Below are 72,089 nucleotides of genomic sequence, written 5' to 3' on the forward strand. Positions count from 1 at the left end.
TTTTCCCTTAAAGTACGGCGGCTTAATCTTAGAAAATATTTCAAACATGTCACCCACAGGATTGGGACGCTCATCTCTTTTTTGAGTCAATTTCTCTACCAATAGGCGGTAGCAGAGGTTACGGCGTTATCATTGTTGGCCATTCTACTTCACCACTTGAAATTTAATGTAGATCTACTTTAGGTTTTGATTCACAACTACTTGCCATTTACTATGAAGGCATCAATTCGACTTGGTCATACAAGATCACATCACAATAATATTCTATAATAGCTTCAATTTCAATCACTATAAACCATAATCAACCATATACTCATTCGTGAATAGCATTTACGTCAATAATATATAAGGATTAATAAAATTTAATCACAACAATAGAATAAAACAACGTACTAAAATAAATTCTTACTCAACTTGAATGGCTAAATAATCACTTTTATTCCTCAAAATGATGATAATAATATTTTTCCAATCCATAATAACCAAACTTATTCCTTAACAAAATAAAGATACTAAAGAAAGAAATTTTAAACCACTGTAGCTCAACTACTTATTTGACAACTAATCTTAGAAAATACATAAATAGTCTACGGAGTTACATTATCAGTCTTATCCTTATTTTTCTTGTACTTTTCTGGAGTAAACATCTCATCTTTAAAGTCTCATTGTCCTCACTATCATAGTAGAAGCAATTTGAATTTCTAGCTTTTGTAGATCTTTGAATTATCTTAGGTTGAGGCTCATCCTCTTCTGACTCAGCATCACTATCAACCCTGAAAACAGCATGGTAGATGTCCTTTCGGGTCTGTCCTCTAGCGTGATCAAACTCCTGAATAAACTTATCGTCGCTATCAGGGATGCCTACTTTTAACACACGACGCATGAAGACCTCTAGGCTAGTGTAGCTCTCGCTATCAGACTCTCCATCATACTCAATACTCATCATCACTCAACAATAGGGTTGTGGTAGTTTCCTACTCGAGTAGCTTCTCTATCAGTCAACGTATATTCCCAACAATAAACAATAAGCAAAATAAACAGATAATTTAAAGCTAAGAATAACATTAAACAATTAAACAGGGAAACATAGACATGCTAAATTAAATATATAAATGCAGACATATAATATTTGTATCCTATATGCCCTTCCTATACTGCCCATTTCTCACAACATTAAAGTAATATAAAATATAAACTAAAATTACCAAAATAAACAACTAAATCAAATAATAATTTTTGAAAAAAAAGGAAAACCAAGAATAATAATAGGAATAACAAATCTGGTTAAAAATAATAATTCGAACCTAAAAAAAATTTGAATCCTTCTTGAACTTGAAACATGTTTCCAAAAACGATTTAAGCACAACGACTAAGTAGAAGCTAGTTTTCTATGAAATTCATTTTAAGTAACTAGACGCCAAAAACTTTAAGATTGGCAGGAAAGGACAATAAAAACCTAAGCTCCGAGATATCACTTTGTAACATCTCGCCAATTCTCTATTTTCCAATATACTTTTTTAATATAAAACTTAGAGACTTATCAAAGTATTATCGCCTGTGTGATAACATATCAGCTTATTCAGAAATTTATAGCGAAAATAATAAATAACTTTGAAAACATAATTAACTTAGTCAACCATAAAGCCAACTCCAAACCAAACCAAAAGTTAAACCAACTTAAAAGTCAAATACTCAAACCATAATTAGAATCAAATTATAAAAGTATTAAAGTTGAACATAAGCTCTCCACGAATCCCGAACTCATGATGCATCATCTTTAAACCTGAAATGGTCGATGTTCTATTGATCTTGAGAGACTGCTCACCAAATGGGTCATCACATGATCAATAAGGCACATACATGATCGACATACACACAAAAGCACGTAATCAGCAAAGTTGAGTACTATATAATAAACAAATATAAATCCTAACATAATACTCGTAAGCATTAAAGCAGATATAAATAATAATATAATAACATGACATACTCACTATACTGAAATTGACTCCACCACCAATAAGTTAATTAAATTTTGATTGAATAGGCAATGGAAAGAGTTGTCCAAACCAAACCATTCTTCAATTTAGAAGACGAAGCATGAGCGCGACTCCGTACTCCCATTTATGACCAACGATATCGAGGTACTAATTAAATAAAATAGGACACGGTGATCAATCCGGTCCCAAAAAAAGTTTAAGCTACCACCATGTACTTCAACTCATACTAGCCCAACACTTTAGACGTGCACAAGTCTAAAGCTTATTGCTATTCACGTTCTACTTTAAGTGATTAATAAATTATTTATTAGTTATGACTCACCAAGTAAGATAACCAATAATATCATCAAGGATACATGAACTTTCATTTTTATCTTAGTATTAGATAAGGTGATCAATAACTTAAACAATCAAGAATAATTCCATTACACTAGTGGAAAAATGAAGAAGCGCTGCGCTGAAAAAGGCATGTAGGGCAGCGCTTTTTGACAGCAGCCCTTTCAATAACAGCCCTTCACTTTTTTAGTAGGGCTGCGCTACACAAGCGCAGCCCTTCCTACCAAAAAAAAAATAATTTTTTTTTTTTGACATTTTTTGAATTTTAACATATTATCAAGGTGCATTAAAATATGTGAGTTTCATGATCAGACTCTTAAGGTTGAAAGATGGTTTAAATCAGAAGCAAACAACGACAAGTGAGTCAAGATCTAAGAGAGAGATTATCTTCTGCAGATCACCAAAAAGATGAACCAGTCGAACTAAAAACTAAAACAGAACATTCGCATTAAACAGAACATAATTGCAGCACGAAAATGGAAAAAAAAAGGAACAAAAACTAAAACTAAAATACAGAAGAAATATGATATTTGCATCTAAACTAAAAAACGAAATGAAATTAAATAAACTAAAAAACGAAATGAAATTAAATAAACTAAAAAACAAAAAAGTACAATGAAAGCAGGTCTGGAACAAAAAACCGAAACCCTAATTAAAAAAATGACAAACTCATTTTCGCTAATGAAGGTAAACCTAATCGAGATCGAGCGAAGAAAATAGAGAGAAGAAAAATAAAAAAACGAACGAAAATTGAAAAACAAGGGACGAAAATGAACAAAAAAAAAAAGAATGAAAATGAACAGAAAGGAACGAAAATAAGAAAAGCAAGAACGAAAATGAACAAAAATAAAAAAACGAACAGAAATACAAAAGAGAAAAATTATAAATTTGAAATTACATTAATTAATCAAAACAAACATCAACAAATTATAGATCTGAAAAACGACGGTGTGGGTGTTGTTGTTGGTGCGGGTGTTGGCGGCGATGGCGGGTGTTGGCGGTGGTGACTTCTTCGGCGTTGGCGGTGTTGGACGCCATTGTTGAAGAATTCGCTTCATTTTAGCTAAAAAATGCAGAAAATGAAGGTTTGGAAGAAGAAGAGTTGGGTTGAAGAATATAGGATCTGATATTTGTTTTTGTGGAGAAGAGAGAGAATTTAATGAGGGAGAAGAAGGGCGTGAGAATAGAGGAGAGAGAATAGAGGAACGAAGGGCGTGAGAATAGAGGAGAGAGAATAGGAGAGAGAATAGAGGAAGGAAGGGCGTGAGAATAGAGGAGAGAGAATAGAGGAAGGAAGGGCGTGATGTAAATTTGTAAAACCAAGTACATTTTAATTTTTTTAAAAAACATATAGGGCTGCGTTTTTTTGACAAGCGCAGCCCTTCTGAGTGAAGGGCTGCACTTTTCTTCAAAAATGCAGCCCTTCTGTTACGTAGGGCTGCGCTTTTTAAAAAAACGCAGCCCTACAATAAAGAAGGGCTGCGTTTTGAAGAAAGCGCAGCCCTTCCTGCGCATCCCTTCTTTTTTTTCCCCTAGTGTTAGTATGTAGTTCCATAACAAACTATTATTTATTTGTCGATCTAAGTCAACAATCAACCAACCTTTTATATATAGGTGAATAACCAACTTACCAAATAAGGTTCACAGTACTCATAAAGTAAATAAAATAATCCAAAGGGAATCACATGATCCAATAACAACAAAATTATTAATCCCTTAGGTGAATTTATAAAAGAAAATTCCCAATCCCATATGATTGTACCAATCATCCATACAAACATAATACAACGAACATAGGTAACATGCTTCACACAATGGCATAAGAGCATGTTATTCGACTTGAATATAAATCACATTTGAACCATAAATAGTTCCCTATACATGGTACTACATCAACCCTAATCTTAGAATATGATACTAGTCTACTAACACATAGGTGTGTATGTACCTTGTGTAGACAATATGAGAGACTACTTTATCAACCTTAGCCGCCTACCAAATATCAATACAACCACTAATCAATACTCAAATAAAATTACAGCAACTTTAAAATATTTTAAACCCTGTTTAAAAGTGTTTAAAATCCTTTTTGATCATTAAAAGTTTAACTATTAATGTCTCCTGGTATAGTACTATCATGGGTTTGTTCACCAGGTTTCCCTGTGGTTTTTTAAAATTAATGGGGTACCCCTAATTTTAAAAAAATGCACCAAGTACCCTTATTATTTAGGTAAAATGCACAAAATGTCCTTAATGACTAACGGTGTCAAGTTTCCGTTAATCATTAGGGTTGATTAACCCCTTTAATCCTAATTAAACCCTAATTAGCTAACTAAACCTAACCTAACCCCATAAATTGAAACCCTAACCCCACAACCACCACTCAACCACCACCACCACCTCCCCTCCCCTCCCCTTCCCTCCCTCACCCCCTGCAACAGTCTCCTCCCCCCTTGATTTCCCCAACCCAGTCCCACCCCACCCCCACCCCCGTCAGCATCCCCCTCCCCTGGCAGCAACCACCACCACCTCCCCCTCTAAAACTGATTTTGAAAATCATTTTTGAAAATCATTTTCGAAATCATTTTCAAAAATCATTTTCGAAAACATTTGCAAAATCATTTTCGAAAAGGATTTTCGAAAACCATTTTCGAAAACCTTTTGTGCAAACCATTTTCGAAAACCAATTTTGAAATCAGTTTTTGAAATAAAAAGAATCAATGAAGAAGATGGAGAGAGAAAAAGAAATGAAGAAGGAGGAATTTCGAACTCATGGGTCAACTTTTTTCAGAAATTTCGGAGAAATCCAAGAGATGGCTGGTGTTTTATAGCCCAGTTCGACGGTGGTGGGGCGATTCGACAGGGGGTGGGGGAGCTACGGGAGAGGGGAGTTGCGTCTACGGGGGTGGTGGGAGGCGGGGTGAGGGGAGGGCGGTTGCGGGCTGGGGGAGGGCGGTTGCGGGCTGGGGGAGGGCAGGGCGGTTGCGGGTTGGGGGAGGGCAGGGCGGCTGCGGGGGTGGGGGAAGGGTAAAGGGGGCTGTGGTGGTAGGGTTTAGGGTGGGGGTGAGATGTTAGATTAGGGGTTAGGGTTAGGGTTAGGTTTAGAGGGTTTAATTTGGGTTAGAGGGGTTAGAAGGATTAATTAACCTTAATGACAAACGAAAACTTGACGCCGTTAGTCATTAAGGGCATTTTGTGCATTTTATTGAAACAGTAAGGGTACCTGGTTCATTTTTTAAAAATTATGGGTACCCCATGAATTTTGGAAAACCATAAAGGTACCTGGTGAAAAAACCGTACTATCATTATAAGCATACTAGTCATTAAAAACGCTCAAAAATCCATACTTTGACATTTAAACTCCATTATAAGCATACTAATAGAAATTCCAGTAACTTATAATATGTTTAAAAGCCTTTAAAACATACTTAAATATAATCATAAACATTAAAGTACTCAATTTTCATAAATTATAATAATAATTCTATAATTTTCAACACATAAAACCATAAAAATCCATACTTTGAGGCTTAAAACCCTTACTTAAATAAAATTAATAAATCTAAAATTTTGTGCATTAAGGACAAAATGTCATATAATTTTGAAATTATATTTAAATCATCAAAACTACAAACTTTAATCATGGACATATTAAATAAATCCTTAAAACATAAACTTAACATTAAATAAAATAGAGGAAGGACGTCGTGTTGCCGAAGGCGTACTGTTGCTACGGCGATCGGTCGTTGTCGGTGGTGCCTGTAGTGGCAGCCGCGGTGGTCCGAAGTAGGAGAGAAGGAAATTGGAAAAAGGGGGAAGGGGAACCGAGTGAGGAGAGAGAGAAAAGATGAGATGAGAGAAATTAGGGTGAGTGGTTATTGTGTGGGAATTTTGGATTTAGTTTAGGTTAATATAGGTAACCCCTTGTGGGTTTAGGGAATTGTGTATGGATTTTTAAAATCAATGATTGGGTGCTTAAGTTGAGTTAGGCTCCTCTAACCCATTTTAAAATATTTTATACTACAACTCAAAAATATTTAAACTATTAAATTACTTTCAAAGTTTGAGTAAATAAAATAATTGATTATTTAAAACATTAAATAATCCCTTTCACTTTCAAATAGTCAGCACTTTAAGAAATTAATTATTTAAATTATAATATATATAAATATACATTAAAATATATTTATAAAATTCATAAAATTATGGGGGATTACAATTTAGATTTAGTTCAATAGATAAATGATTTTTGTAAATATCTTTTAGAGTCCTTTTAGGGAAATATATTTACTTAATTTTAGGAGTCTTTTAATTAAATTCTTTAACCGGTTATAAGAGAAATAAAAAAAACCATGTTTCTCATAATCGTGTTTGCTTATTCCCCAAGTTCTAAAATCATGTCCAAGTATCACGGTTAATCACTTAGTTAAGTTAGTGGTCTTTGAAATGAGTTTCCAAGTTAAGAAAACATAGAGTAGTGGTCTAAATCATAGGAAGTTATTGAAAGAGTATTCAGTACTTGGTTGCCTAAAATAAACATATTTCATTTTATAAGCATATCTGAAAAAGCAAAAATACTCTAAATGTGAAAAAAATCAGTACCTTTTGTTCCAAAGAAAGTTCATACTTACCGTATTTGTTTTTATTCTTCCAAGTTATTCATAAATTGTATTTCTTTTGGAGTTAAGAGTTTTAAGTGAAATCCTTGTATCGTGAGCTTGAGAAGAGCAAGAGAAGACTTATAGTTAAGTCTTCAGATAGAGAACATGTGTTGTGGGAACTATTTTTGGTATCTTGAGCAGTAGTGGACCCACGTCGGGTCTTGGGTGGCACCCACCCAATTTTTTTTGGAAAAAAGAAAGTAAAAGCAAAAAGAAAAAGAATAAAGCGCTGAAACGTGTCAACGGTACATCATATTAGTAGTACTAGTTATTTTAATTGAAATCTCAAAACCTACAAACCAAGAAAAGGTAGTGTCTAGTGCTTATTGATGTCTGATGGCTAGAGAGAAAAAGTGAAGAAATTGTGCAGATTACCAAGTAGTACTGTTATATCTTCACTAGAGGCCCTGACCCACAAGACAACAAATTTCACTTTATAATAGTTCACTCTTCATAGGTAAATCTGTTAGTTTCTTTAATACTTATTTTTTTTAATTTTCAATTTATATTTTTCTCAATTTATCAATTAACGAAATGATATCATAGAAATTTTTAAATTAGAATCATCAATAGATTTATTTTTTATCATTAATGTTAATTTTATCAAGAAAAAGGGTCTGAAATGTATGATATTAGTTATAAATCATTGGTGTTGTTATTATATCACAAAAAATGGTTAATAAAGCTAGTTAAATAATGAAGTGAACAAATCAAAGGAGTACTACCAATTCTTTTTAAAAGGAATTAACATAAATCAGGAAAATTGTTAGGTTGTGATTTAAATAAAATAAATCTTTTAGGATAATTTTATGCATTGTTGAATTTTTTTTGAATTCTTGTGTATTATTGGGTTGATTGATTTTCGTGCCCCCTAAAACGTAAATCCTGGATCTGTCCAGAACTTGAGTTCTTAGTGGAACTTGAGAAGTGAACTCTAGAGTGTATAATAGGGGGTAACAAAGTAAGTTACATTATTATACTCCTCCGTTTCTTTTTAATCTACACACTCTCCTTTTTGGTGTGTCTCTTTTTAATCTACACACTGTTGCTTTTTCTAACATGTCACATCTACTTTATCATCTTTTTCCACCAATGTCATCTACTTTTTAATATTTTAACCCACTTTTTAGTTTCTGTATCTCACTTTTGAGTTTCTTTCTCCACCTTCTTAGTTTCGCTCTGATACGTTTGTACTTCGTCCTTGGGTATCCCTCAAAGTAATGTGAGTAAATTAAAAAGAAATGGATAGAGTATTAGATAGAGTTAAAAATCTAAGTGGCCAAGTGGTTGAGTTTTTTCTCCTTATATTGAGATAGAGATCGAGTACCCTAGTAAAAATCTCTTTTGTTCCTTTGATGTGTTTCCTTGCTAACTCTTTATTTCGCGAAAAGTTACGACTCACACTATAATTCACCCCCTCTTATTAGGAGCATGTACCTGTCCAGGAACGGACCAGACCAGAATCGATTGGACTGGTAGATCGGAATATGGAAATTCTATGAACCGAAATATTCCGGCTCGATCCGATCTGGACAGGTTGGACCGAAAGCTATATTTTTTTTAAAGAAAAAAATCTTATTTGCTTAGATTTAAACATATTTATAAATTCAATACATTAAAATTTAATACTCCATTCGTTTCCTAAAGATCTTCCCACTTACTTTTCCTACAAATACCAAGGAAAATCAAGTTGTGTGGGGGCATGGTGTGAGTAAAGTAGGAGAGAGGAAGGGGTTAAGATAAATAAACAAATAAAAAGGGGTTAAAGTAGGAGAGAGAAAGGGAGTAAAATTGAATTAATAATGTAATGGTGGACCATATGATAGTGACATGAGAGGGTAAATAGGGAAATTTGTTTTGCCAAATAAGGAATAAAGCAAAAGAGGGAAGATCTTTTGGAAACACCCTTAAACGGAAAGAGGGAAGATCTTTAGGAAACGGAGGGAGTAATTCTTAAAAGCAATGATCCTAAAGGCAATAAAAATTAGGCTTTAGCTTTCTAAATTTTAAACTTTTTTTAACCCATAAATCTTTTTTTTACTAAAAAATATAGAAATTTTTGTGGACCAAAAAATTTAAGGTCTGCATCGGACCGGACCGGCCATAATTGTAAATTTTTATGGACCGGAGACCGTACAGGAATTTTCCAATCCAGTCCGATCCTGTTCCAGTCCGAATTTCGATACCGGTCCAAAACTACACACTTCCACCTCTCATAGTGTTCCCATTCAAACAATAAGGATAAAGTATGACAAGGAGTATACTAAAACGTCCTTAGCTACTTAATTCCATAGGATTAAAATGCATGAGAATTTTGTGTCAACTTCAACGATAGCAAGCGTGCGTTTCGTTAGATTTATTAGAGGTGAATCTATCCGATTTTTAAGTGAGTGCACTATAGTAAAAAGGGTGATTATTTGAATTGTTAAGTATTGAAAAAGAGATTAAATGTGCTCTTCAAAGACTTGAACTTGGGACCAAGTGGGTGTATGTGCCCCCGCGGTGCTGAATTCGCCTACGAAACTCATCCCCGCTATTTTGGAATTGCCTCTCTTTTCATACGAGAAAGTGTCCCCGCAAATCATCATCAAACTAAATACTGATGCTCATAAAATTGAAGTGTAAGCAAGCTCGGGTATGGTTATTAGCTCGTATACTACACTGCTATACATAAGAGTTCATTTAATTATACACCCAGGTGCATCATGCAACTCGGGTATACCATGTACATGATACATCCAAAGACTAATTTCCGCTAATTTGCACATGTGGGACCTTGCTTTTTAGTAAACTAGTTGTATATGCACGCGATGCGTGCATCGACAATCTTATGTAGTTATATATAAATGGATATGTTTTTTTTATCTAAAATTATTTTGATAGTGATGTAAATTATTGAGGTTCTTTTGTAGATGTTATTATCTTTAAATTAAAGGTGGATGATTTTTAACTGTTCAATACCGTCATTGTAAAATTTGGTCGATGATTTAAAACATATTGTTTGAACTTTGTAAATATGAAATATTATGTTATCACGATATATTGCTAACTTTTTTGGTTGAAGATTCTAATTGATTTCGTGAATTGATTGTGTCAATCTAATTTGTCAAGTTACTAATGGTATTGCATATTGCATTTTTGACCTACTCATATGGCAAGTTTCATTGATTCTCATTTTTCAATATTCTATAAAAAGAAAAACATTGTTTTAAATTATTAGAGGGTATTTTAGTCACTTCAAAAAAGGAGACCACACCTCCTCCCTTGACTTATATAATAGAGATTATGCTTATTCGAAATCATGATTTCAAATAACACAATGAGAAAAAAATAACATCAAATATATACCATGCTCACGATACATTCGGATGTATAATAAATTTTGTACTAAGATAAACCTAATCTTAATTCCTAATCGAGAAAAACAGGCACAAAACCTAAGAAGACCAGAAAAAGGAACTTTTGACCTAAAAATAGGATTTCGTTGTTCATGAGTGGAAAATGCAGACGTCAGCTGACCTGACAAATCCTTTCATCGTTGTTTATTTATTATCCCCCTAGACTCTAACATAAAGTTTTGAAAAAACCCAACATTTCCCAGAAAAACAATTCACATAAACTCCATACTCCATAGTCCATATAAATATGAAAAAGTAATAAGAAAAAAAAATAAAAGAAATAATGGTGGTTTCACCTGCATGGCTTCGGTCCATTGGAACCGTATAAAGCTTACACGAGGATCCCATTTGATATGCTTTCATCTTTTTTACTTTCTCTCTCCTACTCTCTCTGCCACCCAGAATCTCTCTCTTTTTTTTTTTTTTGCAACACCGCACTAACTATATTCGCTTCTTAACTTGCTCCTTTCACCAATTCTTGAATGTTTATAAGATTTTTTGGGGTCTGAAAATTTCAAAATTTATTGGGTTGATCAAACTTCTCAACCATTTTCTGACGGTTTGACTAACTGGGTAAAGCGAATAATCATTTATGTTTGCTTTTCTATGTGGCATTGTTCATTTTATATGCTTTTTTTCAGATGGGTATTTGTTGTTTTACTTGAGTTTTAAGTTTATTATACAAAAAATTTCAATTTTTGTATTAATATAGTTGATTTATAATGTGAGTTATGTGGTGGGCATTTGTCATTTTTCTTGATTACTTGTTTTCTAATATTTATTTGATGATTAACTGTATTTGAAGGCAAGCTATTTGAGAAATTTGCGCTGAGAGGTTCCTTCTTTCCTAAGTTTATAGTCTGAATTCTTGGAATCTGCTTGATTATTATTTTTTCTTTTCTTGTTTGATATTTCAAGGATGGTTGCTTATGATGATTCATGTTAGCCGACCCCATATTGTATCGAGACTAAGGCTTTGTTAATTATATAATTTGTTACAATTCGAAATATGATTATCAATACAATAACTAGGGGTAGGGAGAAAGTCCTAGTTACATTTATGCAATTAGCAAGACTACTACACTTCTAGGCTAGGGAACTCACAGTCTTGTTTAGTCTCAAGGACCTTATCTGTGTAAGCTGATATATGTTGGGAGTAAGTGAGAGTTATAGAAACTTAATGGAATTTCATGAATTTCCTGTGTACTGTTGTCATTATTGATTCACTGCAGTAGGTAATTCTTATGTAATAGCCAGTGCTAGTATTAGATTGTGTGCTGATTCTGGACACAGATGAGATCACTAGGAGTATTAGATGTTCTTTGCTTCTGATTGAAGTGTAGTGGAAATTTTTCTCCCAGGGGTGAAGTTTTTTGTTTTCTTTGTGGATTATAGATTGAGCATATGCCTGGAAACAAGTATAGCGGTAATTCTAACATCCCGACGAGTAGAACATCGAGACTCCTTGAAGTAAGGCAGCTAAAAAGAACAAGCAGGGCATCAATTAGCAACGAAATTTCGGATAATAACAAGAGCACGGAGCTTGGTGGACATGATTTTTCTCGAGTAGAAAGATACTTAGAAGATGCTGTGGCTGGGAGTCCTTATGAGGTTCCTGAACAATTGCCTACCCAGAGACTATTAGTGGTTGCTAACCGGTTACCAGTATCTGCTGTTAGGAGAGGTGAAGATTCATGGTCACTGGAAATTAGTGCTGGTGGGCTGGTTAGTGCTCTTTTAGGTAATCCAACACTTGCATTTTGTCCAATATGTCAATTATTACATCATGTGCATGGAGATGGCTTGGATAAGAGTTTTACCAACTAATTGTGCTGCTTTTCTTTTAAAGGTGTGAAGGAATTTGAGGCAAGGTGGATTGGTTGGGCCGGTGTTAATGTTCCAGATGAAGTTGGACAAAAAGCTCTCACAAAGGCTCTTGCAGAGAAGGTTTGTAACTTTGAATTGACTACCTTCACCATGTCAATTTTTTGTTGTTGGTATCTTCTGGATGATATTGAAGTTTTTTTGTGCCTTTTCAATTCAATAAGCTTTTTTATCTGATTGCAGAGGTGCATACCTGTTTTTCTGGATGAAGAGATAGTGCATCAGTATTATAATGGATACTGCAACAACATATTGTGGCCTCTTTTCCATTATCTTGGTCTTCCTCAAGAGGATAGACTTGCTACCACAAGAAGTTTTCAGTCTCAGTTTGCTGCTTACAAGAAGGCAAATCAGATGTTTGCTGATGTGGTAAATAAGCATTATGAAGAAGGTGATGTCGTTTGGTGTCATGATTATCATCTCATGTTCCTCCCAGAGTGCCTTAAAAGGCATAACAGTAAGATGAAAGTTGGGTGGTTTCTTCATACCCCCTTCCCTTCCTCTGAAATCCACAGGACCTTGCCATCACGTTCTGAACTGCTCCGTGCAGTTCTTGCTGCTGATTTGGTTGGGTTAGTCATTCTATAGTTTTTACCATGTTTTATTACTGTTCAAATCTTATATCTCTTTATGGTCACAAATGTATTCAAGTTTTGATCGGTGCACATATCATCTCAAGAATGCACCTGATCCTAGTCTTACAGCATCTATTATATTCAGACTGACCCCTTCTGTCAAATAGCCTGGAAGTGCTGGCTTCTCATCCTTGATTAAAACTTGTTACTAGAATATGAGAATTGAGAGGGCTAGGATGGTGGATTGTCCAGGCTGTCTTCTAACTTTGACATTATTCAGCAGTTCAAAGATTTTATTCAATCTAAGAGAATTTTTCACCTGTGCTGTTATATTGCTTGGCTGAATACGGCATTTTCGTATTTGTACACTCTTCGATGAAGCAGTATCTCTTAGAGACTTTGTGAGTAAATTGTCTGAGTTTTAAGTGTCCCGTACCTTCTTTCCTGTAACTGGGAAAAAAATTGGCTTCCAGAGTGTGATTTTTTATGATAGAATTTCCTATGAGGATGTTCATAGTTCTGCTTTTGTTTCTTTATCGATGTTTGGTGCTGGAAAACCACTTTTGTGTTAATCCATTAAGCTGTGCTGCTTGTTTTTTGATGCTCTTCTAAAAGGTATGGAGCTTTTGAGCTAACAATTCACCATACTTCTGAGATCTTGGGCTGTGATTTTTTTAAACAGCTCTGTTATTATAGCATATCTACAGACTATTACCTAGTATAATAATATTTTCTGGATGAAATGAGCATACTAGACAATCATATGGCTGCATAGTAATATATAGTTAGTTTATCCCAATTCAGTTTGGAAATGTATTCTTGGTGAAAGGTTTTTGTTTATGAGGATGTTTCTGGTTTTTCACTATATTAATTACGCAAGCGTGGATGCCAATTCGATATATGAAAGTGGAAACCCTGTGGTCAATATTAAGGTCATATTGTTGATATACACTTCAAAAGATATGTCTTCTGCTGTTCTGTAGTGTTGCATTTAAATTATTTTGACAGCAGAAAATTATGACTAAACACCAACAGAAAACTCAGTATGTTTTCTGTTCGATGTTTCTATATATGAAGTTGCATTTTCTTCGTACTTTTTTTTTACTCAATGTTGATTCTTGCAGTTTTCATACCTATGATTATGCAAGGCATTTTGTTAGTGCTTGCACTCGAATTCTTGGGCTTGAAGGCACACCCGAAGGTGTAGAGGATGAACAAGGAAGATTGACACGTGTGGCTGCTGTATGTTCAAGCGTTTTTTTTTTTTTTTTCCTTTTAATGAGTTCTTTGATTAAGTAAAAGCTGATATAGTGCTTAGATTTTGGTACTGTTCCTTTTTATTTTGCAAAGTTCTTTTTTAATATTTCGTTCGTAATGCTTGAATTTTGCATGCCATGGCCGAAATTCCAGTTTCCCATAGGAATTGATTCAGACCGTTTTATTCGAGCACTTGAAGTTCCTCAAGTTCAAGAGCATATCAGAGAATTGACAGAAAGATTTGCTGGGAGGAAGGTATGTTGTTGTCTATCTTGAGCTTCTTAGTGTCTTCCATAAATATATTATGTATAAAGTCTATTTTTGACGACTCCAACTTCTGTTTTTTATAGTTACTTTGGTGACGTTTGTGATAATGAGGTGTGCGGGTACATAATGGTCTCTTGAATATAATTTCTTCAATTATTCTATCATGTGTGGTTTTAAGCTAGGTTGCTGCTATAAATTAGAGGAAATAACTATATATATAGGGATAATTAGATAGAGAAAAATATGTTGAATATTGATAAGAAAATTGGGTGAGCTCTTAGTAGTTCAATGGGAGAGAACTAGCCTCTCGAAAGCTTGTAATTATCCTTAATATCGCTGTAATTTCAGTTTATGAATCAAATCTTCTATTTCTTCCTTAATTTCTGCCGTGAATGGTGTCGAAGCTATGTTAGTTCATAGCAGTTGCCTCCAGTGGGTGTAGCTGACTCTCTTCTTCTTTCTAGCATGTGATGAAGAATTGTTAGAAAAAGAAGGGTTTTTATAAACCAAGATTGGTCATAGACGAGAAAAAATCAGAAACATTGATCGATGAACTAGTTGTTTTAGGGATCATGATAGATGATGCTCTAGACTAGTCTATTTTATTTTCTTTTTATTTTATTGTATTTATTTATTTATTTATTTATCGGACTCAACTAGTCTACGTAAAAGGCTAGTTTTGATACTCTTAGTGGCAACAAGTATGGAATGAGTATGAAAGATTTTTTTTAAGACTCTAAACTAGTCGCTTTTATCGGAAAGCTAAGGTATTGGATTTTACTATATGTATCAATTCAAATGTCTTATGTTCGGTCTTTGAACTCACAGTTACATGCTAAAGATCTCGAATAAACATAGTATAGGAACAAAATTACTTGCCTTGTTTTGCCACATTTGTCTGAAATTGTACTAGTGTACAATGCACCGCGTATCAATTTGCACTTTTCCCGATTGTGAATATCGCAAGGTTGGGGGGTGGAGACTATTAAATTAGGTAACATTGTGTAGGATATGATTGCTAATGTCTTCCGCTGCCAGTAGAGGTTGGGATTAGGTGGCCCTTCCGCTGCCAGTAGAGGTTGTTATTAGGTGGCCTGCTGGGCTTGGCAAAAACTGGACACAGGACTAGCACTGTTAGTTATACAGGTGAGCCAAGTCACTGTCTGGTCCAGGTGGGTCAAACCGAGCTGGGTCAGGCTAGTTTGGCCCAGAGTTACCTCTACTTGCGGGAGAAGGCTAACTGTTGGTTGAGACCTTGTTCATCTAACTGGTATGTAGTGTAAAAATGCTAATTAGGCTCCTTCTCCTAGCTATCTCCATCTTAATTATTTATGCACCTGTCAAAGTATTACTATGCTTCTAGTTTACATCATTGTTATATGAATTGTCATTATGGGCAGGTAATGCTAGGTGTTGACCGGCTGGATATGATAAAAGGAATTCCACAGAAGATACTCGCCTTTGAAAAATTTCTGGAGGAAAATGCTTACTGGCGGGATAGAGTCGTCCTGCTTCAGATTGCTGTTCCAACAAGAACAGATGTTCCAGAATGTGAGATTCTGTCAAACCCCCCCCCCCTTCTCCCTTCCAAAGAGGAAGAAGAAATTATAACAGCATCAACAAGGAATTGCAATTAGTTGTTGCATGCATATTTTGCTGCTGTTTAAATTATCTGCTGCATCTGTATATTACTGATAAAAGGAGCATATATGAGCTTCATGCTGGTTGACATTTTGTTTTACATCATACTAGAATGTTTCAGTCGGTGTCTGTTATCAAGTTACTCATACTGAGTATCTTTATAATCTTCATTTAGCAGTATATCTTTACGAAGCCATTTCGGGGATGTGAGTTATTTTTGTACTTAGGAGATATGAAACAGTCTTTTGCTTGTGGAAATTAGTGGAATTCAGGATAGTTTCCCGAGTCAGATACTCAAGGTTGAGAAGAAAAACATAATTCTGACACAGGTAAATTTTCCTTCTAGGTGCATGCTTTTGGCTCCTTCTCAGCATTGGAAAATTGGCATTTTCCATTAGAAAATACTTTCAGCCTTCACCAAACCTAATTGTTGTTAGAATTCATACAGAAATTAGGACTATAAGTAATTTTATATTGTAAACCTATGCCTTTGTGCAAATGGTGAAGTTCAGACATGGCTTCTTTGCGGCTTTGCCTCTTAATTCTGCTATATTTATTCTAGATGAAGAAAATTTATGTATTGAGAGGAGAGAAAGTACATCAAGAAGGGGGCCGTACACTTTGTTGTATCTCCCTCTCCAGTAGTGAGATTGCCGTCTGTTTCTGATTGGTGTCTGGTCCACTTTCCATCATTTATACTTGCATCAGGCTGATATAGACTTTTAGACCTTTTCAAACAGTGAAAGTTAAAATTCTGGTATAGTTGTCCTCTGTGTGTCGCTTCTTTAAAATTGATGGGTTATTCCACCGTAGCTCCCCTCTGTCCGTCTTCATTGCAGATATGTCTTTCTGATGCTTTTGTGAGGATGAACGTCTTTGGGTCGGATGTCTTTCTGGAGTCATCCTGTTCTATTCTCTATGTGCTGAGGTGGTGTTGAGATGCTGATTTTATACTTGAGATGCAAAACGATTTGTTTCTATGCTTAGGGAACATATGAAGTTCTGATCTCTCGGCAGGTGTTGGACAATTTGACATTCAGACCTGCCACAAATAATAATGGCTTATGATAGAGTTGGCGTCCTAGAAACTAAGGAACTAGATTTTCTATGTCCATGACATGAAGGATGTTTCTCAATGCAAATAATAATAATAGATAAGTGTTTGTGAGGTTGAAGTTGGTGCATCGAACCATGTTTGGCTTGCTTAGGAAATCTGATGTTGATGAAGTTCTTGATTCTCTTGATAATTTATTTCTGATGATATTTAGTTCTAATTTCATTTGAATATATAAAGTCGTGCTAGTGGTGATAGTCTGATAGAATGTGGTAACAAAGAGAACGAAAACAAGGAATAAGGTTGTGGTACAAATTCTAGCAGAGCCATTTGACATATTGGGTTGATCAAGAGTATCAATCAATTTAGAAATAATTTATTTTTGTATTATGACTTATGAGGCTCCTTTGACTAGTTATTTGTCTGAAGTAAAGGGAGTTTTGTTTTTGGGAAGGGATAAGGAGCATAAATCATTGGAGCTTCTCTTTGGGAGGGATACAAGGCTCTTTTTCAGGTCTCTCAGATTCCAACTTTAGTGAATATCAAAAGTTCCTCGCAAAATATTTAAGATAACATTAGTACTAATAACAAGTTTGCAGAAATAAAAGCCAAACAAACTTAAATCTCCTGATGTGTGTCATATGTGAGCGGGAGTGTTGGGACTAGTATTGAGCAGCATGCCTCCTGTATAGTACAACTCTTTGAAGTGTTTCCTAAATATTAAGAAACTTTAATGTTCAATTGTCTCGTTTTTCAAAGGGAAATTGGTGGTTAAAATTTGAGCTGTCAAATCAGGTAGGGACATGTGATGAAAATGTCTTGAATCTAAAAATTTTTAATTCAACTTGCTTGTAGCCAAGAGGGGGCTTTTTAACTATTTATACACTATCTGAATTGGGTTCATACAATGATAAGCTTCCAGGATAGCTGCTGAGTTAGGGCCATAGGGGGTGATAACTGCTGAGTTAGGGCCATAGGGGGTGATAGCTGCTGATTTAGGGCCATAGGGGGTGATAGCTGGTAGGATAAGGCATGGCAGCTGTCGCTTATCCTCTTCTAGAAGACCATTCCCTGGTGTTTGATAACAGACTGACAAAAACAAAGGGACTTTGTATGAGGATGGAATCAGGGAGCTGCTGAAAACCAAGTATCTCTGCTGTGAATGAAGAAGCACCCATTGGGGTGAGAGAGCTTCACTGGAGCTCTACAGCAGAGGCCGGCGAGGAGGTCCTAGTGGAAGGATCAAATTTTTGTAGTAATTCAAACTCACTCTTTTCAGAAGTAGATTGTTTAAAGAAAAGGAAATTCCACAAACTTTAGCTAATTATTGCATGATCAATTATTAGGATATGATTGACTGTCTCACCAAGAGATGGGGTTTCGGGTTTGGACCAGGGTTTTTTCTTGTTTGGCGGCAACAGTTTTCTAGAGAGAACTCGCTGGAAAATATATTATTGTCTTATATCCTAAGTTTGTTTCATGAGTAAATAAAATATTTTTTCTATTAATAGGTTTCTGTTGATGGATCCTTCCTCTTTGGGTGTACCTTATACATGATGATCTTATTAGTAGTCTTCATCTTTAAGAAGAGTCAAAGGGGCCGAAGTGTGGGGAAGGAAAGAAGGAACAGGAAGCTTCACTAGGTCTTGGATTGCTGTCTAATAGTATCTTTGAGGCATGTTGTGCCCGTGTTTTTCTAGGTATCAATCTGATTGATTTTTACTAACCAATGATTTATTTTATATATTCTTGTTCTACTCTTTTCTTCAATTTCATTTGTATCTTATTTCTTACTTTGGTATAATAAGAAGGTCCCATGAGCTTTATTACCTTAATTCTCTTGTCAAGATGTTCAAAGATTCTTTTATTGACAAAGTTTGGATTGTGGATGACGACAGACTAAATTAATCATCTCACAGAGTCTCCTTCAAGGCTTTAGCTATTAGTTGTTAATTTGGGAGCTAGTTTGTTGTTGGATTGATGTTCTAATAGAAATAACATGTTTGCAATCATAGTTTATGAAGCAGCCTCTTTATTGTTGTACAAGTAAGGCTTGGTAAAGCTACATACATCTAGCACTCCTCACAGCATCAGAGCGGGGTGTTTCAACATAGGCATTGAGGTGATATGGTTTGGTATGTTTGATGACTCAAAAGTTTTTAAAATTTGGTTCATGTAGGCACAATGTCATATATGGTCCATGTAGGAATTAGGGTAACAAATGGTCCTCTATATTAGAAACCAAGAATAAAGGGGATCTTTTATTGGAACTAAAGGGTGAAGAAGGGGAACCTGGGATCCAGTCTGAAGATTTTATTTTTTATTCTTCATGTTTTGTACATATGGGCTGTTGGCCCCTTTTGTTTCATACTGCGAACGATAGTTCCCAAAACTCACTTAGGTAGGAGTTTTTCTGGGTGTTGGTTGTGATGATGTCATTGATAATGATCTTATGTAGTCCAGTTCAAAATTTCGTTAGAGCATATGGTGAATTCAGTGATGCAGTATTGCAGTAATGCTACTAGATTTCTTTTCGTTGCTAGATGGATGTAACATAGTGTCTTTGTCAAGCATAAAGTTGTGACTCGTGATAGATTTCTGAAAAGCTACCATAGAGTTGTGCTAATTTTTACTATTACCCTTTTTGGAACTTTTGATATGATATGGAGCTTTTTACCTTTGCCATGTTGTATTGAAAATCCTCATGCCTTTTGTCTTGATGTAAAGAGGGTATTTCTCTTATTGAAGCATATATCATGCTCCAGTCACACTGTCACTTAATTTAGTTGTGCTCTGTGTTGCTCAAGTGTATGTTCTTCTTCGCCACATCTCCACATTTTAGTGTTTAGTATTAACATTATATTTTTTGTTGTTGCAGATCAAAAACTTACGAGTCAAGTTCATGAAATAGTTGGACGCATTAATGGGAGATTTGGAACTTTAACCCGTGTTCCTATACATCATCTGGTCTGTCTTTAACTCATAACATGATATTTTATGTCTGAAACCTCAATAGTCCTGGCTTTGTTTGTTGCTCTGCTGTTTGAGTTGAGATTTCTTCGAATTATAGCTCCAAAGATGTAATGTTTATCTGGAGTCAAGATTGTTTATACATCTGCAATTAACGTAGTATTTATTTATCGTCATTTAATATTCCGGTGATGTTATTGCTGTTCTGTTATTATTAATGTAGTAATATTATTAATGTTGTTGATATCTTATGTCTGATATGAGTGGGTTATATGGTTGATATCCTTTGGAGAGTTGGAAGTAAAAAAGCTTCAAGTTGAGTACGACTCATAAAATTGAAACTTGGCCATTTCAATATAGGGCAACCAAGTTAATATGAATTTTCGAGTTTTCGTTTCGTGAAACTCTATCACAGAAATCATGATGAAATCATGTCCTTGGTGCGTTGGAAAGTTTTTCTTACCCGTTACATTTGTTACTTTGTCAAAATGTGCCAAAAATGATTTACTAGTCAATTACATACTTATGGAAATATATTGTTCTACATAAATATCCATCTAACAAAAATATAACCCACTCATATCATTATAGGTTTGTCATATTATGTTGCAAGGCTACTGAGCTTAAAGCCCTTTTGTGTGATTTTTGTTCCAAGAACTCACACCAAGTTGGGCAAGATCTGTTTTATTCATCCAATACAAACCCTGTTTGCAACGACATGACTGATTCCACAAATGGGACCACAACCTCGTTATTGTAGTACTAATTTCAAGTGATGGGGATATCATCAATTTGTATATGATCAGCTAGAGGAAGAGTATGGAAGAGATCAAATGACAGCATGCATGAAAGATTTTCTATTAGTGAATGGTAAACTGCACCTATTTGTATACTTTAACATATGACTCAGATGGACACACCATCTAGTGTAGCACACATGAGCTACTCAGCAGCTGTTGCGGATTATACTCCCTTCAATGCTCTTGTTAAAAAAAGCCTAAGAAGAATTTAGAGAGAGAATGTAAAGTGAGTAAGAGAAGAATTTTCTGAAAGTGGTGTGGTGATAATTGCCTGAAGTATGGTGTATGTTCTGAAAGTGGTGTGGTCATAATTGCCTGAAGTATGGTGTATGTTCTGAAAGTGGTGTGGTCATAATTGCCTGAAGTATGTTGTATGCAATAAGGTAATTTGAGGTGTCCCATAATATCATCGTATTCACAGACAACTTTTGAGATTGGTATTTTCTAAAACCCTAAAGATATCGTAGCCAATAATTGGTGAGCCATTGAAAATTCAAGCACTTCTTATGCTGAGGTTGGTCATTGTTTATTACGTTAGATATGTCTTCAACTAGCTGCCTTCTCCTTTGGGAAAAAGGAATGCTGATGACATTTTAAGCGTTATTCCACTTTAAGAAAGATGCTACTGCTTATATAAAACACCCGTTCATCACAAATATGTATCAGGTTAAGGCGTTAAGCAAGAGGACCAGGCAATGAGTTATATGGTTGTATGTTAGTCAGTGAGTGTTGGGTGTTGCAGACTTGTAGTAACTCACAACTATGCGCGGGTCACTGTTCTATGCATGCATACATAAGTGGATTAGGTGGTGAAATTGTTTGAACTATCCGATTGGTAGATCACGATGGTTTGCATTGCATGGCTAATTTTCCATCGACTGTGTTCTTCAGTAGGTTGACCTTGTTCACTCAGGAGCTTTATATCTTTTATGTGGGTTGAATGTCCATACGTCTGTCCAAGCTGGCCAATTAGGATATGCACATAAGCTTAAGTTCCCACCATATTCTTTAGGTTGAATTATGCCACAACACCAATTATGTGGAAAATAGCTAGAGCAAGGCCTCAAACTTGGAAGTTAGCAGTGGGACGGAGGTATGCTGAAAAGGATTATATCAATTGTTTTTGGGTCCATGATTCAAGTCGGAGATGAACCTGCATGTAGAATTCTAAATGCTCACCCTTTTGCTTCTTTATTTTATCTTTATGCTGGTCTCTCGAAAGCAAATACTACCAGTTCAAACTGGTCAGTGTTAGTGTTGCATGCATATGGATCTCTCCGCAGTGCACATGTTGCCCACAGGGATCTGTACAATGATTTCTGTTGGTGACACAGTTGAGTTTTAAATGAACAGGAGGTATTTCACTGATGTTCATGAAATTGAAATTTCTTATGGAACTTTCTGTACACAGCATTCCATCATAACTAGTTTCATATCCTCCCAAGGGGATAACAATCATCCATCCATCAAACATCATCTCTGTTTCTCTTCCTGATTTAAAGGGAAATAGCTGGATGTGACCCTGTGAAAATATTTATTGCATGATCTGTGAGGTACATCTGTGACATAGTATGCCAGGTTCACATAAAGTTCTTTCTACCTTTGGCTATATTCTTAGGTTTCCCACCCAAAAATGCTGAGATGTAAGCTGAACGAGGTTTTGAATCTATTTGCAGGACCGTTCTCTGGACTTCCACGCCTTATGTGCTCTGTATGCAGTGACTGGTATATCTTTTTGTTGTTATTGTTATTATTATAATTATTATAAACATGTCAATTACCTAATTTCTGTGGTTTTTAATGTTCTATTCAACTTGATTGCATTTATTTAACTGAGGTTTACTAATTTTGGTTGAGAAGTCGATATATGTAGCTAAATAGAAACTTGCTGAACTGTCCTGAAACTTGGTTCACTTTAATTTCCTATACATGTTTAACACTGATAGATTCATCTCTCTTCTCCACGATAAATTTTGTTCATCTGGGCATACTTTGTGCCCTCTGAATGCATAAAGTAATGCTGGATAAGGAGCATTACCAGTGTATAATGCATCATATTGTGTGAACAACTGGTCTGGACTCTGGAACCAAGAGAAACAGTAAGAAAAACTGGTCCGGAACCAAGAGAAACAGTTAGGTTTTGTTTTGCCTTTGTGAAAGCACAGGGTGCCTATTTCCGACCCGGAATCATTGAGTACCAACAGGGTCTGGATTCAGAACCAGTACCTCTGGACCGGTTCCGCACTCGGAAAAATAGACATGTTCGTGATCGGCTCTGGTTATTTGTTTTACAGATTCGATAACCACTGGGCTGCCATTGGAGCCAGTTCTGTTACCGGTTCTCACCAGATCCTGGATCGGTTCCTTATCTTCTGACCTCTTAGACTGATACCGGTCCCTTTGGAACTGACCAGTTTTGTATATATTGATGTCTGCCCCCTCTCGCTCCTCCGTTTTACGAATCGCGCCTTTGTCCAGAATTGTTCTTTTCAAATCTATCAACTGAGGTTCAGACTATTTTCTAGAAATTGGTAACAAATTTTGAACGTCTTTAAAAAATGACATACTTACAATGTAACTGTATCATATACTGTCCTATCATATTTTACTTGTCACCCAAAAAACTGTATTCTAAAGCTGGTGTTTGAACTGTTTCAAATTAGAGGTGATAGAGACGGATTTTTACTTTTGCTTCTGCGAATGAGTTTTTGGTTCTATTGAATATCTCTCTTTGTTGGTTAGTACAAACAGTTTCATAAAGATCACATTTTTAATTTGAAAGAGTATGATTAGACTAGGAGATGATCATGGATCAAAATATCATTATTGAAGAAGAAACGTCACCAAAAATCCCAATTTCTTTGAATATTAGAAATGTCAAACTTGGTCTCACTGCTAAATTTCGCATTAGGATTTGTAGGATAGAATTTATAGACCCCGTTTGGTTTAAGCCTAGGTATGTAACCTAAAGGTGTAGAATGAACCATACACAAATCCGTATCCCGTGGAGATGTTGAACTTGTTTGGTTTGAATTTTGAAATAGAATTCTTTTTTTTCTCTTAGCTTTTTGAGCCTAATTTCATATTGGTCACCAAATTGACTATGTACATACTACTAGTTTACTCACACACATATCTCATAGATTGAAGCATATAAAATTCAAGAGAGACTCTTATATGGACTTTTACAATGTCTTCTAGAATAGATTTCTTGCATGCATGTTTGAATTCATACTAGCTATATGATTCGAAGATAAAGATAGCCTTTAAATTTCACTTCTTAGGCATAGTTGGGTGCTCTTTAAAGTTGTCGAAGAGTATACGTACCCTTACAATGTTACAAATGGGCTTTGCTTAATGAAATGAACAATGTCCTTTCTAGATCCTATCCCAAATCTTCCTAATTTTCATTCTACTCACCTGTTCTTCCACGCCCTTTTACTTGCGTGACTTAACCTTCGGGTGGGGCTTAATTTTCCAAACCTCTAAAGGAAGTTCTCGGGTTTTGCAGCTAAAAGGTCCCGTCTACAAGGAAGTGAGCCTACATCATTCGATGATCAAGAACTGAGCGATCCTCTCGTTCATACCCTTGATACTCTATGTAGCTACACCTACTAATAAAAGGGGGCTCCAATTGCCAGGTATAGTGTCAAAGCAAATTCTCATTATCAACCTAAAATTTGAAACATGATTCAAAAGAACCAGAGAGAATATATGAGCATTTTGCACCTCACGCTCAAAATGTATTCAGACCTAGGCTTGTCGATTGGCTTAGGTAGGAGCTTTATGAGATTCTCATTGAAGCAAAAAACCAGGAACTTACTAAAAAAGGCGCCTTCCGTTGCCAAGAATTGTCCAAAAGCAAATTCTTTTCCCATCTCCAACTTAATCAAGTTTAAGAGGGAAGCACCTTCGTTAGCACCCAATCCATCCTTTGCCTTCGGCTTGGCCAGATTTTCCTGTTTAAAATGTGTTTCTTCGATCATTCCCATTGTCATGTCGAAGGAAATAACTAGTCTTTATCTCCAGAATAGACTATTTATCATAATTGAACCATATGGATCTTCCTATTGAAGAAAAATTACCCTTTTTACACCATTAAATTCAAGGCGCTTTAAAATTTCAACTTTGAAAAGGGACCTCAAGCCTATCGAGTCCTCAAAATCTCTAAACTTTAACAAAAATGACACACTTACTAAGAGAACCCATGGGATGAGGAGAGAGAGAGAGAAGATAATATTTGCCCATGTGATTTTGAGATAAAGGAACGCCACTTACCAGAAAATGAGATCGAGTTTGGTTCTTTGCAATATAACTAAACTTAATCCATGAAGGTTGAATTATGATCTTCATGCAATGTTGCTAGTTGCTACTCCCTACATGAATTCGTCCTTGAATTATCTCCACCTAGAGGAATTGTCCTTAGAATTACACTTCGAGGAAATTATTAGGGGGTGGAGGATGAAATGTGAAAGAAATTTGAAAGAAGATAGAGATGGATGAAGTAGCAAGTGGAAGTGTAGGAATTGTGAGAGAAAAAAGGGTGGGGCCTCCATTATCTGAGGCGGGAATATATTAATTGGAGTAGGTAGCATGAAGATAAGATGGGGTCAAACTGGCAAACCCATATGGTCAATAAGAAAATGAAGGAAAATATGAGACGGACGGAATGTGTTTTATTGACATTCAGCACTTACTAGGTTATGTCGTTAAATCAATCATCATGGTACAAAATTGTTAAACTTGTTACATCTGAAATTGCTCTACTTATCTAATGCTTTTTTAATCTGTCTGTAGTGTACATGTAGTTGATGCCAAGTAGTACGGTGGGAAGCACTTTTTTAATGCAAGACCTAATGCAGATGACGTCTTTGCTTGTAGGGGCCTAGCTACATTGTACATACACTTGAACCCCCCCCCTCCCCCTCCCCCTCCCCACAGAACACAGATCAGAGAATAGTCCGACAGTTATGTGAAATAACATGCTTTGCTTTTCGTATTGGAAATTATGCTTGCAACATTATATTTAAGTTTTTACGCCACTTTAGTTTTCATTAGATCCTCTTTAAAAATCTCTTGAAGTGTAGGTATTCAATTTATACTAGACCAAAATCATTTCAAAGTGCTTCATCATCTCCATATCCAGTCAAGAGAAGGTTTATAGTATGATTATTTGACATTTTGATTATAGTTGGCTCTTTTCCCTATTTTGTCAGGTTTCCCATCCTTGTTTAGTTGCTTTCTCACCCAATTGTCATGTGCTTCAAATCTAGTTTTATCTGGTTTCACACGAGCTGCTTGCAGTTTTGTCTGTTTCCTACTGCCACCTCAATAAATTGGTCCAAAGGGAAAGTTATTTTAGAGTTCCTGAATCTGTATGAAAAATTATATGCCAAATTCAGATTAATTATGTGTACAGTTTTTAATATCTTAATATTTTGTTGTCCTTTTAATATCTCTTACCAGATGTAGCACTGGTCACTTCATTGAGAGATGGCATGAATCTGGTCAGCTATGAGTTTGTGGCTTGCCAAGATGTAAAGAAGGGTGTACTCATTCTTAGTGAGGTAAGACCTGCGATATATATAAATGCATACACATGCATCATGTTCTAAACTAAACTCTTGCATTTCATTTTACTTGGATAGCAAAGCGTCTTGACTCTTGAGTCCTTTTGAGGTAGTATCCGACGATCTTAGTAGAAATCATTGTCAAAACGAACTGCATGATAAAGAAAATATTTTCTTCTATCATTGTTAGTTCCCCTAAAAAAAATTGATCATTGTTAGTGAAGTGGAGTTGGATCTTGACTAAACCTTTCAAATAATATATTTAATACTCATTGGTTTCCTGGATTATGCATGTGTGGACTGTAAGATTACATATGATGCTAGTCGAAGATGTCTACGTTTCAATACTATTAGTAAATAAGATTGCAATTGGCCAAAGAAAGGCCACCTTGTGAGGAGGGGGGAGGGAGTTTAAACAATCTTTATATGAGAATATTAACCATATTTCCACTTGCGGAGCCATGCATCAAAAGGATAACCATGTTTTTCTGAAAAAAGGATTACACTTTTCCTAAAATGAATTGTTATTCCACTGTTCTCACTTTTCACATTCTCATAAGGAGTTTTTCATAGGAACTTTATACACACATATATATATATATATATATACTGCCTCCGGTCTTTATTAGTTTACCCGTATTTCTTTTTGGAATGTCCCTTATCAGTTTACCCATTTCTTTTGTTTCTATTTTCGGAATGAGACCACTAACTTTCCATCACACATACATTCAACTTTAACGTAAAATAATAGTTTATCTTTCCTTCTATGTCCCACAATATTGGTTTTCCTAAAATTTTGTGCAAAAGAAACGGGAAACTAATAAAGACCGGATGGAGTACATATATATATAAGATTTAAGTTCATATGAGAACCAACCTTATAGTGAGAATCGTGAGAACCACTCATTTTTATGAAAATTTTGCTGATCTCACAACATTTTTGCTCATTTTATGTTTTGTTTATTTTCTAATTTTGCTCAATTAACATTTTTATGCTCATTTCGCTACGTTTTTGCTCATTTTACATTTTTTCTTATTTAACTTTTTCATGCTTATTTTACATTTTTCTCATATAACATTTTTTCTCATTTTACATTTTTGCTCATTTAATGTTTTCTACTCATTTTATGCTTTTGGTCATTTTTTTTTTTTTTTTTTTTGCTCATTTTAGGAAGTTTTTACTCATTTTTAGTAGTTCTCACGATTCTCACCATAAGAAGGTTCTCACTAGAACCCAATAATATACATATGTACGTATATATATATACATAATATACATATGTATATTATATATATACATATGTATATATGTATATTATATATATACATATGTATATACATGTGTATATACATACATATATATATATATATATATATATATATTTATATTATATATATATATATATATATAGATATATATAGATATGTATACATTGGAGTTAGCTCAAGTGGGTAGAGCGCTCCCCCTTGGCCCCCGAGGTCAAGGGTTTGATCCTTACCCCCAGTATTATGCTGCGGTATTTCCTTTGCATGCTATGCATGCCTTACCAGCCAATGCGTTGGTGTTTCCTATAGGCTAGTAGCCTTTTAGGGGTTAGCCATTGGGCTGACTTGATTTCCTAATCAAAAAAAAAAAATGTATATTATATATATATATATATATATATATATATATATAATATATATATATATATATATATACACACACATATATATATACACACACATATATATATATACACACATATATATACGTATATGTATATATACACACACATATATATACGTATATGTATATATACACACATATATATACGTATATGTATATATATACATATATCTACGTATATGTATATATATATACATATATCTATGTATATGTATATATATGTACATATATATATATATGTACATATATATATATATGTACATATATATATATATATATATATATATATATTAATATTATATATATATATAGGGTTGGGATCCGGTGAGAATAGGTCCCTATGTGAGAACACTTTTTTATGTGAGAATGAATCTCATCCCTAAATTTAATTTTAATCATATGGCTCATGTTTTTTCAAACAATAAAACTATACTAATATCTCCTCTCTCGTTTAAAACAGTCGTCCAAAAAAACAACTTATATTTCTCTCTCTCTCTCTCTCACGCGTTCATCTCTCTCTTTCAATCACATTCTTCTCTCTCCTCCTAGAAACCTCCCCTGCTGAACTTTCTTGCTAAATTCATCCTCACATAAGGTAGATCTGCCATGGTTAAAATGTAAACTTGCTTTGACACCCACGTAGCAGAAACACCAGATTTAGCAGATTAATATGTTGTTTTTTTTTTGGCAGTGAGATATTAGTATCTTATCATGAAACCTACATAATACATCATAGTAACCCCTTGGACGAAATAGTGACTATATTCTGTAAGTAAATGATTCTTCCAAGATAGGTTAATAGGGTCACTATGAGATAATAAAAGTTAATATGATCTTTTTATGGTTTCTTTGTTTGTAAAATACATATTCACCTACTATTCCCTTAATGTTAGGATTGTATTTTTTAGATAATACATCATAGTGACCCTTTGGACGAAATAGTGACTATATTATGTAAGTAAATGATTCTTCCAAGATATGTTAGTAGGGTCACTATGAGATAAGAAAAGTTTTTTTTTTTGAATAGTAAATTAATTCATTAATAAAAAGTCATACGACATCTACATAAGCAATCGAATCAAACAAATACATGAGTTGAATCAAACAAAAATTTCCTTCATAAAAACTACGATCGTCAAACAAATCTTGCAATGTGGAACATCTCCCGCTTATATCGCTGGAAAATACAGCCTTGTTGGAGAGACAATCTAATGATCCCTTGTAGTCGTGAGGATGATTTCCGTCGGATTCATCTGACCGTATTCGAAAAATTGATAACCTTTGTGATCCCGCATAATTCTTCACCAACAAAATAATTTCACGGCAATCCATTAGATCTAGTATCCCGGATTGTAACCTGTAGAAATTCCCCCTCTAAAAGAGGAGAAAAACCCTGTCTTTCGAAGGAGGTCGAAAAAACTTGTCTTTCGAAGGAGATCGAAAAACCTTTTCTTACGAAGGAGATCGAAAACCCTGTCTTTCGAGGGAGAAATCACTATTGAAAACCTAAAAACAAAGGTGGGGGCTTTCCAACGGTAAAAACCGATGGAAGTCCCTTGAAAAATCAACAATGGAGGCTAGGGTTTTTGAAAGTAGAAAGGAGAGAGGGGAGAGAAGTCCTAGGGCGCTCAGATAAGAAAAGTTAATATGCTTTTTATGGTTTTTTTCTTTGTAAAATACATATTCACCTACTGTTAGACATTGTTATTTGTATGAATGTCTCTCGTGACACTTTAACATTAATATGGACCTGCTTTTCTATATGATTGATCTATTCAACATAAGTGATTTAAGTAGGGTAACTATGGGATAAAAAGTAGTACTATGATCTTTTTGTATGTTTTCTATATGATTGATCGAACAAGAGTCGAACAAAATCGAAGAAACATCGAACAAGAGTCGAACAAAATTGAAGAAAAATCAAACAAAAAACGCCATTGAAATCAGAAAAAAATCGAACAAAAATCTGCAAGTAAATAATATCAAATTAAATATTTCGAGTAATACCTGTTGAATAATGGAAGAATAGTGTGAGTTTGCAAAAAATCGACCTAAAACTTTGAAATATTACTCCATCAGTGACGCCATAGAGGAGAGAGAAAGCTCTGCAAAAAACTTAGAGAGGGAAAAAAATGATGTTAAAGTTTGTGAGAAGGAAGGGGAGGAAGAAAAAACCTAAATTACAAAAATGCCATTACTCATTAGTGTATTTAGGATGGTTGGATTAAATTAGATCCAAAGGTCCAGATTTGTTCTCATATAAAAAATTGTTCTCACATAGAGGAGGTGTTCTCACAAGTGCCCTCCTCTATATATATATATATATATATATATATATATATATATATTATATATATATATATATATATTTTAATTAGGAAATCAAGTTAGCCCAAGGGCTAACCCCTACAAGGCTACTAGCTTGTAGGAAACACCAACGCATTGGCTGGTAAGGCATGCATAGCATGCAAAGGAAATACCGCAGCATAATGTGTCCTCTCCTTCGCAATTGAAAGTTAGAATATGGGGGCATTAGGTGAGGGATATTCTTTTGTCTTCGTTTTGTTAGCTATTCTGTATTAGGATTTTCATCTTCTAGGGTATCTCAGCTTCATCATTGTTCGATTGTTCTTTTCCATTGAGTTTGTCCTAATTCACCTTTCTATATGCCATAAATTCTGAAATTTTGACCTGTTTTAGACATTTTTTTATGCATATTAACTTTTACAACATGTGTCTAATTAATAGTTTTTAGGTACAGCTCTTCAGTAAATAGAGCACAAACTAGTTTAATAAGAAGCTATTTCTTTATAGTTCACGACAATCAATTTTTTGAATCTAGAAAACTTTTACCATGAAAATAATGTACATAGGCTTTGCCATTAGGGAAACCATATGAACTTCCTACATAGGCATTGCCATAATAAAAAAATGTTTTCCTTATTCTAGATGGGTTGTCCCCAAAATTCCATGAAATTAGGGGCTGTTTGGTTGGGGGGTCTCAAGAAAGGGTAAGGGAAAGAGCGTTAATAATTCCCTACTTCCAACTTGTTTTTGCACTATTTCGGGAGTTTCGTTCTTCTGTAATTTTTCCCCTTCTTCTCCATTGTAAGACATTCAATAAACTGTTTCGTGAGTTTCGATTTTTGCTGTAATTTCCCTGCCCTTTGACTTCAGCTTGGTTATTTATTTGCAACCTTTTTTTTTTCATTTATTTGGAATGAATGTGATGAAAGCTATGTGTTATTCGTGAATTGTTTAGCTACTGTTATTTGCACTTTGACATGTGGGCTGAACCAAATGCATCTACTGTTATATGTGAATTGTTTGGCTACTCTAATCATATAAATCTGTGATTTATATTACATGAATTAGGCAAATAATATGTTGTTGTTTGTGTTATTTTCTACATGTTGATTCTCTTTCTTTAAAAACCAAACAATCACAAAGGGAATTAGGCAGTATACCATTACCTTTCATGGTCGGAACCAAAGAGACGGGGGAATTCAGGGTCATTCCTTTCCTTTCTCCTTATAACCCTTTCTGGATTCCTTTCCCTTACCCCTGCGCGAACCAGACCCCCCCTTAATGTACTTAGGCTTAGTCATTCGGTAAACCAAATGAACTGCCTATTTAGGCATTAATAATAAAAAAATATCTTTGATATTCTAGATGGGTTGTCCCCAAAAGCATGTTTAATGGCCAAGTTCAATATGCATATCTTGTATGAACAGTTTGCTGGAGCAGCACAATCTCTAGGCGCTGGAGCTCTGTTGGTGAACCCCTGGAATATCACAGAGGTAGCTGCTGCAATTGGTAAAGCCTTAAATATGTCAGATGAAGAGAGAGAGAAAAGGCATCAACTTAACTTCAATCACGTTACAGAGCACACTGCTCAGGAGTGGGCAGAATTTTTTGTAAGGTATGTGAATGTAGATTTATTTTCCATTCATCTTTGTAGTGAAGTACTAGGTTTGATTGCTTTTTGTCCTCATGGGACTCAGTTTCATCACCATCGGTTAAGATGTTTCAACACTTGCATGAAACATTTCAGAAGAGTGGCACAGTAGAATTTTGTCAGGATAATATTACAAATTCTCAAATATTCCAGAACTGAGATGTTATAAAAATTGATGTTTGATAAATATTTAACTTCTACCTAGTAATTCCAATTATGCTCAAACACCGACTGCTATGAGACTTCTAAAATCCGGTCAGCTAATGAAGCTGATGTCAAATAGAAGGATGAAGCGTAAAACAAAATAAATTTTGTCAAAAACCACCAACGGCACTAAGTGGATATTGCGTCCCCTAATTTCAAAATCATCCCTATATATTATATGTAAGATGTTAAGTATTATTCCCTCTATTAAAAGCCAGATTTTAATGTCTTCCATTCAAAATGGTAATATTTATAATTTACGGAACAGAAACAGATAATTGCAGTCACCACTTCCATCTCATTCTCTTGCCTCTATAAAGAAGAATTCCACCATACTGCTCTCTAGCCATCGCCACTATCCCAATCTGCAAACCACATCTCAGCCCAAAACAGCCACCATTTCCCACGATATATACCAGTGGTAGCCAGCATTACCCCAACATCCACAACCCACTGTCATGCCCGTCTCCTTTATCTGTCAAAACGACCATCTCATCCCGACTACTGAAATATTTGAAAAAAAAATAAAGTTCATATTTAATCATCTGTTTAAGGTTGGAAACCATCAGATGGTGGCATTGAGTAGATAGAACGGTATTTATGGGTTTTTTTTTTCTTGTGTTACCTAATATTTTTGGGAATATGGACCATCATACCCAATAAGGGTTGGCATCTGACTGGAACTCTTTATAACATTATTTATGGAATTCACCAACTTTTGGGCTGGCACTTGGTCTTTTGGCTATCTTATGCGCTCTTATGTTGGTTAAAAGGATACAACCTTTTGAAAGTAAGCTTTTATTGGAGCTTCTTTGTGAAAAATGGATAATATTAGCTCTGGTCCTTGCCTCTCTTGCATACATGCTTCCGGAGCTTTATTAAATTTCTTCAATTAAATGTACAGTGTGGCTAGACCACTAGAGTCCTCTAACTCTACATAATATTTTATGGAAGTTTCCTGGTCCTTCCTTGTACCCTTTGTTTTTCTTCATTATTAAGAAAAAATTTCTCTACCTAAAAACACTATCCATGTATACTTGAGTAGTTAAGATATTCATACCAACCTAGAGTTCATTCTTCATTTTCATAGGAGCATTGATATTTCTCTTCTTATATCTTATATTTTTTAGGTTTTTTAGTTCCTCCTGATAGAATATTAAAGTGAGTATATATGGCTTGTTAGGTGTTTTGGATCAATGAAACAAACTATGAATCGAGATCAAAGTTTGGCCAACTAGAGTAAGCTAACCTCTAAAGGTCAAAGCATTGTGTCAAACAAGGCCCGCATTTTATTGTATCGCCTATGTCGTAGAGGTTTTTAAATCTACCAAACCGATACCACCCGCATCCTAAAGGTGTAAAAAAACGTGTTATAGGCGGGTTGAAGGGATATATCATGGTTTGAGCCAATATTTGGCGGTACGACAACCGCATCATCCACGTTCCCTTATCACCGTGACCGTTACCGCGTTCCCTACCGGAACCGCATTTTCGAACTATGGGTCAAAGTGCCATCAAATTCTATTTCTAATGTCCCTAGATTGTTTGAATGCAAAACAGATTCAACCACTGGCAACAAAACAAACAAAAGGAAACAAGGCCAAAAAAAAAGTATCTTGATATTGTATTAACTCATGATTAATTCAAAAATCATATTATTTGTAAACTCCAATTCATTGTATTATATCTGCCATCAAGTCCGAAAGATACTAGGTAAAGAAATGTATAGTGAAAGCAGTTTCCCAATTAAAGACTCAAAGAAATTGTGTACGGCCAATGAATTCCACATTGCCTTGGTCAAGCTTTGTAATTAAATTTTCTACTTCTAATCTGACCAAGTGATTGCAAAAGTATTGCTGACCAGGTAAAGAACTAATTTTAACCAGCTAAGGATCGAAAACATGTAAAAAAACATGGTTTGCAGCTGATGGTTGAAATTGTGTTTTAGCACCCTTTTGCATATTTTTGGGTGCTTGTGTAAGCTCCCTGCACTCCCATGGCTTCCTCACTTGATCAATGCAGCAACTATCGAAGGTGAGAGGAGAACTTTTCCGTCCAATACATGTCAAAAGAACTCCCAATGTAAAACCTTTTTAAGAATAGCTCATTATCACACATTTAACTAAGTGATTCTATGTCACCTTCCCTCTCACCCATCTCTTCTCACTTTTGCTCTGACCCATCTTTAAATTATGCCTAAGTAGTGGATTGAGTTGATTGATGAGTGAATAGAGATATTTCAATCAGAAGAATAATGGTTGATCAAGGGAGAAGGCTGGTTATCAATGGGTTGCTCAAGATTTTTTGGTGGGTTTGTGATCTTTTGGAATGTGAAGTGAGGGAATGTGAGTTAATATATATGACTAGTCTCTTATTGGCAAAGGGGGACTGGGAATTAATATAGAGTATAGTGGAGCAGGTCATGGAAGCAGGGATAACTTTAAAGGTTGGAGTAATCTGTAATCAACTAAATTTTTGCAGATCTTGGTGCCTTCTCTAATTCTTCTGGTTTATCAAGATGGGTGATCGAGGAAGTGATGACCTGAAGAAGAGTTGTTATTAATTGCACTCTCTTTTTAGAAACATACAATTAATCTTTACAAGATTATGCGATATATAATCGTGGAAAAATATAGCAAATGGAAACTTTTAAAATTATCATAACATGTTGGATATTGAAGATTTGAAGCTGTCAAAGGCCTCATGCTTACCCTCTTGAGAATGACAGGCTGAGTCTCATCTTCTATTACTTAACAATTCCTTATGTATGAACATTCTATTGGTCCAGACTGGCATAAAACTATCTTCAAGCTATGTTTTAAAACAGCTAGCGGTTTTTTTTGCTTTTCCTTATTATTCAAGCATAGTGAGGGGTTATACCAGCCAGCCATTGATTGAGTTATAGGCCATGGGAATAGAAAATGGATAGTGGCTTCATCAATTGAAGTTAATAGTATTGCTTCTGCTGATTCCTTACAACTTGGCTTCTTAAATTAATACACCGAGATTGAAAATAAATGAGAGAGAGAATGTAACGAATCCTTTCAATTTATACGTAGAGAATAAAAAACCCTGTAATAAAGTATGAAAGAGAACCCATTGTATGGTCAGGGAAGTACATAATTATTTTTCGAATAGGCATTTGTAGTTAGATGAAAACATGGAGCCTATCAATATTCTGACACTTGATTTTATCTTAAATTCTAGCTATAGTGTTTTTTTCATTTTGACAGTTGCTTCATTTTGTAGTGAGCTGAACGACACAGTTGTAGAGGCTCAGTTGAGGATAACACAAATCCGCCCTGTACTTCCTATTGAATATGCTGTTAACAATTTCCTGAAATGTAGTAATCGGCTACTCATACTGGTATTGTACAGTTTGCCTTTTCTGTACTTTTTCCTTCTTTCTTAAATCAGGTGCAAGTTTGATTGAAAATACTTTGTGCTGATTAGATCAATTTTTTGCATGTATGCTTACTTTAAATTATATTAAAATTCAGTCTGTTCCATACTCTATGCCATTTCTTTTGAAAAAGTAGAAACATTGTTCAAACACATTCGTACTCTATTAGGCTTAATTATGACTAGTGCCTATGCTGCTGTGGTTGCTATACGGGCATCCCAACGGCCAAGCTCGGGAAGCCCTTGCTTTATACCCTGGTTTGATAATCTTGTAACCGTGTAACTGTATGCATGAAAAGAACTTGGAGCACTTGTTATCCTACCTTTGAAAAATTTGATACTTGGTGGTTGTGTTTGAGGCTTCGAGCCCTAAAAACAACCGGGACACACATTTCACTGTAAATACTAGTTTTATGTCTCTTGTTTATTTCTCCCTTAACCATGAAGCTTGAGAACAGTGGAGTTATAATCCGTTTTAGTGAGAATATGACCCTTTTTTGAGATATTATGTGATAATCATTTTTCGTGAAAATGTAAACATTTTGGAGGATTGACCTCGCAAGGAAAATTTGTTACAATTTAGCCAAAATGGATTACATATTGTTTAAAAAGGATTATAACAAAGTGTTCTTACGTTCTCATATAAAATTTGTTCTCATGGGAGCCCAACCATATATATATGTATATGCATATACATATATATCCATAATTTTACTGCAGCCAACTATATTGATCTGTCTTCTATATTTCAGGGTTTTAATTCTGCATTAACTGAAGCTGTTGATACTCCTGGTAGACGAGGTGGAGATCAAGTGAAGGACATGAACTTTAAGCTGCGTCCTGAACTGAAAGGGCCCCTAAGTGTGCTTTGCAAAGATTCAAAATCTACGATTGTTATTCTCAGTGGAAGTCGCAGGATGGATTTAGATAATGTACTCAACTTATCCTATTCTTTTATTTTGTATTATTGTTTCTGCTTCTTGGATTGATTTCTTGAGCAACTTTCTTGTCTATGCCTTTGTGGTTTATCTAAACATTCTGTCACTCTTTCCTATATTGTAAGAAACAATGAAAAGTTATTGGACACCATTGTGCTCCATTTCATAAGTGGTAATAAATGGTGGTAATGGAAATTCATATTTTTGTGTTAATTTGCAATGGAAGTCCCATGTTTTTATCTATGGAGATGTTATTTCATCCCAAAATATCACTTTTCTTCTTAAAAAGTTAAAATTCATGACCATTCATTACCACTTGGGAAGGTAGCATCGAGTAGGATGAAAAATTGTAAAGGAAGTCACATGTGTGAGGTTTTTCCTTGCGAATTACATATGATTCCATGACCATTAACATTACCATTGCCGTCACTTTGTACCATTTACCAAACGGTCCGCAATAGAGTTGTATTGTATTATAAAAATGTTGGAGGGATATGGATCCGGATTCTAACTTTTGTAACTACTGCTTCTAATATGTATTGTCCAGAACTTTGGGGAGTATGACATGTGGTTGGCAGCAGAGCATGGAATGTTTTTACGGCATACAAGAAGAGGAGATTGGATGACGACAATGCCTGAGCATTTGAATCTGGATTGGGTTCCCAGTGTATATGTACTACCTCATGTCCCAGCCTCATGATATAAAAACGTTAACTTACCGAGCTTGAAAGTTAGCTATATCTGTTTTGATGTGGATCTAATCTCTTCTGTACTGTGGCTGTTTTCTTCTTTTTTTTGGCAGCATGTATTTGAGTATTTCAAGGAAAGAACTCCTCGCTCGACTATTGATCCTCGTGATATTTCCCTTGTATGGAATTATAAATATGCTGGTACTTCTTTTGATCCAATTAATATCTTGCATATTTTTCCCGTTTTACCTGTATGTTTCTTCTTCATGTGTACTATAACTCCGCTTCTGCAGATTTCGAGTTTGGAAGATTACAAGCAAGAGACATGTTACAGCATCTTTGGACGGGCCCTATTTCAAATGCTTCCGTCGAAGTTGTGCAAGGTAGTAGGTCTGTTGAGGTTCGACCAGTAGGTGTCACAAAGGTAACAAGATCTTTAATGATGGATTTATATAGTTTTTCAATATTGGCAGGGTACTCTACTAAATTTTGTTTATTCTTTCCTTTGTACTTTTGGATGCAGGGCTCTGCTATTGATCGTATATTAGGGGAAATAGTGCACAGCAAACCATTGAAATCACCAATTGATTATGTTTTGTGTATTGGCCATTTTCTGGAAAAGGTAAATTTCAAATTTCTGATTCAAGCATTTTGCATTGTTGCTGTAGCTAAAGTAAAAAAATACGGCTCAGGCAGACTTTTTTCCTTATATTCTAATAAAGCAAATATTTTCCTTCATCAAACCCTAGCCGTAGTTTTTCAAGAAAATCTACCTAGTGCCGATTAGGCAATTATTGGCTCTTCGAGCTGTAGCACAAGTATGATTTGCTCTGATAAATGCTTGATTGACTACTATCCAAGGATTATAGTGTTGACATCCAAGGAAACTCACTGCATGTTTCGCGTCAAATCTCTATGCTAACCAGCTCACTGGGCATTCTTTTCGTGTACCGATCACTCAAGCTTTCAAGTGTTGAACCTAGATCCAGTGATCGAAGACAGGACTCAGGAGATGTCACATCTAAGGTTAGGAGTCAGTAGTGAACCAATGTCTGAGCTTTGAAGTTGATAGAAACCTCTTCTACATTTTCTGGGAAAGGATTGGGAAACCGTTTCTGGGCTCGACTCCATCTTCCAGTTTTTGTGTTTACCAAAAAGCCAAAGGCTAATGTGAGTGAGACCCATGTGACCCTCTTTATGGACGTTCTTAGTTACCTTCAAACTTATTTGAGTCCTCACTTACTTCCTCAATCTTGATTATCATAGGCACTTGTTAAGTTGTTATGACCTCTTTCTCCTTAATTAAACATGGTAGGTGAGGTTAGTGTGATGATATGTTTATGTGGTTACGTGCTATTCAGGAATAGGGTGAAGGGCATAGAGAATAAGATGTATCCTAATGGAAATCTCCTTTAGCTGTCGGAAAATTTTGATGTGTATATCCATCTCTCTATTATATATGGGAACTCTTCATGACTTTGGTGTCCACCCTTTTTGACCAATATACCCCTAACTAGAATAATAAACTACAACACCTACCACTCTATTAGTTTTAAAATAAAAATGAAAAGTAAAAACCGATCTAACAAATTGCAAAGCAGTTACCACTCATCCTTCGACTTTGCACGCATAGCGTGCATATAAGGTTAGTATGTATAAAGAGAATTGTGTTGTGAATGATGGAATTCGAGACAAGGAAGTGACTAAGAAGGTGTCTTCAACTGATCACAAGAGAGAAGAGAGAGAAACACAAAAAAACATTAAGAAGGTTTGAGTGAACTTAGCTTCTTTCTTATTGCTGAAACATCTTAATATAATAATCTAAAACATGCACTTGTTTGTCTTTCTATAGATCCGTCATCCGTGGTTGAAGGATAAAACTATCCATTGGACCATTTCATATTTAAGGGCATATTTGATGAATTGTCCCTTCTGATGAGTTCCTCTACTCTCTCTTTGATTCTCACTCTTCTACCTCGTTCTAATTATTGATACAAGGATAAATCTTAATTTGGGCATGTACACGTGGCCTCTTCCTTTCTCCCCTTTTCTCTCCCACTTTTATATATTACTTCCATTTGTTTCTAATTGTTACATTTCACTTTGGGGGATAACCAGGCACATAAAAACATGACAAAAGTGCACCAAAAGCTAATTTGTGTTGGGAAATGTAAAAAAAACATAAAAGTATTAGAGGAGAGAGAAAAGTGGGGTAGGTGGGATGGTTTGTGGTGTGTTGATAGAAGGGGTGGAGGGACAAATGAGGTTGAAAAGTGAGTGAATTTGATGTGACATGTTACTCTCTCTCTATATATATAGATAGATAGATAGATAGAAACTGTAACAATTAAACAGAAACGGTCTAAAAGGAAAGTGTAGCAATTAAAAGAAGAAAACACAAGTAGTATACTATTTCCTTTCATGTAGCAACGTATACATAGTCTACGTGAATAGATTTTTGGTTGGATTTCCTTGTCCCTTCATAAAGGAATTTTTCTCCTCTTATCAATATAAAGCCATTTCTTTTTACCCTCTCCTCAAAGGCAGTAGCAGATCCAGGATTGTTTTATTGGATGAGCCAAAAACTATATACATTAAATTTTCATGAAAATTAGTCAAGGACAACATTGTAAGGCTTTCACCAGGAAAAAGAAAAAAACAATATTGTAAGGCAATTATATACAAAGTGAAAATTGACAACTTATTTTAAAAATTATATTAGCAGAGATTCCACCATTATTTGAAGCAAAGAGATATAATTTATGCTTTCTTCGCTCTTTAAGCATTGCAAAACTTCGACTTTTACATTTACCAACACACTACTTCATCTATTAATATCTTAAAGTATTTATTAATTAAAGATGTAAAAGGTTTATGTTTCAAAAATATACATAAGAATAACTAATAGATTACGTATTAATTAACATTTGTTTTCATACATTTTTTTCATTAGAAAAGGAGAAAGTTTAATCAAGATATCAAGCGCTCCTTACTATAGAGTAAGGAAAAGGAAAGGGACTAACAAATCCTAAACCCCTGCCAAGACAAAGAAATAGCATAATGCTAATAACCTTACCTGAAAACCAAAAAATGTCGCATTCACCTCACCTCTAAAACCAAAAATAAAGAAAAACAAAAAAGGTTTTAAAGAAAATAATTGAGAAGAAATTGCTGTTTGTTGGAGTTGAACATGGAAAGTGTAAAGGAATACAGAGGAAAGCATCCTCCAACTACAAAAGCAACGAAAAAGATAAAGAGTGTAAGCGAAAAAAAAACTGGCATTTAACAGATTCGAGCGCGCGTAAAAGGATACAGTTACCAAATTATGGCAGTTCACTACCAGCTGAGCTGATTTATCTAGTATCGTCAAGTGTCCAGTATAATTTATATATAGGAATTTTGGATCATTCTCCCCCCTCCCACCCCTGCTCGAATGTCCTTTAAGAAACATTATCATCTATGTCCTAGACAGCATGATTGCTTCTCATTGTGGTGAAATTGGTCAATTTAGTGGTGGAAGGAGAATAGTTTTGGTATATATTTCATTTTACTGGATGTCACATCTAGCTCTATGTCATGTGGATACAGATCAGCTTCAGCCAAACCCGAAGAGTAATTCAGTGGTAAATCTGAAATTTTCCACTCATATATTAGAAGTATATTACTGTTCATGTTGTGATGTTTAATTGTTGGATCTTTGTTTGATATGACATTTAGCTTCAAACTATGGCTTAGAAATGGTAGAAATAGTCTTCAATTAATTATGCTAAGCTCTCAAACCCTCAGATTAGGACTTCATTCACGGTCAAATTTATATGAATTGTTTTTTCCAATTATGTGCAGGATGAAGATGTGTACACCTTTTTCGAGCCAGAGCTTCCCTCTGACAATGCAAGCCACGCAAGATCCAAATCATTTGATGCTGCTTTGAAATTTCCTGAAAGGTCGTCACCTAAACCTCCAGCCAGTAGAAGTGGATCAAAAGCATCACATGGGAAGAGCCATCGTTCAAACCAAAACTCAGAGAAGATGACAAATCATAGTAACGGTGGGGGAGTCTCACGGAAGCAGCCATCAGAGAAGACCTCCTGGAACGTGCTCGACCTCAAGAAAGAGAATTACTTTTCCTGTGCTGTTGGGAGAACTCGAACCAGTGCTCGTTACACTATCGGGTCATCTGATGATGTTGTTTCGTTTTTAACAAGATTGGCTGAAGCATCTTTGTCCGTCTCATCAACTTCAGCACCTCTACCAGGATGAGTTTGGAATAATCTTGATCTATACTCTGATCTTAATTCTTTAAGCATTGTGGATGCTTGTTCCCTATAGGCATTAAAAATAATCAGAATGATTGGAGAGCAGTTGTACAAGGCATGTCTTGACTGTTCAAACTGTGTTAACTGATATAGTTAGTCATAATTTTATATTAACCTCACAAATTTAGTTGTCATATCTAGCCCTCCATGATCAATTGAGTGTAAGAATATTTCCTTAAAGATCGATCGATTAACCAAGGTGTTGCGCTTGAAGCGTAAATTAGCTTCCTCCGATTCTCACTATGAATCATAGAAACGAGCTTCGTGTGATAACTAGAGAATTGATTGATTATTAGTCAAAAGCTCGAACCAACCATAACTAGAGAACAAAAAAAGAACCACGTTTTTATAGATCAATAATTCTTTTGCTGAAAAGTAATAAATGAAACCTCGTGATGTTTAGGGTGAGTAGTTGGAGTGGGATATTGTTGAGGAATAAGACATGTAGATTTCCTTCCTCCAGCCTGCAACACATCTGTGAGCTTCATCCATCTCGTCACATAGGCTAAATAATGTTGCAATGGCTGAAATTGAGGATAAGATAAGAGATACTCCTTTTGTTTCATTTTAAATTTTATCAAAGCAAAGAAAGGTAGCGGGGGAAGTTGGTGAGAGAATTGGAAACGATGCACAATAACGACTAATGGGTCACAAGAGAGAAACAATTATAAAGTAAGGATATGTTAGTATTATAATGGTGGGCATTATGGCCCAAAATAGAAAAGAAAATTAAGGTTTTGTGAAATGTACTAAAAAAGTAAATATTTGTAAAAACAATTAGAGTTATTGATCATGGTGGTTTGAGTATGTGAGACGTTAATTAGATAATGTACCACTGAACGTGTTGGAAAGTTCAAAATTTTTGAAAGTCAAAGGGAAATAAAAAATAACTTGGATAATATAAAATCTCGAATCATGTAGCCAACCTCTTTTAATTGGAATTTTGAATTTTGCGTTGTTATACAACCCCAATAGACCAAACAACATACCCCCATAGACCATAGTGGCCATGGCACTACAGGAACTCGGACCATGCTGTTTTAAGAAAGGTATAAGTGGGCATTGTAGCTAATGTAATAGTGGAAATTTTTGCACCAGCTCGGCACGGCACGAATTGTCCTAGGCCAGTGCAACCGTCCCACTACAGCACATCACGGACTGTATTCCGCTCTGGCATGGAGGGTAGCAGGATAACATTCAGAATGCTTCATTTTATGGCCTTATGGCTAGAAGTATAGTAATAATTCGATACTTAATTCAGTGTATGTTTAGTTGCTAGTTCTAATTTAAAGCATGACAGATCCTTTCCACCTTCCAAAATGAATTTTTACAAAGTAATTAACAATCATTTCCATCAAGAAGTCACGACTACAACAGTACTCTTCAAACTGCAGATTCTATGATCCAAAGGGGAGTAAGAGAATGTATGATCAACCATAACAAACAATAGTTCTAATCCGAACACATAATACTTCAAATTTGCGAATAGAGGGTTCAATTGAGTGAATGATGATGAGATCAAAACAATGAACAGATGCAACATATTCTTCCGAAACAATTCGACAATAGATTTATGAAAATTACACATGGGTGGGCAAAGTACAGAATTCTTATATGTAAAACAATCTCGTCATATTTCCCAAAATAGGATGAGGAAGTGTAGTCACGTTTAAACAGATGACGTTAAAAGAAAAGGGGGAAAAAGATCGAAATTGAACACCTAATAAAATAATTCTAGTGCAAATCTAGGTATTGGAAACAACAAGAAATGAAGCTAATAATGAATGCTTTCGTCCATAAACCACTCGATGTAGCTACTCGACAACATTGCCTACTGGTAAAAAATGCAATCTGTTTACTACAACAATTTTGAATAATGCATAGTTAAAAGATCACTCTCTCAAGCAGAATAGTTGGTTTTCTTGTTTGGCTCAAAAACATACTTGATTAGCGAGTCCTTGATATGTAGCAACTCAGGGAATTCTTTATTCAACTTGGAGGCATCCATCTCATTGTTGCTTCTTGGGGCAACAATAACCTTGGCTTGCTCTTCAAGTGTGAAGTTCGCCCAGCTGAAGTTCGGGTCCATGTAATTCTTGTACATCTCAAGAATCTCTTGTGGCTAACCACCCCTGGGTTTGTGAAGTTCCAAATGCCCCTGAGATTCCGCTTGGCCATCTCAATGGAAATGGGTAAAAGCTCATCCAAAACTGTCATGCTGTTGGGAATGTTGACCACCTTGCTGTAGCGAGAGATCTTTGTGATGAAGTTCCGTGGGTTGTTGAGGTCTGAGGATATGGGCATTCGGACCCTGAGGGTGCAAACATTATCGAAATCTTTCAGAAGCTCCTCCACCTGATAAAAAAGAATAGGTCAGATACAAGTCGAGTAGGTAGGGAATAAGAAAAGACTTCAGAAAGTATATAGTTATATATAGTAGCTGCAAATCGATCAAGGACTAGAATAATTACCATAGCCTTGGTCTTTGAGTAGAAAGAACCAGTGAAGTTGGGTGTGTCCTCCTCCTTGAAGCCAATCCCGGAGCCCAAAGGATGTTTAGCATCATACTCGAAGATACAACCAGTGGCAAAATTCATCATAAGTAGCCCATTCTCTCTGCAGACATCAGCCAAGGTCAAAGTACCAGCAACATTGGCACGAATTGTCTCTGTTTTGTGAGATTACACCAGTCAACATTAGGTCTACCAGTTACACCAGCAGCATTGAAGACATGAGTAGGCTTAAGATTCTGGATATCAGCAATAAGAGATGCTCGGTTTTCCAAACGGCCCTTTCCATACTCAAAAGCAATACCTTGCTTTTCACACAATTGGCCAAGTAGACCACCAATCCAGCCAGTTTTACCATAGATCAAGAACTTGAGAGACGGCTTACGAGGAGAATTGCAGTTCTTGGAAACAGGTACTACCATCCGAGATTGGTTGTTGGGGAATTCTGAAGAAGCAGCATTCTCATTGTCAGATTCCTCAAAATGCCTCTCAATGCCACCAGGCATCATTAGCATTCTTGGATGAGGAAGCAATGCTCCTGAGACATCACCCACCAATCAGGATTACTCGTATACCACTCCATCGTCTTCTTCAGACCCTCTTCCCAAGTGGTACGCTCTGACCACCCTAAGATCTTCAGTTTCTCATCATCAAGGAAGTACCTCTGATCGTTAAATGGTCGGTTCTCAACGAACTTGATGCTTGCTTCCGGATCCATTGAGAACAGTTTGCATACATCCGTGGCCACATCAATGACTCTCCTCTCCTTCTTCGTCCCAATGTTGTACACATGGCCAACTTCTCCCTTGTGGAGAATGACCTCAAAGGCCTCTGCAACATCCTCACAGTAAAGATAGCTTCTCACATTAGATCCATCACCATGAATTGGAAGAGGCTTCCCCCTCATGGCGAGAAGAATGAATTTCGGGATCAATTTCTCAGGAAACTGGTTGGGTCCATACACGTTGTTTCCTCGGGTTGTAATAACTGGCAAACCATATGATCTTCCATAAGCCATAACAAGCATCTCAGCACCAGCTTTTGTAGCAGAGTAAGGGTTTGTAGGAAGAAGCTGAGAAGCCTCGTGATTACCCACAACAGCATCCTCATCTGTCTCCCCATAAACCTCGTCTGTACTAACATGGATGAACCTCCTAATCTGCCCAGTGACCTTACAGGCTTCTAGAAGGACATGAGTACCGTAAATGTTGTTCTTGGTAAACTCAAAGCTATTACCAAAAGAATTATCAACATGGGTTTGTGCTGCAAAGTGCATGATCGTATCAATGGACTCGGTGATGAGAAGGTAGTTTACAAGATCGGCACTAGCAATGTCCCCCTTGACGAATTTAAAATTCGGGGATGATTGAGAAGGGCGTAGATTCTTAAGGTTTGAGCAGTAATCGAGCTTGTCAAGCACGACAATCTTGTAATCAGGGTAACTTCTAATAAGTCGATTCGCGACATGGGATGCAATGAATCCAGCCGCACCAGTAATTAGAATGTTCTTTGGGGTGTATGACGGCATAATGCACCTCCTTCTATTACAAACATGTCAAAACATAATATAAGTTCAAAGAAAAAGCATGACATAACAAGAACACTTCTAAACAAATCTGACATTCAGATCACAGAACATAACTCATGTTTTACTTCATATAAACATCAATAAAAATCCAGATCCAATATTAAATATAATGAAAAAATTCCAAAAACATAAAGATGAAATAAGAAGTTATACCAGAAACTCGAATCATAAGTTTATAACATGTAAATGATCACTAAAAACATGAGATAACATATATGAGAAACAAAAAATAGGTTGAATTCATGAAACAAACAGCATAAAACCAATCGCATGAATAATCACATGAAGTAGATATCAAAAATGGCAATTCCACACCAAAATCCGCAACAAAACAAGTAGATTCATTTAAGGAACAAAAAAACAAGAACCTGGAACGAACTTCTGCAATTCGAGCTTTGCTTATGACTTATGAGAGGTTGTAGAGGAATTCAATTTGCGTATGAGTTGGGCACCGGCAGTCCGGCACACCGTCACTGTGATCGTCTTTGGAAGTGTTACTTCACTGTGATCGCATACAGCTCAGGCCGAAGACCGGGGGAAGTTTAGAAGAGATGAGGAGACCTATTATATAACTTTTTTTTTTTTTTGAAAAGGACCTATTATATAACTTGAAAGGAATGAACTACGGCGTTCTCTTGTAAGATTAAGAAAATTTACACAAAACCACCGTAAGTTTTTAGTTATTTAGAAGGAAAATTTGTCAAAAAAAACCTTTTAAAGGTTCAATTTTGCGAAAAAAAACCTTATAAAACATTCTTTGCAAAAAGAAACCACAAACTTAATTTTTCTTGCAAGAAGAAACCTATTCCCATTTTTCGGTGTGTTTTTTCTCAATTCTGGCCCTGACTCTTCTATCTTTCTTTAACCCTCTATTTCCAGTAACTGCAGCAGAACCCCTATGCATCTCAAAAACTACACCGGAAAATGGGAATAGGTTTCATCTTGCAAAAAAAATTAAGTTTGTGGTTTTTTTTCGCAGAGATTGTTTTAAAAGGTTTTTTCTCGCAAAATTGAACACTTAAAAGGTTTTTTTTGACAAATTTTCCTATTTAGAAATTCTCATCTTTATGTTTTTTTCTCTAAATTTCCACCTAAACTTTACAAAACTTTTATAAAATCCGACCACTTAACGGATTTTGCTGAACTCCGTTAGTGGTGGGACCCACATCAGTTATTTATTTTATTTTTCCCTCCAAACAACTCACTTTCCTCATTCATCTCTCCAAGAATGTTGTCATCTTCCTCTTCCAACCATTAAGTTCTCTTTTTTCCCATTCTCTCTCTCTCTCTTCATTCATCTCTCTTCAAATCTGGGTAAATTTGTGGGTCCCAAATAGCATTGCAGCTGCGGTAAAAATCCTCCCTCAGCATCAGTCACTAGGAAACAACAGTGGGAGGGTTCCAAAACCAAACATACTCATTAAGTTATTATGAGTTTCAATGCCAAATAATCTGATATATGCTAACCATCAACTATGAAAGTGTAATGTTCTCTCCAGCTTAGCATATTTAACCCCATAAAGCTAGCACCCACTGCATCTATATCGCATTTTTACTATCACAACTGAGTCACCAAAAGCAATATGTAATAAAGATTGCACAATTTACTTAGAAAAAAGAATCAAAAACATCACCCACTATCGCACATTTTGGCAAAATATCACTGCTAGTATGTTAACAACGAATCAATAATAACGAGCTCAAACTTTGCTCCTTCTAAAATGGTGGCAGAGAGATGGAAAAAATGAGGGGGGAAGATAACTGATGAGTTGGAGGGAAATTCTAAATTATAAGAAGAGGGAAGTGAGTTGTTTGGAAGGAAAAACATAAAAAATAACTGATGTGGGCCCCACCACTAACGGAGTTTGGCAAAATCCGTTAAATGGTGGGAGTTTATAAAGGTTTTGTAAAGTTTAGGTGGAAATTTAGGAAAAAAAAAAACATAAATGTGGGAGTTTCTAAATAAATGAAAACTTAGGTGGGAGTTTCTAACCTTCATTTATTAGAAAAATGGTAATTATAAAATATTCAATTCCTTCTCAATCTATATCTATATTGAAAATATTTTACATCCAATTAACAGAGCTTCGGTTCCAATCAGTTTTGTTCAGTTCCTAATTTATTTATCTGATAATAAAATAAATATAATTTATTATAAATAATTACAATTACAATTATTTTATCATTATTATTATTATTATTATATTATTATTATTATTATATTATTATATTATTATTATTATTATTATTATTATTATTATTATTATATTATTATTATCATTATCATCATCATCATCATGATCATCATCATCATTACTATTACCATTACTATTACGATTACTATTACTATTACTATTACTATTAAAATAATAATAATAATAATTATTATTATTATTATTATTATCATTATTATTATTATTATTATTATTATTATTATTATTATTATTATTATTATTATTATTATTATTATTATTATTATTATTATTATTATTATTATTATTATTATTATTATTATTATTATTATCGACCATCTACTAGAAGTTGTTGTGCTCTAAGCATATTAGCAAGACTTACAAATATTTCTCTACTTAGCCAAAGTTATTCTTTACACATGTTACGATGGTCTGTCAACAATCAAGATCCTTAGTATAAAATGATGCCACCATTCCCCTCAAATGCAAAGACGTCTGTTCAACTTGGATTGTCAATCTCCTAAACTCATGTAATGCTTTACGCGTCAAACTTTGTTGCACCAAATCTTCATCCATTCTACATAGGCACATACAAATTTACTGCAATTTGATTTAGACAAACATATAAAATCCGATAATAACTAAAAGTTCCACAATAAGTTCCACATGTAAAATACGATAATAACAATAAGCTCCACATATAAAATCATCATAAACATAAAATAAGTAAAAGTTCTAACTTAAAAGAATCCACCATAAAGTCAAACAATTTTAACTACATTATCATTCGCAACCATCTAAGTCATAAAACATATTATTATCATTCATAGGCATCTCTGACCTATTAACATAATCATTTGAAAGTGCACAATGCTTCCTCAAGAAATGAAGTTTGCCTCATCATTACGCAAAGAGACGAAAATATATATATTATTAAAAACTATTATTATCATCAATTATATTATATTATATTATATTATATTATATTATATTATATCATATCATGTTATATTATATTATATTATATTATATTATATTATATTATATTATATTATATTATATTATATTATATTGTTATAGTGTGTGAGAGAGAATGAGATGAGCGTGAGAGAGAAAGAGAGATAGAGGAGATAGAGGAATGATTGAATGAAATCTCATGCCTTGGCCCTGTTGCGATCCCAACATGTTTTTTTTGAAGCTGATTTTTTTTAAAAAAAAAATTGTGGATACTGTAGTCAATGTACCTAGCCTTGTACATTGAATCTTGGAAAAAATTGAACAAACAAACTTGCATATGGAGGAAGTTTTTCTAGAAATATCAACTAACAAACCCAATAAAAGATCTAATTCCTACTCAAATCCCAGATCAATTATGTCTTACTTAACAAGAAAATTTAAACATCTTTACTTAATATGAAAAAATGGCGGGGGAAAAATTAAGATGATCAAACAAGCAAATCAAGCAAAACAAATGATTACCCAGATAATGAAACATCATAATTAGTCTAAACAAGTTGAATGATCTTTCAATATAGTTCAAAATTTTGAAGTTGAAGCGCAGATATCACAAAAAACAAATGAAAGAAAACTTAGCTTACTTTTTGACGACAGAAAAAACTTCCCGTCAAAAGTGGAGGAAATAATATAAATTTGAGAGGAAATCTGTGGATAATTTGACTACACCAAATTTTGGGAGGTGAGAAGAAAGAGGAGCAAACCACGAAGATTTGCGAGAGTATACAGTGAAGTTAGAAAAATGGGAGGAAGCCATATATAGAGGTTACGACAATAAATAACTTTGGATAATCAATCAGAATGTACGCGAACAATCAGAATTTTATTTGATAAAAAATACACCCCCTCGAAATCAAATAAGATGAGAACATGGAAGTGGTGTCAATTCAGTTAACCATTTTAGTTATGGTTCAAACCAAACAGTTCAATTGACTCCAGTTCAGTTAATTCAGTTTGTTTTTCCGAGCTTAATTGATTCAGTTTAAACTTTTTCGATTTAAGTTTCAATCCATACAGTTAATTCAATTAACCATTTAAGTTCAATTCAGTTTATAGTTATCTTTTAGTTTGACCAATACAATTTTGGTAAACAGTTGACTTCTTACCCATTACTATCAGTAAAACAGATATTTTCAGTCTGGATTCAGTTAATTTCAGTTTCTTAAGGAAACCTGCATCGACTTTGGTAAAACTTGATATCGATTATTGCCATGTACATCTTTTCCCTTCGGGTCTCACTTCGGGTCAAGTCATTATTCGTTGCAGGAAATTCCAGCTCGGTTGGACTTTTGTCACATCGGTTAAACTTGTCGAACACATAGCACCAAGAGAAGTATCTATATTTGTATACAAAAGCGCATTTAAAAGTTGTCATATTTTCTGTAAAATCATTTTATTAAAGGTTCAACATTTGGTTGATATTGAAAAATCAATTTCAAATTCTTTATTATTTAGTTTTCCAATGTGTAACTATCAATGATGAATTGGTGATTGGTTGTGGTCAAAGATTAAGATGGTGATTGATAATGATGAATTAGTTTATAAATGAGTTAATTAATTAAGTGGTTAATCATTAGGCTAATTGTCTTTCGATGTATAATGGAATTTAAAACAAAAAACATCTACTTAAATAATGCACGTATTTATTACTGTACATAATGAAAGTGCCAATGGTAGCCGCTAAGCTAATTCAAGATAACAATATGATATTTGAGTTAATCGTCTTTATGTGAAATGCATTTTGAAACATAAAACATATGATTGAACTAATATGTAGTTATTGGGTTAGATGGACGATGTATCAATATAATTCATTAAGTTGATTCAACATAACTATATTCTATTTAACTTAGTCATATTTAATTTCAACTAATTTTGAAACTAAAAATATCTAATTGAAGTAGAATAAGTTGTTGTCGGAGAAGATTAATGAACATACTAATGTAAGTCGATAAACTAATTCAAGATAACAATCATTTATTTAAGTTTAATAGTTTGTAAGTTAAATTCATTTCATAACTAAAATATCTAATTCAATTGATACAAGTTGTCATGGGATGAGATATATGAATGTATCATAAATCAGACAATCAATGACTTATGTTTGTTGCTTAGTTGTAATTTACTTTGTGATATAAATTAAAATTTGTATTTGGTATTTTACATTTCATCCATGAGATTTGAGTACTATATCTTTTCTTTGGTTCTATATTTTTTTTATAGTAGTATTTTAAACATTCCTAAATTATTAAATTGCTTTTGTAAATAATTTGCTTTTTGCAAGTAATCAAAATTGTAAAAGCAACACCGAGTGGAAGTGATAAAAAAACAAAATAACTAGCAATCAAAGTTTGGTGTGTTATGACAGAAAGATTACCATTTATTAACAATGATGATTTCCATGAATTATATTTGAAGAATCATAATAAATGATGTTTTTGATTTATTGAAATTAGTTAGCTGAATTTATAAATAATCATAACTCCATAATCCATACATACAAGTGATACAACTATCCAAGTATTTTTATTTATTAAAATACACAGAGGTCTTGTGTATTGAATTTTAACTATTGAGAATTCAACTTTTTAATGCAAATAGTAATTGAAAATTGAAATCACGTGTTTTTATCTTTGTCTAGTTATTAAGACGTCATGTCATTGTAAGCCAATAATCTAGGTAAATTAAAAAATTATGAAATTAGGTGTTACATTTAGGCTCCGTTTGGTAGGGCGTAAAACGTTTTCCTGGAAAACTGTTTTCCTCTATTTTGAGTTTTACATTGTTTGGTTGGCAAAGGAGTGTAAAACCATTTTCCCTTGGAGTAAAATTATACTCCCAATGATGGAAAATCATTTTCCCTTCAAAATGGAGGGAAAACTATTTTCCTTATCTCTCTTACACACTCCTTTCACCACCTCCTTACTTTCCCTTTCATATTTCTTTCATTTTCATTATTTTTCTTACATGGAACCAAACAACGGAAAACTAATTTTGAAATTGCGTTTTCCATTGTAAATTATTTTCCATGAAAATCATTTTACACTGAAAATGTTTTACGCCCTACCAAACGGAGCCTTAGAAACAGTTCAGTTTTAGTCTTTGAGACAAGTGTCTATATAGTTTAAAACAGTTTTATTCAGTTTTATTTGGTTTAGTTTAAAATAGTTTTATTCAGTTTTGTGCAGTTCAGTTAAAAATAATTTTATTCAATTAGTTATAAACAGTTTTATTCAGTTGGATTCAATTCAGTTAAACACAGTTTGATTCACTTTAGATAAAAGTCGTTTGATTCAGTTTAGTTAAAACAGTTTAAAACAATTTTCAAATTCAGTTCATTTTTAGTTCAATTCAGTTCAAATCGGTTTTTTCGTACAGTTAATTTCAGTTTGGTTTGTTTTCAGTTGAGTTTCAGTTCAGTTAATTGCAGTTTACTTTAATCTGATTGACTTATCGATTTTTAACTTTCTAGTTATGGGTCAATTTAGTTCAGTTTATTCAGTTTAGTTGATCAATAATTTGTAATTTAACTATCGATTTTCAACCAAAGTGACAACACTAAACATGGTGTTAGTTTTTTGTGATATTTTAAAAGACTAAGAAAGATTCCTTTCTTTTTTTAAAAAAAATTTGTAGGATGGAAGAATTGTCCAATTTGTTGCAACTTGCACGTGATCAGCCAACGAAACACCGATGGTCAATTGCACCGAAACTAGCATTTATTACATCCCCATTAAAGAACCATATTATTAAATTACAGAAATCCAACGTTAAGATGTGATAATGCATCATTGCTTCATCTTGTTTACCAAGTTTGCATTTCATTTCCTTTCTTCTTTTGCAATATACTAAGTGTATTTGGACCACAATGTTGATAATAATAGTGATTGGACCTGGGTCCAAGTGATGCCTCGAAAATTTTTCAAGATAAAAAAAATGTATAATTTGAAGTTGACAATTTGCCACAAACATGAGTTATATTTTAGTTGTTAGATCATAAAGTTATCAATTGGTCACAAATTTGAGACTTTTTATGCAAAACTTTTAAGGAATTTTGTTTTGAGGTATGATCACCAAGCTGGAGATAAAACAGTCTAGCATATACAGTGGGGTGACAGGTGGTTGTGTGCAATGCATGCTAACACGTTTTAATAATGGTATAGATAATAGCCGTTAGCCTATGTAATATTCGAGATATGAGCCATGCTAAGAAGTGAGCTAGAAAAAGCTACAGGAGCAAATGGGTCGTACGGGTCAAGTCATTCTTGGTCGGGTCAACTTTGCTTTCGGGTTACAATCGTGATGAGTCCATTCGGGTTCAAATTCATCTCGGGTCCATGAAATTTCGGGTCAGGTGCGAATTTGATGACTCGGTCAACATTTGGTCGGTTTGATTTGCAGAAGGTCGCTTACTTTATGTAGCAAACAAATAAAACACATACTAATCAGTATAAAGTAAGTCAAGTAATTAGAATAGTTTCACTTTCTTCAAAAAAGAATAAAACAAGTTTAATTTCTTTTCCTTACGTTAATAATTTGGATTAATGGCGTCACCCAATCATGGTATATTCAGACTTTAATTACTCTAAATTAGAAGTTTTCATGTTTCACTATTTATTTCTATTTGGTCGTTGAACTTAATTGCCAAGAAAGTTTAAGTTCATTTCTTTTAATGTTCGTGAAAAATATTGCATTGTCATTTTCTTGTTGGATTCGGGTCATAATTATCGATTCACTTCGAGTCGGGTAGGTTCAGTTCGGGTTGTTTACATGTACAATTCATATTCAGGTTTGGGTTCTTATAGGTCAAAATCTAGAAATTTCAAGTAAGAAGTGATTAATTCCTCAACAAAAGCATCTGAATTCCCCATTTTGCGCAAGTTATCACATGGGCACTTGATTAACTAAATTCAAAGTCTTGATCTTTCCAAGTGTTATGACAGACGTGAGATAGAAACAAATAATGAATATTTTATTATGTGAGGAAAAACATATTACAAAGGGAATGAAGTCTAATTCATCGTACAAAACAATTAGGTTAATGACCTATTTATACCCCTGCGTCAAAAATTGCGTTTTTCGGATTAAAAACCCGAACCGTCCGGGTGGGATTTCGCTTTTCCAAAACAGCTTGCGCGCCCGATTGAAAGTACCCGGGCGAGATCCGCCCGACCTAATCGGGCGAGGCGCAAGACGAAATAGTTTCGTCAGTTCTTCGTAAAACAGTCATAACTTTCTCGTTTCTCAGAGGAATTGGGTATATGACCTATCGTTATTAGAAAGCTAATGGAACAAGCTATCACCTCCAATTTGAATCACATCAAAAACATTTATATATTGAGAGATATGTGCATTAAAAATCAGCCTTATGTCATCCCTTAGCTTTTTCAAGCATTCTACCAAACATCTTCAAGGCACCATTCAAGACACTATTCTTACAAAGATCCACCATGACTTGAATCCTCTCACAATAAACCAGAAAACAGATGCGTTGATCACAACTCTAGAATCTCCCTACAACAGACTTATCCCAAAAGACAACCATACCAGATTAGTCCCTAAGGACCCTAGTGTTGCCCTAAGAGGGCAACTAACAATCACGAACATTGAGTAAGTCCAAACAATTTTGGAACTTACTCTGCGGAACCGGTTTGGTGAATATATCAGCAGGATTATCAGCAGTTCCTACCTTCTTCACCTTAATCCTAGTCTCACTCCTCAAGAAATGATATCTCACATCAATATGCTTAGTCCTCTCAGAAGATGAAGACTCTTCCTTCTTCTTGAAGACCCATTTGCATGTAACTATCTTCCTCTCCTTAGGACATTTAACTAGCTCCCAATTCTGATTCTTATCTAGAGACTCCATCTCATCTCCCATTGCAGCGAGCCATATAGTAGACTCGCTACCAAAAACAACTTCTTTATAGATGGATGGCTCATGATTTTCAACCTCCACCTCCTCAGCAACCTGTAGTGCATAGACAACCATGTCTTCAAAACCATACCTCTTTGGAGGCCCCACACTAACTCTTCTAGCTCTATTATGTGTGCTTGGTTGATGTACTTCAGATGTGGTTGACTGATAACTAGAAGACTCTTCAGTAGCACCATGTTGATCTTCTCCACCTTGGTGCTATGATTCACTCTCAGCCTGAGTGACTTGCAGCTCCACCTGTTTATCAACATCACTACTAACAGATACCATAATAGACTTCACACGAGAGTTAAGCATAGAATTTTCATTAAATATTACACTTTTACTAAGTATAACACGATTTTCAGAAGGTGACCAAATTCTAAAGCCCTTAACTCCACTCCCAAAACCCACAAATACACCCTTCTTAGCTCTAATTTCTAACTTACCCTCATTTACATGATAATAAACAGTAGAACCAAAAACTATCAATAGAGAATAATCTGCAGGCTTCCCATACCACACCTCATAAGGTGTTTTACAATCAATACCTATGTGAGGTCCACGATTGATCAGATAGCAAGATATACTCACAGCTTCCACCCAAAACTCCTAACTAACCCAGCATTTGAGAGCATGCACCTCGCTCTCTCCAACAGTGTCCTATTCATGCGTTCTGCATCTCCATTTTGTTGTGGCGTATTTCTAACAATATGATGGCGAGTAATCCCTTCATTCTTGCAAAACTCATCGAACTCAGACCAACAGAACTCCAGACCATTATCAGTATGCAGCCTTTTAACCTTCCTTTCAGCTTGATTTTCCACTAAGACCTTCCATTGCTTGAAATTCTTGAAAGCCTCACTTTTATGCTTCATCATAATTACCCAAGTCATTCTTGAATAATCATCGATCATCGACACAAAATACTTGTGACCTCCAATCGATGCAACTCGGGAAGGTCCCCAACAATCATAATGGATATAATCAAGAGTACCTTTCGTTGTATGAACCGCCTTTGGGAACTTGATGCGATGAAGCTTCCCAAACACACAGTGTTCACAAAACTCTAGATCCTGCACCTTGTGCCCACATAGAATATTCCCCTTTGACAGAATTTGCATCCCCCTTTCACCCATGTGCACAAGTCTTATATGCCACAACTTGGTCAACTCCTCCTTGTGATTCTCAGATGATGCAACAACAGCATAACCTATCATAGTAGAACCTTGAAGAATATATAAGGTACCATTTTCAATACCTTTCATAACCACCTTTGAACCTTTATAGACACTCATAACTCCACCTTCACCTTGAAAACTGAAACCCTTGCTATCAAGAAGACTCAAAGATATCAGATTTTTTGTCATTAATGGAACATGTCTAACTTTGTTCAAGGTATATAATGTACCATCATGAGTCCTCAACCTGATAGAGCCTATTCCAACTACTTTGCTTGCAGCACTGTTGGCCATAGAAACATTGCCTCCATCTATCTGCTTATAAGTTGAAAACCACTCCCTACATGGGCTAATATGATACGACGCCCCAGAATCAAGAACCCACACATCCCTACAATGTAACTGGCTATTAACTACTAGGGCCAGATCTTCCTCAGAATCACCTTCAGTTTCTGCCAGAGCAGCAGAACCTTCATTCTTGTCCTGTTGCTTCTTTTTCTTTGGACATTCATTTTTCCAATGCCCCTTTTCCTTACAGTAATTACAGACATCAATATTTTTAGGACCCTTAGAATTTTTTTTACCAAATTTCTTTTGTCCCGTACCCCCAGTAATTACTAATCCAGATGCTTGATTCTCTGTACTAGAACCAGATGCCTGATGACGGACCTCTCTAGTATGAAGAGAAGATCTTACTTCTTTTAACGACAGACTATCTTTCCCAACAATAAAAAGAACGGTTTTTTCACCAAATACCCCTGACAAAAAAATTTATTCACCAAATACCCCATCTTTTTTCAGAATTCACCATATACCCCTGACTTTTAACAAAATTCACCAGATACCCCAAAAGTTAACGGACGTTAGTCTCCGTTAGTATTTATTTACAAGTTTGCCCTAAGTCAACCTAATTAACTCTAAGTCAACCTAATTAATCCTAAATTAACCTAATTAACCCTAATTAATCCTAACCCTAACTAACCCTAATCCTCTCTCCCCTAATCCACCAGCCCCCACCCCCTAACAACCCCAGCCCAGCCCACCACCCCACCACCAACCCCGGCCCCACCAGCCCCCTCCCCCGAAACCACCAACACCAGTCAACCAGCTCCCTCCCCCACAACCACCACCACCAGACCCACCCCTACCCCTCCCCCCGCAGCCACCAACACCAGACCACCCTCCCGCAATCCCCTTCACGCAATCCCAGACTCACCCTCCCGTGAGTCCCTTTCCTGCAACCCCCTCCTACAACCCCCTGCACGCAAAGCCACCACCACCCTCCCGCAACCCCCTCCCGTGATTTCCGAAACCTCTTCCTGTGATTCCTGCAACCCCCTGCCCGCAAAGCCACCACCCTTCTCCCGTGATTCCCGCAACCCTGTCCCGCGACTCCTTCTCACTTCGCTTGCGGTGGTGGTGGACGACAAATCGACGCCGCAAAGATCTTCGGGAGGATTCAGGCTCGAGCTGGCAGAGGGGGAGGGCGCGCTGCGGGCTGGGGCTGTGGGGGAGGATGAGGGTGGGTCTGGGGTTGCGTGGGAGGATTCAAGCTCGGGCGGGGGGAGGGGGAGGGAGCGACAGCGGGCTGAGGGAGGGGGGGCTGCGGGGTAGGAGGAGGGTGGGTCTGGGGTTGCGTGGGAGGTGGAGGGGGGCTGGTGGGGATAGGGTTGTTGGGAGGTGGTTGGTTAGGGGAGAGAGAGATGGGTTAGGGTTAGTTAGGGTTTTAGGATAATTAGAGGTTTTTTAGGGTTAATTTGGGTTAATTAACACTAATGACTAACGGAGTTAACTGCCGTTAGTCATTAAGGGTATTATTTGTCATTTTTTTCAAACTTTGGGGTATCTGGTGAATTTTTTTAAAAGTTAAGGGTATCTGGTGAATTTTGAAAAAAGGTGGGGTATTTAGTGAATAAATTTTTTTGTCAGGGGTATTTGGTGATCCTCATCATCTCCTTTAACATCAATATTTCGCATATCTAGCAAGATAGTATTCAGTTTATCTAAGTGATCCCTTAGAGACGTACCTTCCTGCATACGCAGGCTGAACAGACGTTGCTTCAAAAGCAACTTGTTGGTTAGAGATTTCGTCATGTATAAACTCTCTAACTTCAACCACAACAGTTTCCTGCTCCACAACTTCAGTAATTATGTCGTCAGACAAACACATCATAATTGTTGAATGCGCCTTTTCCTCCAGAATTTTCATCTCAACGGTGACTGAATCCATTGCCTTCTTTGCTGACGGTGCCCATAGCCCCTGTTGCTTCAGTAAAGCCTGCATCTTGATTTGCCACAGACTAAAACTATTCCTCCCAGTAAATTTATAAACTTTAACATTCATCCCAAACATCTTTCTCACACAGATCGAACACACAGCTCTTGATACCAATTTTTAATGACAGACGTAAGAGAGAAACAAATAATGAATTCAAAACAATGAAAAACCAGACATCAGATTTACGTGGTTCATCAATTTGGCTACGTCCACGGACAGAGAAAGAATATTTTATTATGTGAGAAAAAACATATTATAGAGTGAATTAAGTCTAATTTGCATTGTCGTATAAAACAATTAGGTTAATGACCAATTTATACTCCCGCGTCAAAAACGGGTTTTTCGGATAAACAACCCGAACTGTGCGACCTTCCCTGGCGAAATCCGCCCGACCGAACGAGATTTCGCTTTTCCAAAATAGCTTGCGCGCCCGACTGAAAGTGCATGGGCGAGATCCGCCCGACCTACCCGTGCGAGGCGCAAGACGAAACAGTTTCGTCAATTCTTCGTAAAACAATCATAACTTTCTCGTTTCTCAGCGGGAATTGGGCATATGACCTATCATTAGAAAGCTATTGGAACAAGCTATCACCTCCAATTTGAATCACATCAAAAACATTTATAGATTGAGAGATATATGCATTCAAAGTCAGCCTTATCTCATCCCTTAGCTTTTTCACGCATTCTACCTAACACCTTCAAGGCACCATTCAAGGCACTATTCTTACACCAAGATTATCAAAAAGTAATTAGATATATGATTTAAATGCGAAGATGAGAGATGAAGAAAGGGCACTGGATTTTCAACTGTCCTCTTGGGTTTCGTTTACCTTGTGATGGACCTGGAAGAGGGGGAACATGCCAAGTATCCGCATGGGATCATGTTTTCTGGATGTACAAAGTCATTAACAATACCTCCAACAATATGAAAGGTGATTCTAGGAAGCTTTAAAAATGAAGAAGGGGTTTGAAGTAAAGGAGAAGTGAAGCACTGATGATTTTTGGATATCAAATCCCATCGTGATGTCGATTTTCACTTTTTGTTACCAAGTTTTTTTTACTTTCTCTTCCATCCTAGAATTTCGATTATTGTACTAGAGTGGTTCGTCTATTGTTGATGATGGTGGTGCACAGGTGGTGTGAGGGGAATGGTTGAGAAAGAAAAAGAGAAGAGGAGGTGTATAGTCCAATAGGGGGGGAATAGAAGCACAAAGCTTGATGGTAGTGTGGTTGGTGCGAATAAGAGAGGAAGAAAACATTAAGAGGTGGGGAAAATAAAAGAAAGTTTGTGTAACTTGTTGTAGCAAGTCAATGACGTCCTGGAATAATTTTTGGTAAAAAATGAGCAAGAGTTGGAGCTAGTCAGAAATAATCGAAATTTGGGACTGGAAATCGTAGAAAGCCCGCAGTTGAGACTGTTCTTGTCAATTTTTCCATAATAGCATTGGAAAATCCGAGGTCAAAATATAAGTGGAGTGTTAGTTTTGGGGGGCAATAATGTAAATATACTTGTTGATATTAATTTGCATCAAGTATTATCATTTCAAAAATTTATTTAATGGTTATAACACTTTATTAGACTTTAGAGGTTTTAGTTCAAGACTTGATTAATCCATAGATTTTTAAAGCTTCCCTTACGAAAAAAGTGCTAACAAGTCTAATTGAAAACGCAAACTTAATTTTAAATAAATAAAAAACATATATGGATCAGGACAATGATATATAAGTATATTGTTAGCTTAGCCATTTACCATGATATAATATAAAGTGACCTTTTCTAAGTAATCTTATCGGAGTTAACTTTTTGTATTTAGTATCTATACAAATATATTAAAAGGCGTACGGGACAACGTATATACGCCACGTCGCACCTCTGTTACTACACTAGAATTGTTCAATGTGTAAATAAGTCATGCCAATTAACAAAAATAAAATTAGCTTGCAACAAGATTTGAACCCATGACCTCTTACTATTATATATACATGACACAATTACCATCTCAACCAACATTTAATCATGATTTAAGTGTCCACATTATTATATTTATACCTTTTAAATGTTGAGTTTTCCATAATATATTTCAATGGGAATGAAAATAATTACATATCAAATTTGTAAAACAATACCAACTCGGAGCGACGCCCGGGCTCATATACTAGTAACATTTTAAAAAGTGTAACATTAAGTAATATATCTTGATTTTATAAAAAAAAATATAACTTACACCAAAACGAACTTGGTTCTAAATCAAGTATTACTGATGAAACAAATGTGGAGACTCTATAACAATCCTCAATTGCTCAATTGTTGGAATTTCAATAAAAATAATCATGAATCTAAGTTAGGGAGGCAAGCAGCTTTCATCCCCTTCGTGGGGTTTACGTGGTCGAATAAAAGCAGAGAATCTGCTTTTCCTGAAAATTAGTAATGGGACAGGAGTGAAGGTTTTGGACATCCATGTAACATCCCAATTGCGAGATCACATATTACTCTAAACCACATTGTTCCAACTAAGGTTTTTAATCAAATTGATTCATGTACGTACACTATGGATCCTATTAAAGTTTGTAGAGGGGTGCATTCTTCACAAATTTTAGTTATCCTCTCTACATAACTTCCTCGTTCTAGACAAGAGGATTACATGTATCGATACACCACAAATCTGACTCTTTCACTACAAGATAGCGTATTCTTTTATGATGGGAAGATAATATAATCTTCCTTTATCATCTTAGTCTCCTTCAATTTTCAAGATTCTATGGCATATTCACTTGGATGGAGCATGTTCTAAATCCACCAAGGGTATAGGATTAGCATGGATTCTTAATGATCCACACTGTACAATACCAAACCCCAACAACATCATGATGTGAAAGGGGGTGGAACTTATGGTATCGTGCATGAACATATAGATGCATATAGCGGAATTTCATGCAACTATTTCCTAACATCTATCATATGATTGCAAACATAATCAATCATATGAATCATTCAATAGGAATTAGATGTAAAACCTTTATAGTATGATTTCCCTTTTGTGCATGTACAAGCTTCGAAGATCCAGTTCTCGCTCATCAAGAGGCCCATACACCATTATTAATTAATAGGAGGACTTATCCACTCTTTTATGATCATAACTCCCACTCAGTTCTTAGCCCACCTAATCACTTCCTTTATAACTGTAATCCCTTGTAATTTTATGAATTTTATAAATATATTTGAATGTATATTTATATATATTTTAGTATTTAAATAATTTATTTCTTTAAAGTCAAAGGAATTATTTAATGATTTAAAGTAGTCAAATATTTTATTTAGTCATACTTTAAAAAATTACTTTATAACTAAACTAGTGGCGTTGAAGTAAAAAGATTTTAATATTAGGTTAAAGGAGCCTAGACCTTATAGTTTTTCCTATGAGCATCTTCAGTAAACTAACACATCAAATCCCAACTCATTATTGGACCCTTAATGGGAGGACATATAAATACCCTTCATTACACAATTTCCCACACGTTAAACACTTTTTATTTTCTCTCTCTTCCTCCCTAAAATTTCGGCCCTCTCCTCCTTTTCTTCTCTCGCTCTTTTCTTCTTCCTCCACCCGGTTTCCTTCTCTCTCTCGGACCACTGCTGCTGAGGCCACCAACCGTTCCTCCTCTCTCTTCTGGATAACCGTCCCTTTCATCCTCTTCTTCTTTGGTCATTTTCTTCCTTCTCAAGTTATATTTAGTGCAAAGTTTATATTTTAAGGGTTGTTTTAGTATGTTTATGTTTTAAGTTATGGTTTGATGATTTAAATATAAATCTAAGATTATGTAATTTGTATAATGAGGTAATTATATTTCAGACTTATTGATTACGTTTAAATTAAGATTTTAAGTATCAAAGCATGAATTTTTAGGGTATTATGGTTTTAATTATGTTTCAATATGTTTAAAAAGGGTTTTATTATATTATAAGTTGTTGAAAAGTTTATAACTATGCTTAATTGAGTTTTTATGATCAAAGTATGAGTTTTTAAGGGTTTTTACAACTAGTGTAGTAGTATTAATCACTTTTAAAGTTTTAATGATAAAAAAGGTTTTTAGACACTTTTAAAGAGGGTTTAAAGTATTTTAATATTGCTGGAAATTTTTATAGTATTGATTGTGATTATGTTGATTATTGTTAGGCAGAGAAATCTCTTTAGGCGACTCTTCAGCTTGTGAAAGTGGACTCTCGTTTTGTCTCCACAAGGTATGTACATACCTATGTGTTGGTTGGATTAGTATCATGTCCTAAGGATGAGATTTATGTAGTATCATGCATAGGGAACTATTTTTAGTTCATATGTGATTTACATTCAAATGGGATTGTGTGAAGCATGTTGATTATGATGATATTATGTTTGTATGGATGATCGATGCAAGCATATGAGATTTAAGAATTTTATTTTATTAATTCATATGAGGGATTAATATTTATGTTGGTATTGGATCATGATTTAATCATGTTGTTCGCTTTCGATTATTTAATTACTTTATGAGGATCGAGAGCCTAATTTGGTAAGTTAGTTATTTCACCTATGAAAGGTTAGTTGGTTGTTGACTTGGTTCAACAAATAAAAGGTTATGGATTTAATATTGGAATTAATTTTGGGTTGTTAAATTGATGATCACCTTATCTAATCCTAAGATAAACATGAAAGTTTATGATTCTTTGATGATTATATTATTTGCCTTATTTGTGAGTCATAACAAGTGAATAGATCACTAATCTTGTAAAGTGAAATGTGAATAGCAATAGCTTTAGACTTGTGCACGTTTGAAGCGTTGGACTAGTTTGAGTTGGAGTACATGTTGGTAGCACATGGCTTTTTTTTTGGGACTGGATTGTTCATCGTGTCCTATATTTATTTAAAAGGTTCCTCGATATTGTAGGTCAGGGGAGTACGAAGTCGCGCCCGGTCTTCTAGATTGAAGACAGGTTTTAGTTTAGACAACTCGTTCCATTGACTATTCCATCTAAATCAATTAAATTATGAGTTGTGGAGTTTAGTTCAATAAAAGTAGTTTGCTATGTTATTATATTATTATTTATCCCTGCTTAATATTTATTAGCATCATGTTAAGTTTTATATTTATTTACTATGTAGTACTCAGCTTTGCTGATTACGTGTTTTATGTGTGGGTGTTGATCATGGCTATGCCTTTGTAACACCCCCAAATTACTCACTTTTAAATAAAAAATTTAGAAAATAATATTTGAGTAATTTAGGAGTATTACCGCCACGTGACTAACACGCTTTCGGCAACCAACTACTAACTAACAAAATAACTTGCAGCGGAAGACTTTAATCAAAAATAATAATACTTCTGTATTAATAAAAGTAAATATTGTCTCAATACTCAAAATAAATGAAACACTCTAATCTAGGTGAAGATCTCCTTCCTAGTATGCTCCCATGCACATCCAAAATTTACCTGCAAAACTGCTTACCAAAAAGGTAAACAGGGCAAAGCCAAATAAGAAAAAGAAAATATGCGTCAGTATAAAACTGAGTACGAAGTGTACTAGATATGTAACACATTTGTTAGTTCGTAACAAATATTTTTCATTTCGAAAACTCCATCACCAATAATTCAAGAATAACTCTTTAAGAATAAACTATTCAAACACTTAATAATAATTCAAGAATAACATTTTAAGAACAAAATTTTTCCAAACACTTGAATAATAATTCAAGAATAACCTTTTAAGAACAAACTCTTTCCAAACACTTGAATAGTGATTCAAGAATAACCTTTTAATAATAAACTCTTTCCAAACAACTTGGATTAAAAATAATCCTGAAAACAATTCCTCTTCTTATCTTCCCTTCTATTTTGCTAAGTGTGTACAACCCCCCAAGCTAGTCATCTCATCACGGAGCTATATCAAGGGGTAACTATAATTGCCAACAAGTGGACTTTGAATATGTTAGTCTAGTACAAACACATAAGCAACTACAAGATGGGGGGGGGGGTGAATTGTAGTTGGGGAGATTTTCTAACTTTTTGTGGACATAAAAGAATGATCGATTGACTAAGAATTAAAGAGATAAATGCATAAACAAGAAAGAAATAAAAACACGGGATTTTTACAAGGAAAACTTCCTAGGCCCAATAGGAAGAAAAACCTTGACCACGAGGGATTTTGACTCAATTCTCTTTAATAACTTTAGGCCAAAAGACTCTCTTTTATACAACCTAAACTCGGACCTACTCTGTTCATCTAGGAACTGGTTCCCAGTCAACTTGTTCCCCCTAAACAGTTGACTTTCTCTCTTGACTTCACTCGAAGTCTTTTCTCTTTCTCTTTTTCTCTCAAAATGATTACAGATTTGGATTCACTCAACCCAATCTATAATACACTAAGTAATAATGAAAGAAGAGTAAAACCGAATACACTTTCACTAAGATATTACACTTAAAATTCTGAAAGCATACATTAAAAGATTGTTACACCAAACTATTTGTAGAAGACAATCTTCCCATGATCTTCTCCACGATCATAATGGAGCTTGTATTCAGCCGCACTCCTTCCATGATCTATCCGTTGTAAGTTACCGTTGGGAGTTAGGCGGTTAGTTTCCACAACTTTAGCCACTAACACACGCGTATCCATTTTCCCACGCCTTGAAAGTAGGTGGGTTGTTGTGGTTCCTAAAATCTAGGAACTACCTCAACTCATCCACATTAGGCGCTTATTAGGTTAGTTTTTGACGGCCCTTCTTCAAGAATTCTATCCAAAAAGCTGCGCACAAACTAACTTCATAGAATATTATGGAATCACAAAAAAATAACAATTTTTACAACCATAATATAAACGGTTTGTCACAAATAAAGTTTAACAACTTAATTCTTGATTAATCTCCTAATCAATTCTCCATAAGTTAGTTAACATATTATTTGTGATATCTAAAGGATAATAAGCTAAAAAGAATAAATCTAGATTATAAACAAAGCAAAAACAAAAACGACTAAATCTAATAACATAGAATTAAACTAATAACACACGAATGAGAAAAAAACTAAATTAAACAAAGTTAATTATTTGTCATTATCAAAATAGTGAAACAACAATATTCCCCCTTTTTGATGATGAAAAATAATTGGATAAATGTTTTTTTATGTTTTTATGTTTTAAGAAAGAAAGAAAAAATAAATCAGAGAAAAAAAAATAACACACAAAAAATAACACAAACTAGACCTAAGTAGACTCAACTAAGACTGGGAACAAGATCAGGCTCTACTGGGAACAGGGATGAGAAAAACATGCATAGGAAGTAAGTAGGAACTAAAACAAAATTTTTTATACATACAACAATATCTTTTCCCCCTTTTGTCATTATCAAAACCAAGTTATGAACCTGCAACTCTAGAGAGTCAATAGTCTAGGCATCAAGCAAGTTGCTCAAACACAGATCTCATAATATTAGCCATCCAAGCACACAAAAAAAAATAAGCAGGCAGAAAGTAGCAATATGGACAGCAGATTTTAAGCAATATGCAGAGTAAAGTAGAAAAATAGAAGAAATTAAAGTGCTTCATGTGTCTCAAAAGGACACAAAAAGATAGAACCAAAAGAAATTGTTTAACAATAATTACAGCCACAAAAAAACTTGTCCAATTGTTTCAAAGTTAAAGGAAGTTAGGGCTTTGAGCGTTTGAAGAGAGGGAACCACATAATCAATTTTTGAGACACACCATCCACCTTGTTCCTGATCCCGTATCAGCATTCTTGATGGCTATCATTTGTTGTTGCTGCTGAGAATCCAGAGCAGAGACAGTGATCTCTATGGCATTGATCCTTGTGTGCAGAAGGGTCAAATAGTCCTGTATTTCCCGAAGTAGCTTGTTGAGCCCAGTAGTAGATAACAATAGAAAATCCACAGCAGTAGAAGGAACTGGATCCGAGTCTAGGTGAATAAACACTATTTCACCTTGATCCTGCTCCTTCAGAGACTTGGACCCAGCAACCTTTGACTCTTCCTCACAGACCCACTTGGAACTCCCTCTTCACTCAGCTTCCTCTTACTACCAACCTCAACCTTAATAGGCGTTTCTTCCCTCTCAAAATCTATCTTCCCATTGACCAACCTTAAGCTAAGCCTTGACAAAGTGTCCTTGGTAAGATAATTTTCAGGCTCAAGACAAAATGAGGGACTGGCAGACAATTTAACTTTGCAATTTTTGAAGACAGTGGAGAGAAGGTTTCCATAGCCGACTTTGGTGTTACGGGAAATGCAGTGAAAGAGATGTGAAATAATCAAAGAAGGGAGGTTGATTTTGATGTTAATTGCAAGGCAGTACATAATGGAAAGATCCATTAGACTGGCCTGGGTTCTTTTTGAGGAACGGGTTAGAATGAAACGCCTAACAAACTGGAATAACAATTTGTGAAAGGGGGGCAATTCTTTTTGATCTAAAGATAATGCATTAGAATTGCCATTAAAAAAGCAAGAATTTTAGCATTGGAGACTCCGTTGATGTTAAGTTTCGCCCTACCCTTAATATATTCTTTGTAACCCTCAATTGGGACATCAAACCATTCTCCCAGTTTCTTTTTAGTAAAAGTAACCACACAACCATTCACTACATTCACACATACGCCCTCAGTTATGTTAAAACTTGAACAAAACTCTTTCATTTCTTTTTCATAAAGACCCTCATCTAAACTGACAATTTTCCACCATTTTTGAAACTTTAATATGTTCACAGTTCCGTCCACTTGGACTTTTTGCACCATGCAACATCAACACAGAAACCCACAAGAAATTGTGAGGATTTTGTTTTCTTACCTCTTTTTCTTGTTCGCTTTCAGCTTCGTTTTCAGCTTCGTTTTCAACATCTTCTTGTTTCGGAGAAAGAGAAACAGGAGTAGAAGATTCTGATTTTGACCAAGTGAATCTTCTTTGTCTTGGATGATTCTTGAGCGCTGATTTATCAAGGGATGGTGTTTTTCTCTGGGAAATTTTCGTGATCACCAGAATTTTTACTGTGAGAAGACATGGTGAAAGGGGTTTTGGAGGGAGGTTGAAGATGAGCGATGAGAGAGAGAGAGAGATGAATTGATGTGAGAGTTGGAAGTTGTGAGGGGGTCAGTGATGTGATGGGTTGGGTTATAAAGTAATGATGATACCGTGTGAAAGAGAAGTAGAGGTTAGGTTTAATGAAACGGTTTATGGGTTTTGGAAGATATTTAATGAAGTTTCTTCATTTAACTCAGATTAACCGAACGTGTAATTGTGGCAATAATACATGTTAACGCATTTATTTATGGAATGGAGGTGTGAAAAGAAAAATAAGCAAGGAAATTTGGAGGGAAAAATAGAAAAAATAAAAATACTCTTGCATATGATAAAATGTGTCCATAATGTACAAACTACATACGTACCAAATATGTGCAAGGACAATAAGGGTAATATTCAAAGACATATGTGAGTCCTTATACTTGACCCTAGGTGTATGAATTTTAATTCATGAAAGTTGCAGGACATACTTAGTAAGAAACAATTTTTGGGAATAACATCATTTGTACATTTAAACAATTTTATCATTCCTAGTTCCAAGCTATCTTTTCAAACCTGTCCCTAGATAGAGGTTTAGTCAATATGTCAGCTATTTGATTTTCAGTTGGACAAAAATCAACTTTGACTAATCCCTTTTCTACATTGTCTTTTAGGAAATGATGTCGAATGTGAATATGCTTGACTCTAGAGTGATGAACTGGATCCTTGGAAATGCAAATGGCACTAGTATTATCACAGAGTATAGGAACACACTTAAATTTTATGCCAAAGTCACGTACCTGTTGCTTGATCCATAATACCTGAGAGCAGCAAGCAGCAGCTGCCACGTATTCAGCTTCGGCTGTTGAAAGAGCAACGTGTCTTTTCTTTGACTCCAAGAAACCAAGCTTGATCCTAGGAACTGGACAATACTCGAGGTGCTTTTTTGATTCACCAAGTCTCCAGCATAGTCAGCATCAGAATAGCTTACTAGATCAAAGATGCTTCGAGGATAGAACAAACAAAGATCATCACTTCCTTTCAAATATCTAAGGATCCGTTTGACAACTGTCAAATGAGATTCCTTAGGATTTGATTGGAATCTAGCACATAAACCAACACTAAAGGAGATATCAGGCCTACTAGCAGTTAGATAAAGTAAGGAACCAATCATACCTCTGTAGAGTTTCTGATCTACGGACTTACCACTTTGGTCCTCATCTAACCTTGTTCCTGTTCCTATTGGAGTATGGTTGGTTTTTGCTTGATCCAGTCCATATTTTTTCAATAACTCCTTTACATATTTTTTGATGGATCATTGTTCCTCTTTCAGTTTGCTTGATTTGCAAGCCGAGAAAGAAGTTTAATTCTCCCATCATGCTCATTTCAAATTCACTACGCATTAACTCAGCAAATTCCTTACAAAGAGATTCGTTAGTTGCACCAAAAATTATATCATCACATAAATATGAACCACTAGGATGTCTGTTCCTTTGGATATAAGGAACAGGGTCCTATCAACTTTTCCTCGTATAAAATCATTAGAAAGTAAGAATTTTGAGAGTCTTTCATACCATGATCTAGGAGCTTGCTTAACCCATAAAGAGCTTTATCTAGCTTATAGACATGGTTAGGAAGATCAAGGTTTTCGAATCTAGGAGGTTGTTTCACATAGACGTCTTCTATAAATACCATTTAAAAAGGCACATTTGACGTCCATTTGGTACAACCTAAAACCCATGAATGCAGCAAAGGCAATCAAAATTCTTATTGCTTCTATTCTAGCTACAGGAGCAAAGGTTTCATCGAAGTCAATACCTTCTTGTTGATTATACCCTTTGGCTACGAGTCTGGCTTTGTTCCTTATGACTGTTCCATGTTCGTCCAGCTTGTTCCTGAAGACCCATTTCAGCCCAATCACCTTTTGGTTTTTAGGCTTGGTCTCAAGATGCCAGACCTTGTTTCTTGGAACTCATTCAGTTCCTCTTGCATGGCATTTATCCAGTCAGACTCCAGAAGGGCATCATTGTGATCTCGTGGTTCTGTCATAGACAAAAAGGCTTGGAAAGCACAGAAATTTTTCAGTTGGGATCTCGTTTGAGTTCCCTTTTCAATATCACTTACGATTAAATCCAAGGATGGGATTTCAGGTGTTTCCATGGTCTTGGTTCAAATCTCCTTGTCTCTGCTCCTCCAGCTTGAGGATCTTCATTCGTTTCATTTTCTGGATGAATTTCTGCTGCCTGTTCCTCCTGTATGACAGGATCAGGAACATATATCTCTTCTTCAGGAATATGCTTTTTGTCGGTTCCTGCAGGCGTTAGTTCCTCATCAAGGTTCACTGACTCCTCAAATGAGTCAGTCCAATTTCAAAGTCATTTTCATGACTTTGTTCCTGCAGGGAGTTAGTTTCATCGAAAATAATATGGACACTTTCCTCAACACATTGTTCTTTTGTTGTAAACTCTATATACTTTACTATTTAAAGCATATCCAATAAAAACAGCCTCATCACTTCTAGCATCAAACTTTCCTAATTTGTGTTTACCATTGTTATGTACAAAGCATTTACAACCAAAGATTCTAAAGTATGAGATATTGGGTTTTCTTCCTTTGAGTAGCTCATAAGGAGTCTTCAGGACAATAGGTCTCAGCATGACTCTATTTATGATGTAGCATGCCGTGTTTACTGCTTCAGCCCAGAAATTCTTTGGAAGATTGCTGGCTATTATCATTGTTCTTGCTATATCCTCCAATGTGCGATTCTTCCTCTCCACCACGCCATTTTGTTGTGGGGTCCTAGGAGCTGAGAAGTTGTGATCAAGTCCTTCATTTCTGCAAAACTCATCAAATTTGAAGTTTTCAAACTCCTTACCATGATCAGAACGCAAGTGCTTAATTTTGAAACCACTTGTTCTTTGAGTTCACTAGTACAGAAATGGCAATTTGCGTCGGATGTGAGGCGCCTATTTGCGTCGGACCCTGGTACGACGCCAAAGCCCTCGACGCAAATGACTCAGAAACAATCTGCGTCGTATGTGGAAACGACGCAGATTAAGTAGCTATTTGCGTCGCACGTTATATACGGTGCGACGCAGATGAGTCTGCCCAGCCAACATTGAGCTGTAATGTGCGTCACACATCTCCTAGGGTGCGACGCAGATGAGTGATTTGCGTGGCACCTTGGGATACGTGCGACGCAAATTGATATTTAAAAAAAAAAAAAAATTTTTTTAAGAGGGAAAAGAAAATTAATTACAGAAACGTTCATGACTGGAAAATCAATTGAAGGATACGTTCTGTTGCAAACGCCATTGAAGGATTAAATAAAATAATTACATAAGAAAGAATACATAAATTACAGACAATCAATTAAATAAAATTACAGATATACAACTCCACAACAATAAAATCGACATACAAAATATGGGAGGAACTGAAAAAAACTAAAAAAAAACCAATAATAAACACATACACAGTAGATATTTCAGATGGCGGTGCAAAGGAGATCGTTCATGACCGGAAAACCTTCATCGGACAAGCCTGAAAACGAATAAACGAAAATTTAAGATCTGAAAACGAGAAAAGAAATCTCAGAACTGAAAATTTGAAAGAAAATCCTAGATCTGAAAAATAAACCTTAGCCTAGGATAAATGCAATAAAAATAAACGAAACACGAAATAAAACTATTAAACAAACGATTAAACAAACGAGACACGAAATAAAACGATTAAACAAACGAAACACGAAATACCTGATCAATTTTATCGGTGCTTTCTTTGCTTTCGATGATGAGATGATCGATTTCATCGGTGCCAAAGAAAAAATGAAATGCTGAGATGATCGATTTCATCGGTGCCAAACAAACAACTTCTAGAAGTGAAACGAACCAACTTCGATCGATTTCATCTGAGATGATGAAGTTCGACGAGTGTGAGAGAGAGAGAGAGAGAGACAGAGAGAGAGAGAGAGAGAGTGGGGGAAGACGTTAGACGTGGTTGGGAGAAAGTTTTAGGTTAAGAGTATTTTTAGGGTTTGGGAATATTAAAAGGAAGACGCTATTAGACGCGGCTCTATAATTGAGTTGAGTGGGCTGATGTGCGTCGGATGGGCCAAGGGGTCCGACGCACATTAGCCTTTTGCAACGCATCTTTATATTGTGCGACGCACATTGGGAACCAATCTCTCCAACTGGTGCGTGGAATATGCGTCGCACATACGCAACAAGCGACGCACATTGTTAATTTGCATCGCATGTGAGGATGGTGCGACGCATATTCTACGCACCTGCTGGAGAGATTTTTGTGATTTGCATCGCACAGCTCCCTACATGCGACGCAAATCCTAACTGTGCATCGTTTCCGTGTCTGTGCGACGCAAATCAGGGGACGCAAATCGTCCTTTTTCTACTAGTGGTTCTTTTAGCAAAGTTTGCAAATTCATCACATGTCTCGTCTTTGCTATGAAGAAAAATAACCCAAGAGTATCTTGAAAAATCATCAACTATAACAAGTACATATCTCTTACCAGATCGGCTTTGGATTCGAACAGGGCCACATAAGTCCATACACTAGTAGAATAAATGCTATTTGCTGCGGTTAAAAAGTGCCCTATTGCTGTGGTTTTGGGCGCGCAACAATTAAGAGGGCAGCAATAGGTATTAATTATATTGCTGCGGTTTTAAACCGCAGCAATATCTCAACATATTGCTGCGGTTTCTAAGACAAAATTGCAGCAATATTATTATTTTATATCAGAATAAAACCAGTATATTGCTGCGGTTT

The 72,089-nt window shown here is 35.4% G+C and overlaps 2 protein-coding genes across 2 annotated transcripts; one reads left to right on the plus strand and one right to left on the minus strand.

Moving 5' to 3' along the window:
- Positions 1-10,567: 10,567 nt before the first annotated feature.
- On the plus strand, positions 10,568-41,723 carry LOC104891294 (alpha,alpha-trehalose-phosphate synthase [UDP-forming] 1). The gene is made up of 18 exons (XM_010676966.4): positions 10,568-10,968; positions 11,791-12,136; positions 12,245-12,342; positions 12,463-12,851; positions 13,979-14,096; positions 14,265-14,366; positions 15,779-15,929; positions 19,952-20,040; positions 22,520-22,568; positions 26,310-26,410; positions 31,817-32,004; positions 35,494-35,611; positions 36,399-36,578; positions 37,132-37,257; positions 37,387-37,474; positions 37,567-37,697; positions 37,797-37,895; positions 41,117-41,723. Exons 2-18 carry the CDS (start codon positions 11,800-11,802, stop codon positions 41,531-41,533), a joined length of 2,781 nt encoding a protein of 926 aa, XP_010675268.1. The 5' UTR covers positions 10,568-10,968; positions 11,791-11,799; the 3' UTR covers positions 41,534-41,723.
- A 1,618-nt stretch (positions 41,724-43,341) lies between these two features.
- On the minus strand, positions 43,342-46,258 carry LOC104891293 (trifunctional UDP-glucose 4,6-dehydratase/UDP-4-keto-6-deoxy-D-glucose 3,5-epimerase/UDP-4-keto-L-rhamnose-reductase RHM1). The gene is given in 6 exon segments (XM_010676963.4): positions 43,342-43,707; positions 43,710-43,944; positions 44,061-44,272; positions 44,275-44,649; positions 44,652-45,640; positions 46,056-46,258. Coding segments are annotated over 5 exon segments (2,016 nt in total). The 5' UTR covers positions 45,628-45,640; positions 46,056-46,258; the 3' UTR covers positions 43,342-43,489.
- Between the last annotated feature and the right edge of the window lie 25,831 nt (positions 46,259-72,089).

The sequence above is a fragment of the Beta vulgaris genome, chromosome 4, assembly GCF_026745355.1.
Source record: "Beta vulgaris subsp. vulgaris cultivar EL10 chromosome 4, EL10.2, whole genome shotgun sequence".
In the NCBI taxonomy this organism is placed as follows: Eukaryota; Viridiplantae; Streptophyta; class Magnoliopsida; order Caryophyllales; family Amaranthaceae; genus Beta; species Beta vulgaris.

Bases quoted from the DNA above. Each gene is read 5' to 3' on its own strand.
- LOC104891294 (XM_010676966.4), top strand. From the start codon at position 11,800: ATGCCTGGAAACAAGTATAGCGGTAATTCTAACATCCCGACGAGTAGA. The intron at 22,569-26,309 runs GTATATCTTTTT...ATCTCTTACCAG, and splicing joins TGCTCTGTATGCAGTGACTG to ATGTAGCACTGGTCACTTCA. The intron at 37,698-37,796 runs GTAACAAGATCT...TTTTGGATGCAG, and splicing joins GACCAGTAGGTGTCACAAAG to GGCTCTGCTATTGATCGTAT.